The sequence below is a fragment of the Adiantum capillus-veneris genome, chromosome 17 (assembly GCF_014529385.1).
Source record: "Adiantum capillus-veneris isolate H3 chromosome 17, ASM1452938v2, whole genome shotgun sequence".
Lineage (NCBI taxonomy): Eukaryota > Viridiplantae > Streptophyta > Polypodiopsida > Polypodiales > Pteridaceae > Adiantum > Adiantum capillus-veneris.
In genome coordinates this window covers 105,246,907-105,318,995 of record NC_140947.1, presented here as the reverse complement: position 1 = coordinate 105,318,995, position 72,089 = coordinate 105,246,907, and the positions used below count along the sequence as shown (strand labels likewise).

At 42.9% G+C, this 72,089-nt stretch overlaps 1 protein-coding gene and 1 long non-coding RNA gene across 3 annotated transcripts; both read right to left on the bottom strand.

Annotated features, from left to right (window-relative positions):
• Positions 1-24,957: 24,957 nt before the first annotated feature.
• LOC147437824 (uncharacterized) lies at positions 24,958-57,285 on the bottom strand. Of its 2 annotated transcripts, none has more exons than XM_086487268.1 (5): positions 56,995-57,285; positions 26,485-26,644; positions 26,371-26,403; positions 26,185-26,288; positions 24,958-25,409 (listed from the first exon to the last, which is right to left on the bottom strand). In XM_086487268.1, the coding sequence occupies exons 1-5, from the start codon at positions 57,238-57,240 to the stop codon at positions 25,197-25,199; spliced, it is 756 nt and encodes a 251-aa protein (XP_086343394.1). In that variant the 5' UTR covers positions 57,241-57,285; the 3' UTR covers positions 24,958-25,196. The 2 variants fall into 2 exon arrangements, with proteins under 2 accessions (XP_086343394.1, XP_086343395.1); XM_086487269.1 differs by having other exon boundaries at positions 26,185-26,267; positions 56,995-57,284.
• On the bottom strand, positions 26,661-27,970 carry LOC147437825 (uncharacterized). Its single transcript, XR_015184906.1, has 2 exons — positions 26,965-27,970; positions 26,661-26,842 (listed from the first exon to the last, which is right to left on the bottom strand). It is a non-coding gene; the product is annotated as an uncharacterized LOC147437825 (long non-coding RNA).
• Positions 57,286-72,089: the final 14,804 nt, after the last annotated feature.

Sequence of the window (72,089 nt, the reverse complement as noted above, 5' to 3'; positions counted from 1 at the left end):
ACCATTAACCTTACTCTTGCACAACATTTTTGAACCTAAACTGTGTGAAAAAACGGGTCCTGTTTTTGGCTTTTTTTCAATTTTTGGAAACTATACCACTCTAAACTTCATGTCTGTGTGGTTTAGATGGCTAGAGGTTAGGCCTTCATAGTTCTCAACATGTTATGATGCTTGTAGGGAGAGCTAACTGTTTAAATTGAAAGTTATGACCAATTTACAAGAATTGCATAATCCTGTTTTTTGGCCAAAATTAGCACTTTTATGATTTTTTTGGTGGCTTTCTTGATATCCAAATTCAATTTTGATTGTGTAAGTGTAATGTATAACATAAAGCTAATCTTCCTTGAGTTTTGGGGGACCTAATATGCTATATAGCATAGTATATGATGATGGTTGAGTTTTTTGATTGCTCAATAGTACGATACATTTTAGAGTAGCAAGTATAAATTTCTCAATATTGCTATTTTCTTAGGCCAATTGTGTGTATTTTGTAGGTACTAACCATATCTAATCATAGACTACAAACTTGGCTAGATATTGAGTAGTTTCTATGGGTTTCTAGAGGTCATAATGCTAAACCCAGTTTTTTCATGTTTACTCTATTTAGCACTTTATCATTGCCCCCAAGGTTCCAATTGTAAGAGATTCATTATCCTTTTGACATGCTCCATGGCTCCTTTTGAATCCAAACCCCCAAAGGGAACTAAGAAAACATATATATAGTATCTGTATTGAGCGTGACTATAGAAACTTTGATGATAGGTCCGCAGAATGGCAAAAATGTAACCTTTTTGTACCTTTTTTTTTGCCCAAAAAAAAATTAGTGAGATAAAAGAAACCAATATATTTTGGTCACCAACCCATTAAAGTTAACGGGGCATTTTATCTCATGTCCTACAAAAATCCCCACTCTTATTTATATGCAACCAACCATAAGAAATTGTTGTTTTGGGCAAAATGCACTGGTCCATCAACTTTGGAGGCTTGTAGTGACCAAGGGATGAGAAAAATTACAAGTTTCTCATTTTTTCCATATGTAGTAGTTATTGAACTATAAGCTCATGAAAGGATTTTTTAAAATGAGTGGATCTACTATGGTTTTGGAAGTTTTTTCCAAAACCCTGAAAGGACACTTTTATGTCCTGTTAGGTTACCATTCTAGTGTTAAGCAAACTCTTCTAGATGCAAACCACTTGGTGAAGTTTATAAGAGAGCATCCATTTATTACAGATTTTTTGTGTGACCCGTTTTGCGACAGCGTATTACGGTCTGTCTATACTACATCAGGTTAAAGAAACCATTGTTGAAATAGTGGAAGATAGAAGATGGGACATTTGGCTTGATAAATATCCCAAGTACGAACTTGCTACTTCCAAATGCTACCAGCTTGTAAACTATCCTGTTTTTTGAAAAAATGTAGACAAAATTGTTAGTGTCACAGAACCCTTCACTCAGCTGATACGATTAGTGGACAAAGAAGCCTCTATATTTGGATGGGTTTATTGGTACATGCATGAAGCCTCTTGCAAGTTAAAAGACTATACATCTTATGAAGGAAAAGAGAAAGCCATGATGATATCGTTTGTCATAAGACGATGGGAGCAGCTACATACTCCTTTACATGGAGCAGGGTTCGTCTTAGATCCCAAGTTCTATATGCACCATCAATCTTCAAACAATGAAGTGATCAATGATTTCAAGAAAGTGTGGGCCCAACTATTAGTCAATGTGGATGGACAGATGACATACACACAGAAGATGTCCTACACTAGTAGAGAAGGAATGTTTGGGGATCCTTGGCATATAGATGCTATCAAGACGATGAGTGCACTAGTTTGGTGAAAAGAGTATGGTGGAGAAAAAGTGGAACTTCAACATGTGGCTATGAGAGTATTTTCTATTGTCGCCTCAAGTGATAGCTGTGGAAGAAATTAGACTTTAGTTGCTTTTGTGCATACTAAAAAACAAAATCGATTAAGTCCTAAACAAGCTGAGGACTTGGTGTATGTATTTTGTAACATGCGACTTATGCATAAGCCAACAAAGTTAGCCAAATGTGTCAATGAAGAAAGATTTGGACTCTTTCAAACACACGAAGCAATAGAAAATGAGCTCGACTCCGATGATGAAATGGAATGGAACCGGGAAAATATTGATCCGGAATGTTCAGATGTTGAAGAAATTGATGACATGGTGCCTGTGATTGAGGGGACCGATGAGCTATAAAGTTTAAAATGCATTCACAATGAATTTTGTAATGCAGAATCTCACAATCTCTCTCTCTCTCTCTCTATCTCTCTCTCTCTCTCTCTCTCTCTCTCTCTCTCTCTCTCTCTCTCTCTCTCTCTCTCTCTCTCTCTCTCTCTCTCATGCTATTTCCCCCTTGAATAACAGGTCTTGAGTTCAACTCGCATCGGATAGATCTTTTAGGTCTCTTGGGATGGTTTCCTACGACGTTGAAATCCTCTTCTTCTTCTTCTTCTTCCTTCCTCTCTCCCTCTCTCTTTGTCTCTCATTCTCTCTCTCTCTCTCTCTCTCTCTCTCTCTCTCTCTCTCTCATTGCCTTTCTTTCTATCCATCTTCTTTCTATCATTGTCAAAGAGAGGGAGGGAGAGAGAATAAACTTACACAATTGCAACAACATGCGACATGTTCATTTGTTCCAACAAATAGGGATTTACATATCAGAAAGAGGTTCTAGTTACAAATCTTAAGATTTAAGATACAAAAAGAGGTCATTATTGTTTGGGAGATTTAATTTAGATCATGGGCTGGCTCCCCTAAAAGATTAGATATGCAAAATTTTAAATTATCGAATGAATCACTTGGACTAGCATTTCCTATCTCTTCGTCGATTACAGGCCCATATCTTCCCTCGTACCATGCCAACTTTCTTTCTAGCTCTGCCATACGAGCGTGCAACATGGCTGGGGTCTCTCCTTGACTTGCCAAATCCATGCCTTGTGTTGCGAGCTGCTCAATGACTGATGTTTCTACAGGTAAATATGTGTAGTCCCTTTTGCAAGGAGGGTCTTCTTGATTGGCTTCCCGAGCATGAATCTTCTCAACGGGGCGTCCTTTGTCGATGCTTCCTGTAGTGGGACAATCATTCCAATCTATAGTTTGAGCTACAATACATAATTACGATAGCATTGTTGCACAAAGTAAATTGCCAATTGTATTTGGTGGCAATTTGTATACTTGGATAAATCTTGAAAGCATATTTCTTGTGAGTATAGTGTATTGCAAATCTGAAACTTTTAAGGGAGAAGATGCCTTAGCATTTCCACTAACTCAAAACAATATATTGCGTACAAAAAGATTTGGGCACAACTGCTTGCATTGCCTGTAATTCAGTGGCTCCCCTTGAAGTTGTGATTCGTCCTCTTGGGACGCAGCCAAAGTGCTAAGATCTCCTTGAGCCACCCGGATCTCTTCCTCTTTGTAAATTTGTTGTGCCAATGCGTGATTAAGCAAAGGATCATCAGGCTGCTGTGCATTTTGGTCCAAACCAATATCTTCCATATCTAAAATGCAAAACAATAAAATTTAATGAGCGAAGTTTATATGCTTTTAGAAAAGAGAGATGGTTTAATGGATTTTGGTGATCCAACGTGAAATACTTTAAAATCCTAACTTGAAGAAATTTAAAGACTTAAGTAAAAATACGATTAAAGATCTAGTCTAGAATAACATCACACACTGCACACCATCAATGGCAAAAAATATTGTTACTCGTTCAATCATCAACAGATCTCAAGCTAGAATTGGTTACAACATGATAGCCAAAATTATGGGCTCCATATTAAAACAAAGGCTTAAATCCCATATTTTATGCGTATCTAAGGGTTTGGGGAATTTTCCACTAGCAAGATGTTTGTTTACATTTTGCAAAAATTCGTGCTTGGGAACCTCAGAGGGCTTTAGAATAGACACAACCAAGCATTTAAGAATATATGACAGACTATATATATCAGATGCTTTGGTGAAAGAAGGAGGATTGGTGTTGATATTTTCAGAGATATTCCAAGGATAATCTCGCTCAAATTGAGCTCTAGTTTCAGGGTTGAGATTTGAGAGCTTGGGAAATGTTGCCAAAGTGTTTGATGGTGTACTTTGTCCCCAGTCCGTGATCCCAGCATACACTCCTTGCTCGCCAAAATGTAGTAGAATATTTCTAGTGTGTAGGTCGTTGTGAATGAAATCGTGACTATGCATAAATTTTGTCGTCTACAAAAGAGTGTTGCAGATCAACAAAATGTTGTCTATGAACTGTTGTATTGTTCTAGATGTGTGTTGAAACTCTCTAATTGCAGGCTTGCTTCCATCATGATGAGATTCCTCAATCCACTGCTCAAGGTGACCTCAATTCCAAAGCTTGAAGATCCAGATGGGCTTTTTGCTATAACAAACAAGAGCACGAGGCAATATCATGCTATAGTGCTGGAAAATATTAGTTGTTGCTTCCTCTAGCACTGTTGTTGCTTCCTCTAGCAGTGTTTGTAAAGTCGGCTTGCTTTTTATCTGGTCCATGTAGATATTTATTACATAAACAGGATCTTTGAAAAGGGGATGGGCCACTGAAAATTTTTTCACATTTGCAAAACGTCCTTCACCTAATTGGGGTGCTTGCGGGTGAAAGATAGAATGGCCCCCAAGTAAGTGTAGGACAAGAGGACATGTAGTATCATCCAGGTATACAACTAAGGGCTCAACATGTGAAGGAGGAGGCACATCCTCTTCTGTCCTAGGACGTTCAGAAGAGCCTTTGGCCTTATCCTTGCTCTTCAATTATGAATGTAGTTGTGACACAAGCTGCATTCGCTCTCTGATTCCAAGTTTGGCTTTGACTTTTGGATGAACCATATTCTCAAAGCTTCTAATGACTTGGACCAATAATTGCTTTAATGTGTTGTGCATTACTCCATTAGTGCGTAGATCTGGGTCAAATGAAACAGGGAATGCACTGCACAATTTCAGCTAGCACTGCTCCACAAGTTCAATCACAAAATCATCAAATTTGCCTGAAGTGGATCAAATGCCTGACGCAAATGATCGTTTGAAGCTCCATAGAGAGATAAAATTAGAGCATCATCAAATGATTTTGCGATGCTGACGCGTTAACTTTGTCTCTACCATGACTGAAGATTTGGAAATGCATGAAGCAAATAAAATTAAGGTAGATCTAGAATAGATATAACTTTGTTTTATATGATTGTGAATAGAAAAAAATAAAATAAAATTCATGAACAATAACAACCACTAGCAACAAAAGATCTAAAAATTCATAACTGATCCTCCCTGCATTGCGACATAGTGGTCAACAATAGCTAGAGATGAAGAACTTATTAAAACCAATCTTCCTGCAGTGCGACATGGTAGTCAACAACGGTCAGGGACAAACAAGTTAAAATACCTAGCCCCTCCTTGTAGTGCAACATGGTGGTTAGCAACAGTCAGAGACAGGAAATTTATTAAATCCCATCAACCTGCAGTGCAACATGATGGTCAGTAACAACCAGGAGTGAAGTGTTAGGAAATAAGACGTAGCTAAATAGATAATTGAGTAGATTAATTAATGGAGAGAGACAGATTTATATACACGAGATTATAGAGTAGAGAGAGAGAGAGAGAGAGAGAGAGAGAGAGTACACACGATATACGTGGTTCACCCAATGTGGGCTACGACCACGGGAAAGCAGCCACTCAATGGCTTTAGTACTTCAAAACAAGAAGTAGTTTACAAAGGGATTATACCCTTAATGGAGCTCCCGCCTTGCTTCACTCTCACCACCTCACACTCACCTTGTTGCATCAACTTCACACTATAAAATGTGTGTAGAAATGGCCTCCTTTTATAGGCCAAAAGGGCTGCCCTCTCTTATGAGAGACAGCCATGTGTAGCCGCCCTTGTGCGAATAAGTCCAAATCGGACCCTCCAATCCGCCCATGTGTGGCCGCCCTTGAGAAGACAAGTCCGCTTTTGAATTCGGCCACCGGCCACCGGCCATTGACTTCCGACCACCGGCCATCGACCATTGACTACCGGCCACCGGCCAACCGACCGGTTGTTTTCCGACCACTTTCCGGTCGCCGTCCGGCCATAATATTCCGGCGAAAAAGAATATTCCGGCGAAAAAAAAGGTCTCGGGGGCCTCCGCCCCCAAGGCCTTTAAAGTTGCCCCTGATTCTTGTCCGTGAAAATTTTGGTTTCCGGTGAGTGATTTTCCTTCACGCACGATGGCTTCTCCTCATAATGGGGGCCTTACAAATGTGCGCTTTTACCACAGAAAATTACAAGGGTAAATCAGGCTCCATACTTAACAATCTCCCACTTGGAGACTGATCTCCAAACCAAACCTGTGACTGCTTTCCATTCTGGCTTCTTATCCTTGAATGCTGATTGAAGATGAGCAAAAACTCAACTTCTCCTTGTTGACCACCTTTGTAAACATGTCTGCAGGATTTTCACTTGTATGCACCTTTCCTAGCTTTAGCTGTCCCTTTTCTAGCTTTAGCTGTCCCTTTTCCAAAAGAGTGCGTATGAAGTGATATCTCACCTCAATGTGCTTTGTCCTTGAATGAAAGGCTGAGTTCTTCGCAAGATGGATAGCGCTTTGGCTATCACTATACAAGACACAATTGTCTTATTTGAATCCAAGCTCTTCTAAGAATCTGTGAATCCACAGAATTTCTTTGCTTGCCTCCGTCATTGCTACATACTCTGCTTCCGTGGTAGAAAGTGAAACCACTTTCTGCAGCTTTGAATCCCAGCTTACTGCTGTGCCTCCAACCGTGAACACATAGCCAGTAGTGCTCCTTCGAGTATCTTTGTCACCTGCCATATCTGCATCAGCATACCCTTCTAGAAAAATATCAGTTCCTCCAAAATACAAAGCATTTGTTGTTGTCCCTTTTAGATACCTAAGTATCCACTTCACAGCTTGCCAATGCTCTTTACCTGGGTTGTCCATGAACCTACTCACAACTCCCACTGCATGTGCAATGTCTGGCCTTGTCCAGACCATAGCAATGTCTGGCCTTGTCCAGACCATAGCATACATTAGAGAACCTACCGCTGCAGCATATGGAACTTTAGACATATAGCCTATCTCCTCTTGTGTCTTTGGACACATATCCTTCGTTAGTTTAAAATGACCAGCCAAAGGTGTAGAAACTGGTTTTGCATTTTGCATTGCAAACCTTTCTAGTACCTTCTTGATGTAATCTTCTTGAGATAGCTTTATTGTCTTCTTCGTCCTGTCCCTTGATATTTTCATACCAAGTATCCTCCTTGCAGCACCTAAATCTTTCATTGAAAAAGATTTAGACAGCTCCTCTTTTAGGTCTTTGATGTCCTGCATGTTAGCACTTGCAATCAACATGTTATCAACATACAACATTAGGATGATGAATTTCCCATCTCCCAAATTCTTCGTGTAGACGCAGTGATCCGAGTTGCATCTTTTGAATCCATGATCCAACATCCATCGATCAAACTTCAAGTACCATTGTCTTGATGCTTGCTTTAAACCATACAAGCTCTTCTTTAATCTGCAAACCATTTTCTCCTTACCTTTTACTTCATACCCCTTTGGTTGAAGCATGTAGATTTCCTCCTCTAAGTCACCGTGAGGGAATGCCGTATTTACATCCATTTGCTCGAGATTTAGATCATGAGCAGCCACAAGGCTTAAGACAAGCCTAATTGAGTTCATTTTTACAACAGGAGAAAATATTTCATTGAAGTCAATACCTTTCTTTTGAGAAAAACCTTTTACCACAAGCCTACACTTGTACCTTTTCTTCCCACTTTCTTCTTCCTTTAGCTTGTACACCCATTTGTTTTGAAGTGCCCGCTTACCTTTAGGCAACTCAACCAACTCCCATGTTTGGTTGCGATGTAGTGAGTCCATCTCCACTTGCATGCTCTTCATCCATTCTTCTTTGGATTCATGTTGCATAGCTTCTTCATATGATTCCGGCTCTCCAGAATCTGAGATCAAGAGATGGTTGAAGGAAGGAACAAACCTTTTTGGAGGTCTACTTGCTCTTGGAGATCTTCGGGGAATAGGTTGAGGCTCCTCATTTGGTTGACGTTGTTGCACATTGTCACCGTTTGCAGTCCTTGAGTCTTCCCCGTCCTCACCATGTACTCATCACCTGTTTCTTTTGTTCGTTTTCTTTCCAAGTAATCTTTGTACATATTTTGTTCGTTAAAAATTACATCCCTACTCCTTAAGATTTTACCATCTTCAAGATTCCATAGGCGATACCCAAAGTCTCCTTCTCCATAGCCAATGAAGAAACACTTTTTGGACTTTGCATCTAACTTTGATCTTAGGCTTCTATCTATGTGCATGAAAGCCTCACACCCAAACACTTTGAGAAATGCATAATTCACCGATTTACCTGTCCATGCCTCTTCTGGAACTCCCCCATCCAATGCCGTTGAGGGTGACCGATTGATTAAGTACACAGACGTACTTACAACTTTCGCCCAAAACTCAAGCGGTAGGCCTGCATGTAGCCGCATGCTTCGTGCTCGTTCCATGATTGTCTTGTTCATCCTTTCCAAAATCCCATTTTGTTGAGGTGTCCTTGGGGTTGTCCTTTGCCTCCGAATGCCATTGCTAGCACAAAAGCTTTCAAAAGCTTGGCTGCAATATTCGCCTCCATTGTCGGATCTGAAGCATTTAACCTTGGTACCTATTTCATTCTCCACAAAGGCTTTCCACCTTTGAAATATGGAAAATACATCGGATTTATTCTTCATGACATAAACCCATGTTTTTCTAGTTGCATCGTCTATGAATGTTACATAGTACAATGAGCCACCAAGTGATGGTGTACTTGCAGGACCCCAAACATCAGAATGAACCAACTCAAGTTTTTTATTTTTTCTTTCATTTCCTGATTTTTGAAATTTTACCCTCTTTTGTTTACCATAAACACAATCTTCACAGAACTCTAAGTCCACTTCTTTCAAACCTGGTAGAAGCTTCTTTGTTTGAAGGATTTGCATTCCTTTGGCACTCATATGCCCAAGTCGGTAGTGCCACACCGCATTGTCAACTTCTGTAGTTGTTGCACAAGTTGAAGGTTGCCTGCTAACAGTACACAAGTAAAGTGTACCGACTTTTTCACCCTTGGCAACCACCAAAGATCCCTTTGAGATCTTCCACCGTTTGTTTCGAATGCAATGTTGTGACCTTCATTGTCCAATTGTCCTGTAGAGATCAAATTTTTGCGAAGAGAAGGAACATGCCTAACATCTTTAAGCTTCCATTCATTTCCGTTAGCAGTTTTGACAGAAACTGTACCTTTGCCGACAATCTCACAAGCTTCATCATCTCCCAAGTATACATACCCAAAATTACCTTTGGTGTAGTCTTGGAAATGTTGCTTGTGTGGTGTCGCATGGAATGAAGCCCCGGAATCTACTATCCAGGAATTAGACACATTGTCTAATGAGAGAATTAGAGCATCTTTCTCTACTTTACCTGCCACATTGGCCTCTGATGTTGGCTTGTTGTCTTGAGACTCTGTCTCCTTCTTCTTATTGGACCAGCAATCCTTCTTGACGTGGCCCTTCTTGCCGCAGTTCCAACATTCAAGAACTGACTTTGTGCGTGACTTGCTCCGCCTTGAGCGATCACGACCCTTTTGGTTTTTGAACCTCTCCTTAAGCCTTTCTCTTGTTTCCACTGATAGTGCAGCACTTGATGATTCTCTTGTGCTTCTCCTTCGCATTTCCTCGCTTAGGAGAACACCCACAACATCATCAAACTTAAGAGTATTTGTGCCAGAGATAGAATTACTTACAGCCATCACAAGGCTGTCCCAACTATCCGATAGAGATGATAGTATAAGGAGAGCTCGCACTTCGTCATCGAAATTGATTTTCACTGATCGAAGTTGACTTATGTTTGTGTTAAAGTCATTTAGGTGTTCTGCAACTGAACCATTCTCTGCCATCTTTAGATTGAACAAGCGCTTCATAAGAAATACCTTATTGGATACCGATGGTTTCTCGTAGAAGTCGTCAAGTGACTTCATCAAGTCCTCCGTGGTCTTCATCTCCGAAACATTGAAGGCCACCGTTGACGCCAAGCTTAACCGGATTGTTCCCAGTGCCTTTAGATCAAGGACAATCCATGCTTCATCTGCCATTGTTGCGGGCTTCTTCGCAAGACCGCCTAGTGGCAAATAGAGGTCCTTCTGGTAGAGATAGTCTTCAATCTACATCTTCCAATGTTGGTAGTTTTTTCCGTTGAACTTCTCAATCTTGAGCTTCCCTTCCTCCGCCATAACTCCCACTCAATTCAAGGAATCCTTTCCTTGAGATAATTTAGCTACGAGCAAACCTTGCTCTGATACCAGTTGTTAGGAAATAAGACGTAGCTAAATAGATAATTGAGTAGATTACTTAATGGAGAGAGACATATTTATATACACGAGATTATAGAGTAGAGAGAGAGAGAGAGAGAGAGTACACACGATATACGTGGTTCACCCAATGTGGGCTACGTCCACGGGAAAGCAGCCACTCAATGGCTTTAGTACTTCAAAACAAGAAGTAGTTTACAAAGGGATTATACCCTTAATGGAGCTCCCGCCTTGCTTCACTCTCACCACGTCACACTCACCTTGTTGCATCAACTTCACACTATAAAATGTGTGTAGAAATGGCCTCCTTTTATAGGCCAAAAGGGCTGCCCTCTCTTATGAGAGACAGCCATGTGTAGCCGTCCTTGTGCGAATAAGTCCAAATCGGACCCTCCAATCCGCCCATGTGTGGCCGCCCTTGAGAAGACAAGTCCACTTTTGAATTCGGCCACCGGCCATTGAATTCGGCCACCGGCCACCGGCCATTGACTTCCGACCACCGGCCATCGGCCATTGACTACCGGCCACCGGCCAACCGACCGGTTGTTTTCCGACCACTTTCCGGCCACCGTCCGACCATAATAGTCTGGCGAAAAAGAATATTCCGGCGAAAAAAAAGGTCTCGGGGGCCTCCGCCCCCAAGGCCTTTAAAGTTGCCCCTGATTCTTGTCCGTGAAAATTTTGGTTTCCGGTGAGTGATTTTCCTTCACGCACGATGGCTTCTCCTCATAATGGGGGCCTTACAAATGTGCGCTTTTACCACAGAAAATTACAAGGGTAAATCAGGCTCCATACTTAACATGAAGGATATAAGATACCTAACCCCTTCGTATAGTGCAACATGGTGGTGGTTAACATTAACCAGAGATGGGGAATCTATTAAATTCAATCTTCCTGAAGTGCGGCGGGATGGTCATCAACAGCCAAGAACAAAGGATTTAAAATACCTAACCCCTCCCTGCAATGCGACGCAGTGGTCAGCAACAACCAGAGATGGGGAATCTATTAAAGCCAATCTTCTTGCAGTGTGATGTGATGGTTAGCAACAACCAAGAATGAAGGATTTAAAAACCCTAAACCCCTCCCTGCAGTGCAACAAAGTGGTTAGCAACAACCAGAGACGAGGAATCTATTAAATCCAATCTTCCTGCAATGTGAGGGATGGTCAACAACAGCCAAGAACAAAGAATTTAAAGACCCTAAACCCCTCCTTGCAGTGTGGCACGATGGTCAGCAACAGACATAGACAAAGAATCTATTAAACCCAATCTTTCTGCAATGCGATGCAGTGGTCAATAACAGCCATCAACATTGGCAATTCTAGTCATGAAACTACATGTCCATATCCGTTTTTGCTAAATGCATGTACACTAGGTGGGCCCTAGTGTTTAGCAAAAGCTTATTTGAAGCAGCATGCAAATTCATGAAGTTGGTAGCTTATGAAGCATTTCACACTCTATGTGCAATATATCTAAATGAGTGACTAAACTTTGTATAATTTATTCAGTCTACTATTCAATCTCTAAAAGTTAATCAAGATCGTTGTTCTTAACATTGTTGATTACTCAATAATATTGCAAGGAATTATGCTCCAGTTTACCAGTCATTTTGGAGGACTATGTGTAAACGGTGGGGAAACACACCTCAGTACTACACGTCATCTAGAGATGGAGAGGCAATTTACAAGTGTTAATCTTGTGCTAAAGGTTATGCTGACCGCAAACGTTAGCACAAATCCATCCAATTAAAAAGGTTATTTCTCTAGTTAGAGTTTTCCTAACATGAGTAAAAGCATGTTGCAACTAGGTTTAGTCCATTTATTTTTTGGTCGGGTTCTCAACCTCGATCACCAATTATGGTGGGGTTGCTTAGTGATGAAGAATGATAACAAATCAAGGACTTAATCTTGTTGATAAGTTATGTTTCCATGATACTTTCATGGAAAGTGAGAAGATACAATTTTTTTAGCATTAGGAAGAATATGAACCCTCTAAGGGCCCTTTAAGATTAAGGTTAATAAGAGGTGAGCCAATATCAAGAGGGTGGTGGAGACCCTCTATACCCTCAAAAGTAGGAGGACAAGGTGATCTTACACCTTCTAATGGCGTCTTACCTAGTGAGAAGCTAAGGGAGGTGGCTAGGGAAAAGGGATGGGGGAACCAATTTGACCTCTTTCCCCCCACTTTTTGGCTCGGATTTAGTAATACACTAAAAATTTCCATCTTAAAAGCCCCCAAAACCTATTTCATAGTCAAAAAAGCATTTTTGACCTCCATAAATAAAAAACTTGCACTAAAAAATCCAAAAAAATGAAATTCTTTTTATAATTTTAATGCATTACTTTCCACCCTCCAAAGTCTCTCCAAACCTATCCTATAGCTAAAAAGTGATTTTCTTTCTCTCTACAAACCAAGCTCTGTATTGTTGCAACAATCACATGCACCCCCTATAGTCCAACTTTCTCTCTCTGCTATCTTTGTCCCACCTCCATTGTGGCACCAAGAAGCTTCTCCCCCATCTCTTCCCCTTGCCCCACCACATATTTTCATACCAAGCTCGCTCCTCCCTCTTGCCCACCACATATTTTCACACCAAGCTAGCTTCTCCCCCTTCTCTCACCTCCATTGCAACATGAAACAAAATCCCCCTCCTTTTACTTTCATTTACTCACAATACATGGAAACCTCTACTCCTAAAGGTGAAAAAATTATGAGCTCACATGAGTTGCATACCACAACAACAACAAGAGGTATAAATGGTGAGTGGCCATTGCAAGGATTCATCTCCGGCATAAGGATAGAATGGTAAGAATACTATCCTTCTCCATCTCTAAGTTTATCATGCTGGAGACACTCAACCCCTTTATGGCTTTCAATGTCTAGGGCTCCACACCTCTATCATCAAACGTAACCAGAGATCCTCATAACACTGGGGTGTGATATTTTATTGGTGGCTTTGGTGCACCATCTAGGTTTGCATAGCATGTGATTGAGTCTCACAATGTAAGTCAGTTACATATCTATGCAGAGTTTTCAAAGATTTCCCTTCTAATTTCTTCTTTGTATAGTTGTCACTAGATTATTAGAATGACATCATTTTGTACTTTATCCTTTTGTGCTCACAAAATCTGGTGTTTACTTACAAAGTCAACTTGTTTTGAGGGGACATGAGCAAGCAACCATGTGCAAAGATGGAAAACACTCTATTCTTGGTATGTGAGGAACCTTACAATATCATGTTAAGATATTTTGATAAGAATAGTAGGATTTGTGTAGAATCTTGAACCAATAGTTACTCTCTAGGAGCTCTTAAAAAAGACCTTCATAAAGTACCACAATTTTCCCTAGTGTCATAGACTCACAAAGACTTGAGTGAATATGAATCTCTAGATTAGGAAGACAAATACTTGTAAGAGAAGCCTGTCAATAACAACATTGTCTCCCTTCGTAAAATTTTCATGAAGTTGGAATCCTCTATAAAGGCTTTTGTATTTATACTCATTTTGGTGCAATATAAATATGTTGGTTTTAAAATGATGTCGTATTGAGTGAGAGTCTTTAATTTAGAATCCTAGAGTTTTATATAGATTTGAGAAACATTGTTGACCTTTACGAATAATCTGATTTGTTGTTATTGGTTGCCTAAAATATGTTTTAAGTCTCAAGTCTTAGTCACTCCCATGAAGAAATTCAAGCAATATTTTGATTGCAACCTACATATCAACAGTTATTCCTATTAATGTGGACCATAACCTTTGTTAAGGTGCCATTATTTGGGGATGTTGAATATTTCCTGCTTCATTAGCAATGTTTCACAACTTGAGAAATCTAACTTCTTGCTTTCCAACATGTTATTGTTTCCATATTAGTATGCCTATGCCAAGCTTGACTTAGAGAAAGGACAACTTGAGATGGAGGTGTCAATGTATAGCGTGATTGATAGGTGAACAATTAACTTATTATTGACTCATGTTTCAACATACATATAAACCCTTTGAGTTTTCAACCTTCTTTTGAGTATTGTTGACTAGTTAACATACTTGTCAAGTTTTCTTATCAAATCTTCTTAACTATCTCTATCCATTGGCTTCTTTTTACTCAAGATGATACCAATAGCTATCACCCTTGTGTGAACTTAACTGTTAAATTGTGGATTTGACCTCTACTATGTAGCTCATTTGGATAGAGAAAGTATAAATCATATGTTATAAATGCATGTATTGTTAACCAAGAAGATATGTGCCACTAGAACCTATGCAAACTACTAATCAAGAGACTTTCGGTTGGATATTGTAGCAATAGGGGGTCACAAGTAGTTTCAAATACCAAAGAAATGGCTCTACCAAAATATTGCCAAGAACCGGGGGTGGACACAACGGAGTAAACATTGGCTTCTTGTTTGGTCAATTTTTTAGTGATGAGTGTTTAGTGCACATAATTTGTGAGGCCTTTGAACATAGAGCAAAATGTGTGTGTGTGTGTGGGGGGGGGGGGGGGGGGGGGGGGGGGGGGGGGGGGGGGGGGGGTTCTTGCTCTCAATACATCAAACAATGCATCTCTACCTCATGGCTAAATATTAAAAAAAGGGCATGTTTGCCATTTTAAGGCCCCAAGGCCGTGCCCTTGTGGCCCATCTTGTTGAGGGCCCCCTGGAGGGTCCCTAGGGCCTTGAAATGGCAAATTGATACAAATTTTAGCTGTTTTAAGCTATTGCTTAAACTTTGAAAATAAGCCCCCCTAGACCCCCCTCCATGGCAGAAATCGAAGGGTTCAAGGAGAGATATGGTGAAAATGGGAGCTTGACTTGTGGTCAAGCAACACAATTGTTTCAACAACATGATATTTAGTTTTGATTTCACAAGTGCATGGTAAGAATCTCACCGAGGTTTATTACTTACACATCATTTGTAGACCTTTTTTACTTTACTATGTCTTCTCATGGAAAATCTTACCAAACAAAAACAGATTTACACTTTAAATGATTACAAATCTTAATAAAGTTACCAAACAAGCTCAAAATATGGTTGAGCTAGAGTACTCGTACACATCAACAAACAAAGAAGTCCAAATTTCTTCTCATTGAATTTGATCAACATACATTCATGAAGAGCTTACAAGGGGTAGTGAAGTCATAGTTCTTGCATCCATTCCATGACATGGTATGCTCATGGGGTGATCTATCACATAAAAATATTTTTGTTGGGCATGTCCCCATGTTAGAAAAGTATGTCTTGCTCATGGAAAGTTGTTGTATTGTCCTATTAGAGATCTCTCCATGTTAGCATAATGGTTCTTGGTGTAGTGGGAGCCACATTGCTTGAGGAGAGCTTTGTGTTGTTGTAAGACACTTATGTTATGCTAGTTCCTTTAGCCATTGTTACTAAGACCACCACGCAACTAACATAGTAAGAAGTCACCTTGTACCATGATGATTTAGAGACCTGCTCAAACAAAAACACGTATGAATTCAACATTTGCAAGTTGTATATTAAACACACTTGCTAAGACTATCACTTACATCAACCCAACAATTGACATTAGTGTCCAACCTATAGCAAGACATTATTGTGATGATCTTTGGTCAACCATGTGTATGACTTTTGATGCAAACTATGTGGGCAAGAAAATATACACACTTATGGTGTGCATGATGCATGGTTTATGGTATTATTGAGCAATATGGCTGCTAAACCTAAGGATACAAAGGAGGAAGGCAATGCAAGGGAGAAAAGGGAGGTAGGTGAGAGGGAGGGGGAGAGGAGAGGGAGAGAGGTAGGGGAGAGGGAGAGAAGAGGCGAGGTAGAGGTAAGGGAGAGAGAGAGAGAGGCAGGGGAGAGGGAGAGGGAGGGGGAGAGGAGAGGGAGAGAGTTATTTTTTTGGAGGCAAAAAACAAAATTCAAAAATTGGCCTTCTAGTGAGCACAAGTCCAAAAAAAGAGAAAAAAATATTTTATATATGTATATAGGTTGATATGGACTTTCAAGTAAAAAAATAGGTGAAAATAGATTTTTTGAAACCAATAAAATCAATTTTTAGCTTAGGATTATGCACGTTTTTGTTGATGTGGCATGTGAAATGGATGGAAGGGGGTACTTAATGTCAACACACCTTTTTTCCTTCACTTTTAAAGGGCTAGAGAGAAAAAGGGATCTTAAGGAGGACCACATCCTACATGGACCTAAAAAAAGGCCAGAGAATCCTATTCAAAAGTAGCCTATTAAATGCACTTGTCCCTTAAAGTCTACACAAAATTATCCTTAAGTCCTTAAATTTAGGGATTCTTACAAGGCCCATGAAAAGTTTATTATTTTCCTACACCTCTTACTTGTGGTAACTCATTTAGCATACTCAAGTGAGTTATAAATAAAGTTTACACACTAGATTGGATATAGTCTAGTTAAGCAAAATGGTTGCAAAGGAACAATAATGTGGAAAATCAAGGTGTATGAACCTCCTCCTGAACCGTGTTCCGGTCAAATGGATAGATGAATCCGAAACTTTTGAGCTAAATTCTTTTGATGTTGTTTGGGTGGAAAACCATTCACTAAAAAGCTAACAATCTTCTCACTCCGTCCAACAATAAAAAGAGAAGCATCGGGTAACTTATTGTCAACTCCAATGAGAGATTTGCCATTTGGTATGTGAGATAAATGATTAGCTAAGAATTTTTTTTCCGAGCCTCACAACCACTGTAAAATCAAATTCAAGAAGAATGAGTAACCATCTTGTAATTCTTCCCATGGAGCATGACTTATTTACTAGACATAGTAACACTTGATGATGAATATAAAACACAAACTTAGTGGCAAGAAGATGTGTTCTAAATTTTTTTACTGCATAAATTATAGTTAAACCTTCTTACGTTGTAGTAGTTGTGTAGTTTATCTTGACATCATTTAATTGGTGGCTAGCAAAACTTATGGGGTAGTCCAATTATATTCTCCTAGTTGAGTTAGAACACACCTAATAGCAAATTTTGATGGATCAACATACTAATGGAAAAGTACATTCCAATTGGGCAATCATAAAATTGAGACACTCATTAGGGATTTCTTTAATAACTCAGAAGCACGATCACATTCCTCGCTTTAGTTAAATTTGATAAGAAGCTTGTACAACGGACGAGCTATCTTGGAGAAGTATGAAATGAATCGTCAATAATAATCGATATGGCCCATTAATCTTTAAACTCCCTTATAGTTTGTCAATGGTGGAAACTCTAGAATGGCTTTAATTTTACTTTCATCTATAGAAATCCCAATCTTGGACACTATATGTCCAAAATGACTCCATGTTTAACCCATAATTGGCATTTGAAAGGGTTCAATGAGATGCGACATAAGATGCACTTTTCAAACATCTTTTGTGAACATGGAAAATTCCCTTTTCAAGAGAGGAATCAACACAAAGGTCATCTAAGAAACCCGGGGGATTCACTCTAAATACAAAACGGGATGCCACCTGCGAGCGGACAACTTTGATAAAGCCTCTATATACAACTCATATAAGGAAATACGACCCCCCTTTCTATGCTTATACAATAATCAATGAAGAAAACTATCATTCCGCTATCTTACATATAAAATTTAAGTCTAACATGATCTAACTGAGTAAAACTAGTCAAAGAGTATGTAGCATAGTAACTAGAAACGTACTAAGGAATCACTTCTATTGATAACTACATGTACCCTCAATGTATCTTACTTTGAGTTTCAAACTACGTGCCCAATCAGCCTCCACTTTGGCTACTCCTCCAATTTTGACCCATCTAAAGTACTCAAAAAACATGGTTGTAAACTTGTGTTAGATTCTCCATGTAAATTTGCATCTATACAAACTCTTTATAGCTTTCATCCCTCAACAAATAAATTATAATCATAAAATAAAAAATTGATACAAAGCAGTGTTAGTTCTTGCATGTATCTTTGTAGCTTTTGACTCACAAGTTCAAGAGCATACTCTTTTGGGAAGTCATGATTTTGAAACACAAAAACTTCCTCTCATTTTCCCTTTTCTCAAACCCCCCCCCCCCCTTGGGAGATAAATTATTGGGGGCCTGCCCCTAACTTATACACTTATGTAACTTGTAAAAAAAGCCCCCTCCCCTACACTTACGTGGTGCGGTAAGTTCTCCATGGTGAATCCCCTAGGCTAAGAAAGCTTCACAAAACTCCCTTACATACTCCTTGAAGTAGTGTTGGAGAGTAGCAAGGGCATTCGTTAAGCCAAAGGCCATAACATGAAATGTGAACACTTTGAATTCTATTATAAAAGTAGATTTAGCTTCATCCACTAGTACAATTTTGATTTGATTGTAATTGGAGTACCCATCTAAAACAGTATAAGCCTCTTTCTCTAACACTCTCTCAAGTGCATGTTTCGAATATGGCAAGGGATAATGATCTTTGTTGGTGGCAGTATTAGCCTTTTTGAGGTCCGTCCACACTTTCAGTTTTTCGTTCTTGTTTGGCACAATGGCTATCGAAGGAACCCATTTCGACTGCTCACTAAGATATATGAATCCACATTTGATAAGTTTTTCAAGTTCTTCTTGAATGATCTTTGCATACTTAGGATTCAATCAGTAGGGTTATTGCTGGACTGGTTTATGGGAATTGTATGTTGCACTAAAAAAGGTGAAACCCCCTTTATGTCATGATATGTCCAAGCACATATGTCCTTGAATCCTTTGAGAAGTAGGGAATTTACTGGTGCTATGTGGACCCAAGAAAATTGAGAACCATTGTTGCTCCCTTCTTAGATACATATGATTGTTTTTTGAAGTACGACTATCTCGTAGGCTAAAGAGCCTTGGTGAGATCTACCAAAGTCATCTTAGATATCTTTTCCTCTTTAATGATAGGCTTTATTGTCATTGGCTCATGCTCAGATACTCGTGAGCTAGCAAACTTTGGTTCGGAAGACACCCTTTTTCATGCAATCATTAAATTGTTTTCTAATTGGATTACATTGGCAATGCCTGCTTCCCAAGTAGTGATACCTCAAATGAATAGGCCATTGTAGGTATCCTCAAGTTATAGACCTCTAATGAATCTATCAAGCAATTAGTTATTGTTGAAATGCTCATTTGGGGTACAACAAGAATTCAAATGCTTCAAACAATGAATAAAATCTCTCACTCTTCCTCGTTCGGCTTTTGAGAGTTGAGATGCTACTCCCCAAAGCACACCATCTTGTATGTACTCTTTCAAGAACAATCTCCTAAGAGAAGTATAATGCGTGCCATTTTCCACCCTTAAGGTCCTATACAATCTCAAGACTTCTCGCTAAGGGTCAAGCTTAAGGCCTTACACTTGTGTAGCTCATTGTACTCTTCTAGGGAATCACATATGTATTCGAATACTTCAATATGATTTCTAACATCTCTGTCATTGCTGATTTTTTTAATGTGTGAGCTTGGCTGATTGTATGGACTTGCTTCTAAGATCTCTCTCAAGTATGCTACACATATTCTAGGCAATAGATCGATCGATAGTTTGAGATAATATTGCTGAATTAGCTAAATGAGAAGGTATAGCGGATGTGGACACTCCTAGAACTATATGTGGAATAAGGACTGGCATTGGACTTGGCATATGTCCGGTCCTTGGGTCCCATGCTTGGTATGGTGTTGTGCCATGCGGTGGTCCAAGGTTCACAGGTGCGGCCCTAGGCATAGCAGATGTGAGATATGACATGTTATTGTTAACTGGCACCTGCTCCACTTGAATAAAAGCTCAAATAATGCAATCGTGGAGCATAAGCCATTGGATTAATTGGGCGTGTAGGAGGTATATGAGCATGAGTGGCAATAGGTACACATGATTGATGCACACGTATAGATACGGTTGTAGACCCTATGCTACTAGTAGGTAGCAGTGCAATATTACTAACCAAGGTCAAGGGTGCACTTTCCGTCATACTCATCACTGGAGTAGGTTGGTCTCCAAGAGAATGTTAAGCTAGGTATGGAAAAGTAAAGATACTACTCGTGGGCTCGAACTATAGTGAGACTCTAGGCAAAACAACATACGAAGGATCCATGCCAAGAATCTCCTAAGACCCATGAAATGCCTGTTAATTACTTTGTTTTTCCTCTCCAACTGGACAATCCTATGGATGACTTCACATACCATTTTTTGGTGCTCGTCTAAACTGATGGCACTAGATGAGGATTGTACAACATCTAATCAATCCATATGGCATATGTAGCCCATGTATAGTTTGTTCAAAGTTTCATTTTGTAGGTCATATTTCCAATTTTCATTGAGAAATACCCCTTCTAGGATTGACATGCTAGAGGTTTCCCTTGAAGTGGATGCATTGTGGCTCCCTATGGTTTGACTCTTAGTCAGCGTTGTTCCACCATGTGTAAGCTTTCGATTTCCTTTTCTCTAGCCGCTTGTATACAACGTTTGACTTCTTGCACTACTACAAGACTCCTACAATCATGTGATATAACTTCAGAGGGTGTTAGCCTTGTATGACCTTCAATAAATGCAATGGATATCCTCAATGGATAGGATATCCATACAAACACTCTTAGGGAGTGCAGGTCTACATGAGATGTGAAAGGTAAATCTACCTCCCCGTCCCCTTTGTTTACTTTACTAACAGCACCATAGACCACTGTAGAATTTTTGGGGCGGTGATTTGACCAGGGTAATGGCCACAATTGGGACCATCGTAGGCATCCTCAAGAGTATGGTCAACTTCATGGGGAGAGATACACTGTCTCAGAATACCATTTAGAACCGACTTGTAGAGCTGGCCTCCAATCGGAGTGAATGGTTGACACTTCAACAACAACCTTCTCTTTTGCAAGGGAGATGCATTCTTTGGGTACAGGCCAGTGGATAGCAAATGCAAGACATCGTCATACCATTCCAAAGTTGTATCCACCTTAAAAAGACTGCTATTTGAAAAGTCGTCTGCAATCCTTGTAGCTTCTTCACCTGTTTGAATGCAAGAGAGGTGGTCAGCCATGACGTGATGCTTGTCGGAACGAAGGACTGACACTTGAAATTTTTTGCCCTCGAATAGACACAGTTAGACGAGGACTCTTGTAATCAGTGAGGGGAGCACAAGGATCTGAAATCATGTAAGATTTAGAGGGTTGCACTGGGAGGTGCCCACCACTGAACGCTACACGGAGGTCCAGCTTTAGCATGTCGTAAAGGGATACTTGTTGAAAGGTGTTGTTCAGGATAGTTTTAGGCAAGGTTTTCTCTAGGACTTTGATCTGCTACAAGTCAGCTACTGCTTCCAAGAAGGCCCCATAAATATCAGATAGCATAGAGGTCGGTCGGCTGTTGGCATGAGGGGGTGGCTTGTCAGATGTTACTAACGGACTAGGTTCTTGCGGAGGAAATGGAAGAGTTGGACCTTCGGGAAGATTGAGACCTAAGACCGCTCGTTGTGATAGAGTGAGGACACCAGTGGGCTCCTCCACTTGTTGCACCCTTAGGGGTAACCACATGTGTAGCATGTGATGGTTGAGGAATGGTGATTACCGTAATCAGGTTGGTCTTCAAAAATGTGAACTCTTGTTGGTTCCGACTAAGGTTTGAAAATGTAGATGTCTGTTGCTTGGGACAATCTTTATTGTAGTGATCCTTAGCCTCGGGGCAATGACGACAAGGCAAGGACCCTTTGAGCAGTGGAGAATTGCTTTGGTAGTGCCCATATTCCCCGCACCTGTAGCACAAAATGGGGCGATTGGACAGATGAGGCGAGGGACGAGGTGGTCTCTGCTCTTGCTACATGGGGTGGAAGCTGAGATGTAGAACCTCTGAGGACCTGAGGGGGCAGTAGCATGATAAACACTTTGAGACAGAAAGGCGCTTTGCATACCTTTCATAGTAGGAGGGGTTGTCAACAAAGGAGGCATGTGGTTTGGATGGCCATAGGGAGAAACCATATTGGATGCAGGAGCCAAGCCGTGCTAAATCATAGGGTCGAGGCTCTATTGTAATTGCCGCAGTCCCTTCATATAGTAGCACTCCTTGTCATCATGGCAAGACTTCTCACAGAAGTGACAGTAAGCTCGAAGTGGACATTCCTACACAGGATGCCCGGGCGAATGGCAGGAGCTACACCATAGCCTTGGACTCCTGATGAGCCTTGAGCTCCTCCAGGTCCCACTTGATCTGGTCTAAAACCTCTTGATGTGGAGGCTTCTCTTGTTGAAGAGAGAATGATCTCTCCTCTTGAAGAGCTCGTTGTAACTTCAAGGCTTCGAGTTCCCTGCGTAAAGAAGTCAAAGGGTCAGAAGGACTTTCCAAAAACACTGAGGTGGTCTCTACCTGAGGGGAGTCAAGGAATAGCTTCCTAGCCCCTTCTCTCCTAGTAGCAGCCGTGACAAACTTCTTCAGAGTGGCATCAGGTCGAGGACTCTCTCGGAGCTTTTATTGAGAAGTCTTGGGAAGAGCCTTCTCTATCCATTTTTTTACCATGAATTCTCTTGGTTGTTAGGGAGGCTTTGCGACCAAAGACTTTGTCCTCGTCATGAGTTCTACAGAAGTCTCATGCAGTTGTAGCACAAGGTTGGCCAACTCATCCGGAACCTTCTCTTGGAAGTTCCCTGGCTTAAAAGCTTCGCAGAACTGCTTTCGTAATGTGGCCCAAGTCGTAAAGTGGTTCCCAACAAACTGATTGTACCATTTATTGGCTATGCCATCCAAGGTTGACGGGAAGAGCACTAGGTAGGCGTCTTCTTTGTTGAGCCCACGACCCCTGCAGAGGGAGACAAATCTCCTAGCATGGTCGTTTGCATCCTCTGTGGAGAGTCCTCTAAAACTCGAAAACTTTATGTTCACCTCAAGCCAAGATGCCTATGAGCTCCTCAATGGCTGCCTGCTCACGAGCATGTTGCTCAAGAGCTTGTTGTAACTCAGGGGGCGAGAACTGTATTGGGGAAAGTGATGTGAGAGGTAAAGAACTGTTGGAGGGAGTGGATCCAACATCATGTCTTTTATTTTTTCCCTCCACTTCAAGTAATCTTACTCTTGTAACCTTGCAACAGCTTACCTACATCACTAGAAGAGGCAAAGAGAGGTAGCCACGTCGGAAGGTAGGGGTAATGAGGCTGGTGGACTTCTATTCGGCACAAAGGGTTTGTGCTTTCGAAGGTAATACTTTAGAGGACTCAATAGTGGACTTTGTTTGTCTTTGGACTGCCTCGTATGTGTCATGTAGTAATCAGAAACCCACCCAAGCTTTGGACACTAAGACTTTTATCTCATTATACTCCACTAGACCAATGCGAGTGACCAAGACGAATGACTAGACTAGTTGTCTAGGACTAAGCTAGACAGACCAAATTAGACTATTCTAGTCCAGACTAGTAGACCCCACACAGGACAGCGCTTGAACGACTTGTAGGTGCAACGGAGTGAAATTTCAATTGAGGTCCCACCGGGCGTGCCAAAAATGAGAGCACATGTAACGAGAGTAATGTGTTGTGCTCTCTATTGTGGGTGCTCCTCAATGAATTGTGCGTGAAATCTCACTCCAACATAATGAAAACACTACAAACAATGAACAACAGAGCAAATAAGCGACTCAACAGTAGAACCTGAACAACATGGGACTCGACTAACTCAGATGAACTAGAACAAACTCTGGCATGGTAGCACACTTTGCTCCAAGCCGATGACTCATTGGTACAATGGGGGTGTCGAGGCTCAAGATGTGCAAGGAGTGTGCAGGTGTGTGATGTAGACTCGACACGATGCTAGACTCAAGACTCATAAAACCATCTTGAATTGTGTAACCAGACTAAAGCAAATGTGAGCATATATACAACCCAAAAGGGGCAACCAACAGATAACTCAAATATCTCTGACTGACAGTTGCACCTATCCCCAAATGTGGAGGAGAAGAACTGGCCACAGTGTCCTCTAAACCACCACTCCTACTACGTGTCAAGTCCAAGTGTGAAACCACGATCGGCTGTAACTGAGTGACATTGTAGCCCAGCTACAAGAAAACATGTATGAAATTATAATGTGCACTTTACACACAATAGCCTGCATTAGAATGTTGAAGAATAGAGTTTACAACAGACCATATAAAATTCGTACATGTGCTCAAGACATTGATATTCCTTGTAGAAGAAGCTAGCCTCGTATCGGATTTCCCAATGCCTAAATTAAGGAACCCCAATCTTAGTGCAAAAGCATGATGCGTATGAAAATCATCGCCTCAAATCAGGCTTGAGTTAATAAACTGCAATTTCTATCTACACAAAGTTGTCGATCTGTTTCAGCACCTATTTAACACACTGTGCTGAAGGGACTTGTGAGAACAAGGGTCTGGGCAAGGGCCTGGCAAGAGCGCCATGAGCCCATAGGCTTGGCAAAAGGGTCTCGTGCTCCTAGCCCTCTTGCCACGCCCTTGCCCGGACCCTTGTCCTATCAAGACTAAAAACAGAATTTTGCCTTCACAATACGCAACAATGAAGTAACCAGAGTTCTTTCTCGTTTGCTCAATGGTTTTGATGATGGGCTAATTTTAGATGATGTTGAAATGTCGCGTACAAACTATTCTATCTTATCAATCAAGAATAGGAAGAAAGTATTCAAAAAATGCTCATTCACCAAATTTTCTCTCAAGTTTTCTTGGCTAATGTACATGCCAAATACGACATCGTCTTTTGCAAAGTCCCTATGTACAAGTGACTAAAGGTATCAGTCAATAGAATCTTTTACAAAGGAAGAGCTTAGAATTGTTATGCACAATTTCCTACATGTATCCACCACCGAAATACAAGTCACAATAAAGGAGGTGATCATTTCGACTCGCATATTAGAGTCCTAAATCCTGCTTCAGCTTAGCCAGCATTTCTTCAATTTCATTGATCTCTATTTCCAGCTTTCTGGCCTCTTCTTTTGTGTTGGACTTGCCTTCTCTACTAGGCTTGAATCCACTGCTGTCTTCATCCTCTTCAATGACTTGCTTGATATCATTGACAAAATTCAGTTCCTTTTCTAAAAACTCGACAAACTCCTCGCCGATGTCCTGCTTAACAGAAGTGACGGGAAATAATTTAGTGCATGTGTCCCCCTCTTAAAGCTACTTTAACCATAAGCACACTAGCTCACACTAGCACAAGTCATGTTAGATCATTCTTTACCCTCGGGCTGCCACTCATCAATTGCTTCACGTACATTCAAGAGATTATTAATAATACCCCGATATACAAGTTACATTTACACTCTGGGCCCATTAATAAGATTAACTCACATGATACGTTACATGCTTTGAAAAGTGACAGCCCCAGGATTCTTTACACTCAGATTTCTTGATTAATCCCAAGGAGTTTCTAGTATTTAAAGGAGCAGCTTTGCAACACAAAGTAACATCAAGTTCATCGATGCATAATAAACACGAATTCAAGCAGCCCCATACAAGCCAAGTTACTTACAAATGTGCTTGCACAAGCATGCAAAATTGTCTCTGCAAACTCAAGTTTTTTATTGTTATCAATTTGCAGCACCAGCCCAAAAGTGACATTTTTTTATAACCCCTCTTTACTCTTGCCTACTGTTTTGATACTACCGTAAAGTTTCTCTCTCACATTAATGTGTATGTTCAATTTGGAGTTCCCAGATTTAAGGTTCGGCTCTCAAGTTCTTAACTTTCCAGTCATGAATGCAAACTTCACCTCACATGCATTCTTTTGCAAACTTGGCATTCTCAACGCAAATGCATGAATGCTTGCGACTCTGCACATAAGGTTTCCTTTGTACTCACTTTACAGCCGGTTTTTCAAAATTGAAACGCTAGTTCTTACCGCCAATTCTTCCCAGAGGCTCCTGGGTTTGTTTGCAGCAGATATATTGTTGAAACTGGCTTGCAAGTCATCAAAAAATTCCTCTGCAAAATCCCATAATAAAACTAGGGAGAAAGGGTTCCAAACTTATTATTGACTTCACAAAGCATATTTCCTTTTACCAAAATTAGTAAAAAGAAAACTTACCAAATGAGTGTTGGACGTCCTCCCAAACACCACCTACAAAATAAAGCCCAAGAACTTGTCAAAACCCAAAGCCTCAAACCAAATTAATGGATACTTGGGTTACATTTATGCTACCTAGATCAACAAACTCATTTGGGCCTTCCTCTCCAACTGTTGAGTAGCCCCAAGAGAATGGATCAGGCTTTCTGGATTGATCGACGGATAGGTGGGAGTTTGAATCAATCAGCTTTTGATAAGCACTTTTTATAGACATAAACCTCTGCTGTGCATCTGGCTGCAAGCTAATCAAATCTCTCTCTCTCTCTCTCTCTCTCTCTCTCTCTCTCTCTCTCTCTCTCTCTCTCTCTCTCTCTCTTCCCTACGACGTTAAAACTTCTCCTCTCTTCTCTCTCTCAAAAGTCGGGCTTTTACCCTTTGCATTACATCATAAAATTCGACCGTTGGTCACCACACAAGAAATATGAGAAAATCCCTGAAAGATATACAATGACATCATGAGGAAAAACACCCATACAGCCACAGGATATATCAATGATACGACACAATCATTCATAAGGATGGTATCAAAGCTCAAACTAGCCTTAGAAAGCTTACACAAATCTGTCAAAAGCTCTGTCCACCTCTAGGGGTGTAGCAAAACTGAGTAGTCCAATGCCAGTAACCAAACTGATATATGGTATATGTTGTAAGAACCCTCTTGTAGCAGCTCATGAAACCCATAGGACAGGAAAGCCCCTATGTCTGCATCCACTCCAACATCTCTTTATGTGGTACCCCAAGATAGGATGCAGATCTTCTGCACAACCAAATTATAAGAGAGGTGGGAGGAATCTACTCGTCCTCCGCTATGAAAGCCAAGGGAAGGTACCATGATGAAGCTCTCTCTCAGAAAACCAACTCTCTTGAAAGCGTCGTAAAACTTGGAAAATTATATATATAACAAACACCAAAGAGAGAATGAGGGTTGAAGATAGGGAACGGTAGGAAACAAATTTCTGCTCAATCCAAGCACCTAAGGATTGAACTCAGTTACAATCAACCCGAGAGAGTTAAAGTAACTCGCAATCATAGATCATGCAAGACATCATATGTCATGTGTACACATGCAAAAACATAAACCAAACATAAGAGGAGATCTGCCAACATATACACATATACAAGAGGGAATTTCAACCCATTTTGAAGAGAAGGTAGTAGGGCATTTTCTTGGTTGCATCCATGTCGAAGGGAAAAGCTTGTAACTTCAAGAATAGGGCCGAATATTCAGATTTTTGGGTTTGCTACAGTAAAAACAGCAAGGTAAAGAGAGACGGAATGGGTTCCTTCAAGAAGAAAGGAAGGGACATAGTGGGGAATGGTAGGGGTGGTGTAGAGGCTTCTTGGGATGATGTTGAGCAAAAAATTCAGCAAGGGGGATTATGCTTAAGTGAGGGGAAGGATTGTATTTGTACGTGAAGTGGCCTCAAGAACAAAAGAGAAAAGAGGACCCTTGTAATAAGTGTCCAACCACACGTCAAAATAGGTGGACAAGTGTCCCAACTTTTAAAAAGCTTTGCGAAAAGTGTCCTTCCACTTGTCCTTCTAGAATCCTCCTGGAATCTTTTAGAAGCTTCTAGAACCTTCTTTCTTTGAAAAACTGCTAACAAAAAGAATTATCAATATGGGTATCAAATGAAAGCTCTTTCAAAGTATAATATGATTCTAGCTTAGGACATCAATCCAAGATGCTTATGGATAATGTATTCAATGCAATTAAACCACATGTATGCACATTGACAGTCTTTCATGATCATGTCATCTTATTGATTGTAACTGTTTTTTCTGGCCGATCGAGCCCACACTCCAAGGCATTAATCCTTTCTATGTGCGAGTATGACCCTATAATGCAAGAGTTAAAGCAAATAGGCGCCCCTTTTCAGATAGCTAGGTGGGAGTGTGCATTATCTATGTTCTAACCCACTACATGGGTCCACCATAACTTGTGACTACTCATGAGTGGCCCACTCAGATGCACTATTCTGGCTATCCTTCAAAGAGGAAAACAATTTTCAAACTCAAAGTATTACTAGAAAAAGGATACAAGATCTTTGTCTATTGAGTTGTGATAGCCCACTAGGTGTCCTTAGGCTGAAAAGCTTCTTCGAATTGTTGGAATTTTTTTTTTTCCGAGAAAAAGATCCTTCTATTAGTTAATGAAACTGCCCATGGGGTTACAACCTCCTCTACAAGAGAGGACTACAACAATCATGCTGGGGAGACTCTCCCAATGAAAAAACAACATATGTACAATGAGGCTAGATCAAGGGATGGGAGGAGGGAAGAGCCACCCAGGTGGACGGTAGTGCCATCTGAGCACACCCTGGACCATGGTGAAAAATGGCCCAGGACGCCAAAGTCGAAGGAAAGCCTCTCTGCGCTCCCTCAGGCGGTCGGAACTGCCCTGGAGTCTCTCGAATTGTCCTTTGAGAGTATGGACCAACTCAAGCCAAAGGTCCCGAACAGTCTCTGCTGGTGGTACAAGGCGAGCTTCGAAGATGTGGAAGCAACGGGCCTGCCATATGAACCAGAGTCTCGGGCCACTGATGAGCTTCCAACACACCTCTCTCTCACTGCACCACTCCTGTGGAGTAAGCTCTGTGGCAGGCTGGAGTGTAGGTCGCCCCCCCTGCATCACTATCATCCTGCTAGTGGATGATAGCTCAAACAGAAGTGCCGGGCCCATGAGAGTGGACCAAGCAGTTGCCCCCCAAGTGTACTGCCGAGCCGTGGAAAGAGCGGGCATCAGCCGAAGAACAGCTATGCCAAGGGACAATCCCAAAGACAGTGACGCTGACTCTTCACAAGATGGTCACAAGCTGTGCATGCGGACGAGAGACCACTATGCACAAGCCAGCTCCCAACTTGCTGTATCTCTGTGTGCGACCAGCCACCGAAACAAAGTGACTCGCCTCGGCAGTCTGGAGTCCCACAACCTCTCCCAAAAAGCTACCAAGAACTCAGCTGTGAGACCCTCCTCCTGCCAGTGAGGTGTTGCAGTAGGGCGGCCAGTATGTGACGTCCCAGTCGAACAGTGTACTGAAAGAAAGGGACACCTGGGTGGTCTGCAGAACAGACGGGTCCCTCCAAAGCCACTCTCCAGGATCCCACTGTACTCGTGCCAATGGACAGCACTTCCAAGCCCACAGTCTCCAATGTCCTGTCTCAAGAGCAGCTAGGTCAGGATTGATGACACAAGTCCTCCCACAGATGCCCACCACTTAGATCCTCTGAAAACAACACTCTGCCACCTTCGGGGCCTCTACTGCAACTCGCTGTAAGCGTCCCTCACCCTGTAGCTCGAAAAACAGGGAAGGAACAGTCTCTGAGCAAGCCCGAACAGAGATGAGAACCTCCAGTCGCGTGAAGGCTCCCATCCATCTGGGCGCTGCTGACTCAAGAGGCGTGAGCCACTCATTTGGTACTGCCTCTGAGATGTCCTGGCACATGCTCTGCACCCCTCTCATGTCCTGTAGCTGAGAGCCCTGTACCTCCTTTGACAGGCCTGAAAACTGTAACCAGTCACCTAAAGAGCGTGCTCGACCCGCTGCCATGGAACCCCAGGAAACATGAGGCCGACTACCAACCAAGTGACCTCTCTGAGTGCAAACCATGGGGTTCCAAACAAGGAGCTGTCGCAGGCGCTCCTCCGTGCAAGTAGGTTGACGCTGCTCCAAGCCTCGCCGCAGGTGCTCCCAAGATCGAAGCAACCCCATAGCGAAGCGATCCTCCAGTCTCCTGCTCAAACCAACTCTGTGCATCTCTGTGAAGATCCATCTGGTCGAAGGTTGCCAGGGGCCTCATGCCTGAAGCACCCTAGCACGAAGCCGCTGTAACAAGAACTCCTTCCAAAGCTCCTCACCTGGAAGAAGACCTCGGACGATGAACTTCCCCAGACGGGCTCTGCTCTGCTGTGCTGGGTCTATGATCCCTGGCCCTCCCTGTGAACAAGGAAGAGTGATGACCTGCCAAGCCACTTTGGCCCAGGCTATCAGTGGGTCTCGCCCTGACCAAAGGAAATTCCTAATCAGCCGCTCTACCTGGCTGATACAAGAACTCGAGAAGATCCAGCAAGAAGTGATGTACCACATAGTAGTCAACAGCACCTGGTTGGCCACTACAACTCTGCCAGCCAAAGATAGTCGTGCGGAGCTCCAATGTAACAACTTCCTCCTGATAGACAGAAGGAGGGGAGCAATTTGCTGCTCGGGAGACAAGTCCAAACCAACTTGACAGCCCAAGTACCGAACTGCAATCCTTGGGGGAATCCACCTGAAACCCTCACCTGGCATCCAATCGGGCACAGGAGCACTACCAACCAAGAAAGCCACTGTCTTTCTCCAGTTGATCAATGCGCCAGATACACAACAGAAGTTCTCAAGAGCCTGCTCACACCTGTGAAGGTTGGCCTGCTAGCCATCCAAGTACAAGGCTGAGTCGTCAGCAAACTCAACGTCCAGTAGCTCCTCCCCCCGAATAGGGAGTGCTAAGCCCCGTAAACCAACCTGCTGCGACACCAAAAGCCTGCTCATCGCCTCAGCATAGACCAGAAAGAGGAAGGGGGCAAGAGGGCAAGAGGGCAGCCCTGTCTGACCGAACGTATGAGCATGAAACGATCACCTCTACCTCCTGACAAAAGTACCTGACTGTGTGCCCGTCTGTACAAAGCTGACATTCCTCTGATCCAAGCATCTGAAAAGCCCACCCTGCGTAGAGTGCCCTCCAGAAAGTCCCAATCAACTCTGTCGTAGGCCTTCTCAAAATCGAGAAGAAGAATCACCAGATCCTCACCACTGAGCCGCGCTAAGGCAAAAGCCTCCCAAAAAGTAAAGATGTTGTCAAAGATACTGCGCTCCTTGACAAAACCTGTCTGAGTCCCATGTATGAGGCTCTCTAGAAGTGCCTGGATCCTCAAACTCAGAGCCTTGGCAAGAATTTTGTAGGCTGAGTTGAGGATGGTGATGGGTTGCCATTATCGAATCTCATCCAAGGAGCCACCCTCCTTGGGAATGAGGTAGATCAGACCCTCACTCAAGCTGTCAGGCATCTCTCCTGTGTGCAAGATGTACTGGAAAGCACTATCGAATCTCATCCAAGGAGCCACCCTCCTTGGGAATGAGGTAGATCAGACCCTCACTCAAGCTGTCAGGCATCTCTCCTGTGTGCAAGATGTACTGGAAAGCACTACAGAGATCTGGGCCAAGCAAGCCCCAGTACTCCAAGAAAAAACTGGGAGTCAAGCCATCCTCACCTAAATAGCTACCATGGGAGAGTGCACTAAGAGCCGTGTGCAACTCCTCAAGTTGAAGTGGCAGCTCAAGCCTCTGATGCATCTCCTCAGTCACAAGGCAAGGCATCTGTGCCTACACCTGCTCCCTACATGCATCCTGACACTCTAACTGAGGCTCTGCTGACAGTAACTCACGGTAAAAGTCAGTAGCAACTGCACGCATGTCCTCTGGCTCAGAAGCAACTGACCCATCGGGCCTCCTCAACTGACTGACCTTGGCATGCGCCTGCTGAGGTCCCACTGCCTCGAAGAAAGCACCAATCACTCTGTCACCCACTTGTGTCCACTGAGATGCCTGTCGATGGAAAGCAAACTCATGGCGTCGCTCCTCTGTGCTAACAAGCTCCTGGCGAGCCTACTGTAACTGCTCCTCCAACCAAGGATTGTCTAGATACTGCTCCTGCATCCTCTGCAAGGAAGCAACACCCAGTCTGAGACGCTGCTGCTCCTCTCTCGCTGTAGCCAAGCGAGCCAAAGACTCCTGGAGAAAGAAACGACTAATCTAAGCTAGTCCTAAGGCCACTCTGTTAGCAGGAGAATCCTGCATATCCAAGCTCTCTATCCAGAGAGCCTCTACTTGCTCTCTGAGTGCAGAGTCCAACAAGACCCTCTAAGGGATGCGTAGCATCGTGCTCCCCCTCCTCTGTCTGTCTGCCACTGAGGATCACTGGTGCATGGTCCGAGAAGGAAGTCCCTGCCAGGATGCCAGCTGTTCCACCCAAGTCACTGAAATGGTCACTAGTGTAGAAGTGATCTATTCGCGATAGATTCACTCCTCCCACTCTGCGGTCCGAACGAGAGAAGGCCAGGCTGTCTGGTGGCCTCACAAAAACCAGAGTGCTGCCACACATCCGAGACCCTCAGAGTCATACAAAACCTCTCCCAAGCTGCCAGCTCAACTCCGTGCACAGTAGCATGGCTACCACCAATCCTGTTAGAAGGATCCTCCAACATGTTGAAGTCACCCCCTATGCACCACTGTTCTACCGCAGGACAGTGGTGCATAGACTCAACAATCTGTGACCAAAACTCTGCTCGTGCACTCGCCACATTGGGCGCATATATGTTCAGGAAGCCCACAAGGCAACCCTGAACCTGCATAGTCATACATACCCCACCCTGAATGCCTCTAGGTCCAAAAGCAGCTGACCAAAAAGTATCATATCGTCCACGCAAGAGCTAACCACCACGTCTAATGCGACTCACACAGATGATGCTACTGTAGCATAAGGATATCAATCTCTCCTCCCACAAGGCAACGCTGAAGCTCCTGACGCAGTCGGCCCCTCTGACACTAAAACTGGGGCCCACCAAGTCCTTGCACGTTCCATGAGACAATCCTCATCGGGAGAGAGAGAGAGAACAGATGTTGCCGCAGCAGCTAAACGTGCTATCTTCGAGGCTGGCTTGGATGGGGAGTAATCCACATCCGAGCGTCCTCTAGATAGGCGTGACTGCAATGAGTGCCTGGCCCAAGCCCAAGGAGATCGAGCCGTACATAAAGCAACCTCCTCTGTCCAGGAGTCCTCATGAATGTGTACATAGCATGGCGAGCACTGCGTATCAGCAAAGAAGTGAACCACAATGTGTCTACATCTTGCTGTATTCGGAGGGGTCACCGCAAACTTGGCCACAAAGTCTGAAGTATGTCTGTGACTCCCAGGTCTCCCATGTGATGAGAGAACTCTAGGACCTGTGTATGCAACCACTCCAACACTGAGTCGAGAGTCCACTCAGTCTGGTCCCTGCCGCAAAGCGGAAAAGAGAAGCCAACCGTTGAGTCCAGGGCCTCTATTCCCCTAGCTGCAAGGAACAGAACATGAACCCTAAAGTAGGCTGCCTCATGGTCTGTTGAGGGATCGCCAAGAAAACGAGTAGGTCGTAGTCAAAGAAGTCCCATCGGCGCCGAATGTCGAAGCTCGTCAGACCATGAGGGATTGCTGCAAAGGGAGACGTCTGTACCTGTAGAGGGGGTCGCAAGAAAGGCTGTCCCTCTCTCGCCAAGCGACTCGTGGCAAAGGCGCTGCCAAGAGATCTCCTAGCGGTCGGAGATGGCCCTGCCCCCCTGGGTCGATTGTGGAACTGGAGCGGGAGGTGGGGGTGTAGGAGCAAGGGGAAGAGGGGGAGAAGAGGGGTAGGGGGAGCAACAGAGGTAGAGGGGCAAGGGAGAGAGGCGGTGGGAGCAGGAGGCGGGGGGGGGGGGGGGGGGGGGGGGGGGGGGGGGGGAGATGATGAGGAGGAGGGGCTGTTGAGGGTGAAGCTGAGGAGCAGGGACCTCATCCTGCTCAAGAGGACCGAAACGGTTCCCCGTGGAAGCCCACTGCTGCTGGGTAGGCGCCTGAGGACCACTCTGAGTGCCACGCTGTCGCTATGGTCCCTGCCGTCGTCGACCACGAACCTGTTGTCATCCCTCCTCCGTTGGAGCCCCAAGCTCGGAAGGTGGCTCTGCATGTGTGCTCTGTGTCTCTGTCTGTGGCTGTTGGCCAGCCCTTGCAAGCTGGGACTGAGTCTGTGGTGTAGATCGAGGCCTCCTTCGTGGACAGGCCTTCGCAAGATGGCCCATCTGTCGACAAATGAAGCACTGGTTCGGGAGGCCCGAATACTCCACGCTCTATCGAAACCAACCAGGCAGAAGAATGACCTTCCGAAGAGTGTGTGTCCCTGGCAAGAACGCGTACTGAGGGAATGCCGGCCGCCTTGGCAGCTACTGAGGCTGCCATGCGAGGTGTCTCTAGGACAGTCCCAATTGCTGAGCCTATCCTGGACAAAAGTGGTAGGTACTCCCTCTGTAAACTAGGAAAGCAGACGGAGATGGGGATGTCTGCCTCCTCTACCAGAACATCCGAAACAGGGTCAAAACCATGTCTCCACTGTCGAAAGTGGGCTCGAGCTGCTCGGATGGTCAATGGACTCATGGCGATGACCTTGGACGCCATCTCGAGGGTCTCGAACTCGATCTCGTACTAGCCTCGTCCAAGGATCTAAACGTCCAAGATCTTGCCCACCTCTGCCCTGGAGAAGATCACACAGCTCTCCTCTATTGGGTATGGTACCGAGGATCTTGCAAATGACAGAAGTCGCCTGCAGGCGCTCTACCTCTGCGGCTAGGTTCGCTTGCTCTGTCGGTGATAGAGCAAGTCGAATGGTGGGCTCAACGGGGTCGGGCGAAGGGGCTTCAGTGGAGTCCTTCTGTGGCGGAGCTTGAGCCTCCATCTGTGTCTACTGTTGTGGTGGAGAAAGAGTGGGTAAAGTAAATCTTCTGCAAAGGGACCCCGGCAGGCACTGTCAAAGAACTAGCACTGCCAGAGCCACTCGACTGGAGAAATCCCGGCGTGCGAAAAAGAAAACAAAATGAGCCGCCGGGGGGGGGAGGGTTCAGTGAATGCAGAGAGGTGGGGGAGGGCGGGATAGCCAGCGCAGCGAGCGGGGGAGGGGGCAGCGGATCGAGGGACAGCGGGGGCTGAGGGAGGGAGGGCGGGCGGGCAGGGGCAGCGCAATGAGGGCAACGGGGGCTAAGGGCCGACGGACAGGCGGCAGCTAGCGGGAGGGGCAGCACGGAGGGGAGAGGGCAAGGGAGCAGCGCAGGGCGGGGCGGGGGGGGGGGCAACGCAGGGGGAGGGGACGGGACAGCAGCAACGAGCGAGTGAATTGTTGGAATTTCTTTTTTTTTTTTTGCCTCCTTTAGAAAATGAACTACCTTCTGGATTTGCAAGCCTCTTTTTATCTTTATGTGGACGGTTGTTACCACCATTATACTCCAACTCCCATGTTTTCGCATGATCGATACGTTTCCTTAGGTTAGAACATCTAAAGTGATTAAGACCAGTAAGAAATTTGAAGTGCAAACCTCTTTGAAACTTCCTTAGCTTTTCTCAATTGCCTATCGTCTTGAAATGCTAGACTTTTAGAAGGAGCCCCCAAAATCTCTTTAGTAAGCTTCCAAAGACTCATTCTTTCTTTGCCAAAATCAATCCCACTCCATCGTCACATCCCTTTTGCAATGAAGGAGAAGAAATTGAGCCCTTGATCGTGGAGTAGCTCGATCGTACTCCAATCTCGTTTGGTAAGTATGAGCTAGATCGGTCAAGTGTAGAGATGCAAACTTAATCTTTTTTTTTCCATACTTATCATGACCATACAGTATTCGAAATTGATGAACAAACTTAAGAACAAAATCATGATTGCATAAACCATCATACATATTGCACGTAATCTTCTTTTCGAGCTTCGAGAGAGACATTGTTGTTTTCTATTTATGCCTTTGTTGATGCTTAAACCTCGGACTTAAAGACAATGCATTGATTGTGGTGGTTGACGAAGACAGTGAAGAAAATCGACGCCTTTGCCTACAATGAGATCTTTTATGGCAGAAAAATCACTCCGTGTTGCTTGACGATCCATCTAAAGAGGCATCCTCTTGTAGACATCTCAACAGAAATCTTCATTGTCGTCCTCACATTTTCACTTTTGAAGCTTTGTTGAGTACGTTTGTTGGAGGCATTTAGGCAAAGCTAGCTACAAGAGATACTAGTACATTTGCTTCTATTATTCGTGCCTGTTCGAGATCACTGTTTGAGAATTATTTGATGTGACGTGCGCATGGCTCTGTGTGCCACATGGCATGCTTCATCGACTTCAGAGCTAGTTTTCCACCTATCCCTAGATAGGAGTGTCTAGAATCCTAGGAGGATTAGTACCGCCAATTTTCTAAGCCTCTTTGTAGGACCTGCATGTCCCGACGAGTCCATTAGATTAGGTTTTTCAATTTTGGAATCCTCTTGCATAAATGGGTTGTACACGCGTTTTGACAGGTATTGTTATACTACAGTGGCATCTGACATGACGTGCATGTAGTTTTAGGTTAGAGGAATCCAGAGAGCCACTCCCCCAGTCAATCAGATTCGCGGGTGGCCGGATGTGCGACAACTTCACCCAAAAACTGAGCTTTTGTCAAACTTATATATAAATAATTTTCATGATTTTATTTATAAGAATTTGATAGAGATTTTGCCCTACCTCAACTCAAAAGAGCTTGTGTGAAAATGTCCTATAAAGGGAGACCTAGAGCTAGCGATCCCTCTCCACATTGCAGTAAGTGCAAGAAATCTGCCAACATTTTGGGATCAAATCAGCCCCATCGTTTTTGGGTCCCATCAACCAACGTTTTCAAATGTCAGCACTAGCGCCAGCTACACCTGCAAATCAGCCCTTCCCTCACCGGACTGGCAAAGATCTACAGTCGCTAGCCATCTTCGTTGCAATCCGGTACTTCGGCAGCCCATCGAGCCTCTCCTCAGCCATTCCCTCGTCATCATCGAGTGCTCCCATTGCTGTCCATCATTGGCATCATTGAGATCTGCGTTTTCATCCCTTCATTCCTCTCACATCGGGAGCGCAATTCAGCCCCAGATCTACCCCTTGGTGGCCATCAGCAATCCCACATCGAGACGGGTCCGAAGGTCCATCAAATCAACCCTGGAGGTGCTTCATCTTGAAGAGTTACCGCAACGACATTCCCATTCAAGTCAATAGAGTCTGCACTCGAGAGACTTGTGGAAATGTAAAGCCTAGATCTTCACCATTTCAATTCCGTTGCACCTAACATTGGTATCAGAGCTTTGAAGATTTTGCCTCATTTGCTAATCTTTGGAAAAAGAATTTATCTCTAGTGTCTGAGTGTGTGTTGTAGCATTTCGCCCAAGGACACTTCTCTCACTCAAGGAACCGTAGGACCTACCATTGCGCGTAGGAATGTGCACCTTGAGCGTAGGAAATGCAAACACTAAATACCGAGGTTCAGTTGTGATGTGCCTGCGAGAGGATAGTTGACTTGGTGTGCGCGCTCGACCACCTCGACATAAAGAAAACCTCGCATGGATATTTGTAGTCATAACTTCTTCGACATGACATATCACATCATTGAAGACATGCATTGGAAATATGAAGATGTTGATATCAGGATTTGTTAGCAACCTATGACAACAAATGAAGGCGCCATCCATATCAGCCTATTAGCTTTGGAGTCTTGGCATTGTTTGAACAATCATTTCTCCTATCTACTTGCAGAATTCCATCATTCCAAAAGAGGCATTGCATCATCATCGATCACTACACATCTTTGGTAGCACATCAGGTCCAAACCATCTACATCTTCTTAGCAATCGATAGCCATTCATCCGGAGCCAAAGGTTTCCAATCCGAGGCAACCACCGCGGGAGTTCGCAAGCATCATGGGCCTATATTCGCAGTCACATCCGTTGCACAGATGAGGATTCATCTAGAGTTTCCATAATACGGCAATCTAGTCGAAGCTCCAAGAGGAGCCTCGATCTTGGAGGAGTTATTTGGCGGTTTCACGAGACATCATACGGAGCACTTGCCGTGGTTCGTGGGCATTCCAAAGGACATATCCTTCTTCATCTCCCGTTCGGCGTTGCTCTCGTCAGTCTTCCTACGTAGGGGCAACATACTAACATAGGTTGGCCGGTAACCTTCATGGACATCAACGTTTACATATCCAACCATTCACTCTACGAGCATCCATCCGATTTGCAGTTTGAATCACACCATCCGAGTTGAGGCAACAAAGGTTATTGTTTGCCGGTAACCACCAAGGGAATCGTTGATCCAGGAGGCAGTCAGTGTTTGCGAGTAGATATATCATTACCATCCCAGTCTTTTGGACATTTCCACATCATCTTGGTGAGCCTCTCTGTATTGAAGGTGTCTCTCCGGTGGTTATTCGTTGTGAGCACAGAATTCCTTCCTCGCCATTGATCTCCCACTCTCATATTTTGAAAGGGGATAAAACACACAATCCAACAGTATCTCTTAGTACTCAATCCCATAGTTTAGAAAATGGCACTACCAACGGAAATTACGGAAATCCGTACAGCTGCCACATCAGCATGTCAACGCAAAATTCGGGATTCCGTACAGCTTTGCCACATCATCAGCCTTTACAGAAGTGTGAGTGTGCGTGTGGTCTTGCATTATTTTTATGCCTTTAGGTCCCATAAGTTGGTAGGAACTCTTCTTTAAAATGTTACGTGCAGCGGAATGAATGTTTGCGCTTTGCTCAAAATGAGTGCTCCGAACTGTGCTCAAGGTTCCTTTTGTTCTTATGGAAGGGAGAGCCTTCCGTTCTTAATGAGAGAGTGCTATGATCACAAACAAAGTGAATGGACACTGTGCTTGCAAGTGTATGAGACTGAGAGATAGAGAAGAGAGATACAACACAAGAGACGTTGTAAAACCCTCCTCCGAAGGCCCCACTCTCGTCGGTGAGAGTGGTCTACTTATGATTGCACAATCTGGTACAAATGGTATGCATGAGACTGATGCAAGTCTAGGGCATAGGCTATGTCGACGATGACGACGGTGATGATGAAGTCAACCTAAGGGCTGAATCTGCAATCTTTTATCTGCTGTCCAAAAACGCTATGGGCTGAAATCTGCTAATCTTCTATCTGCTGAATTCTGACTCTATGTCAGTAACGATGTCGATGACGACGATGAGACGACAACACGCTGAAAACGCAGATGCTGAAATCTGCGTTTTCCGGGCTGAAACTGTAAACCTGGCGGAAACTAACTGTGTGGCGAGGAACTGCTGCGGGAAGGTGAGATCTACGAGGTTCGGGACTTGATCTGCGGGTGCTAACTACTGAAAACTGAAAACGCTGATGGTTCTTGAGTTTCCGTCGCGGAGAATCTGCAAAACGCTAGGGCTGAAAATCTGCAATTCTGACGCCAGTGGTTTGCAAATGCAAAACGCTAGGCTGATTTGATGTCCTGCTTTGCTGCCGAAATCTACAAGTGCAAATCACTGGCTGATCTGGTCCAAAAAAGCTAGGTTGTTTCTGTGGAGCAAAAACGCTAGGTCTCTTGGAGGGGTTCTGCTGACAAGGTGCCTGTTGAGCATGTGCTCCTGCTACCTCTTGTGCCATTTAGTGCTAACTTTGGTTTGCTTATATATTTTCTTACCCAAATTGCCCTACCTACTTTTGTTGGAAAGTCACTTAAATTAATAAGTGAAAAATGCCAAAAATAGGTAAAATAGGCTAAATGCACCGGAAAATTCCCCTGATGGATTCTGATGGGAATACTAATGATCGTGCTATGTGTAACCAGAGGATATGCATCTATACTAAGTGATTGGACATGCACGGTCTACGAAGACTCACAAAAGTGCCAGATCACTTCTAAATCTAGACTGACTGGACTGACTAAACCCTGATCATGTTGTAGCTTGTCCACGGACACATAGGGCTGGATGTGTCACGTGACATAAAAATAGGCCACTCGGCCAAACTTTGCAAATTGGTGAAACTTCTTCTGCTGCTTTTGCTATTCTAGGGTTTAGGCTTCTCGGCCGGGATCTACACGTTAACTTCGTTCTTCAGTGTCTTGACACGTCAGCAGTTTGTGACATCCCCCCTTCTTGAAAGAAAGTAATCGTTCGCGATTACTACATATCTGCAAAACAACTCAAGTTAGCTAAAAAAAAATTCCGAGGTCATTCCGAGGGACAATCAATTGTCTCATTCCAAATCGGAACTCTTGATTTCTTGGGTCGTTGGCTTCCCAAAAGAATCTCATCCAATAAGGAGTCTCATTCCATATCGGAACTCTTGATATCCTAGGGCGTTGACTTCCCATAAGTATCTCATCCAAAAAGGAATATTCAGTGATTGGCACATCACAATGCAACACAAATGCTCTCATATGCATGTTACAAGACACGACGAACAGCGCCGCTGAGCACTCCCCCGAGACAGATAGTCTACGGTATAAAGCTACTCATCACTCCCCTCGCAAATAACCTAAAAGGGTCCAAGCCATGAGTTCAGAGGACTCGTACAACCAAACGCTCCCCAGACATCCCATTTGCGTCGTTTCCAGGTTCAAACAATATTAAAACCACATTTCTCACTACTCCACCCGAGAGTAAATTACCAATCACTGAAACCAGTATTTAAAACCGGAGTCAAACAATTCAAATGGGCATCTAGACAAGTTTAAAACAAATACCATCCATTTCAAACAATACTTCCTCAAACAGAGTTCAAAAGTATCTAGCTACAAAACAACTCGAAAATTCATCCTGGTTTTTGTTCGGACAATCGAACTTTGAAGACGACTAGCTTGTCCTTCTGCCTCAAGGTAATGGTTCGGTTTCGCATGTGGAGAATCGCATCATTCTTGTTAAGCCAAGGCTTGCCCAAGAGAACGTCGCAATTGCCCAACTTCATAATGTGGAAATCGGCTTTTCCATGGATAGTCACTGGAAGAGCACCAATGAGCGGTACCTGTCACATTGTGACTATGTTACAGTATTACATCTACTCCTAGTTGCAGATACGCAAAGTGCCATGCCAAGGAGAACCCCTACGCTTGGATGCGCATCCAAATCATCATGCTTAGCAATATCATTCAAATCATCATGCTTATCTTTGTCATCCAAATCACCATGCTTGTCATTCAAATCATCATGCTTATCATCATGCAAATCATTGTGCTTATCATTATCGTTCGAAACATCATGCAAGTCATTGTCAATCAAATCATCATCATGCTTCACACAATCATGCAAATCCTGTGTGTCATGCTTTGGAGAAGAAGAGACTGAGAGAGTCTCCTTTTCCCGAATCTCTTGCATGGGTGTCTGTACTGGAAAAGAGAGTCGCAAGAACTCTTGCATGCGTCGCTCGCTCTGTTCTTGTCTTGCCTTTCTTTCTGCTTCTCTTTCTGCTTTGTCTTCTGCGTGTCTGCGTTTCATTTGTGCCATTCTTTCTGCATTTCTTGCTTCGCGTTCTAAATTCTGTTTCAGAAACAATTGCTCCAAAGCCTCCATAGGAGTTAGTGCAATCCTTGACGTAGATGTGGAAAGGGGAGGGTCGGAAAAACCTCCTGGTGGGGAAAATTCTTCGCCTCTCTCATGCTCATCACCTCCAAGCGAAGTATCCATTCCGCTTCGAGTGATGACCATTCTGAAGTCGTCGGTTCTTGTGGGTTCTTGGGGGTCTTGAGGTTCTTGAGGTTCTTGTGGTTTTCTTTCGCTTGCAAACCGTGTTTGAGAAGGATCTTCTCTTCACCCGAGTTCTACTCCTTTCCGCGGATGCACCCCTTGGCGGCCTTGCGCTCACACCAAGGTTGCTTTTTCCCACCTCACGTCAATTGGCCGGCCGCTAAGTGCACGGTATAACCGGCCCGTACAGCGTAGAGGGCGGTACTATTTCAATTACCTATTAACTTTACACAGAGCACTGAGAAGGGAAGAGAACACAGTTGCGTCCAGCGACTAGAATGTCACTGCGCACACGAGACCGACACCCTATAGGCCCCAAAGACTGGCGCCCCTTTCGGTATTTCTTTATTCAAATTAAGGTAGACGATCTGACCACTTAGCACAAGCTTTCACAAAGCTGTCCAAACCTGGCGAGGGCTGAAAACGCAGGTTTTCGACCGGATTTCGATAGCATAACGGCGCAAAAACCCCTTTAGGTCAAAAACACTTGTCTAGGACGGATTCCCTCGATATCTGGAAGCTTTCTGGTGAGCTGTCACAGAAATTCAGCGGGCTGTAATTCTCTGTTTTTCACTGCCGGGAGCCCAAAAGCCTGTACACGCATCCCAAGGCTTTCACGAGGCTCCCCCGATGTTCCCTTGCAGTTTAGGTGCGAAACCCTAAACCTGCAGAAAAACACAGCAGGCTGTAATTCCCTGTTTCGGATCGTTTTTAGCGGAGCGAACACGCCTACGCGTGTCCCAAGGGCTCCCGCACGCAATGGGACAGTTCCCCTATGAATTGGACGAGTTTTCACGCGAGAAAACTCTCCAAACTCGCAATCTTTCATGATGGAACTGTGCATACCTGTGGGGGATTAGCAATTAGCTAATCCGGTTCCTGTTCAAAAGGCTCTTGCCTTGGCAAACGCGCATAAACCCCCAGAACTGTACATAGGTCAAATGAGAAGCCCACTAGTGGGGCATAACATACTGTACGTAGGGGAGAAAGAGAGCAGTATGTAGCGTGCGGGGCATCACTCCCGTCACCATACTGTGCATAGAGGGCAAGGTAAGCATTCCATAGCTTCTGTACCTGCTACAATCCACCTGAGGCTGAAAATGGCGCCCCCTTTGTTGATATGCAGCTCGTTTTTGCCTCCCAGAGTGGCAGAATCGCTCACAGGCTGACACGTCGCCCAGTTTCCAAGTTTGGGCTTTCCTTGCTAAAAATATCTCAACTGGTGCGTCAGTTGACTTGGCAGCAGAGCAATAAAATGTTCCCCTTGTCATTCCAGAGCTAATGACGCGAACACATTTTCCGGTCAAAAATAGCAGTTCCCTAAATTTTAGGAGATGCTTCCATGGCGTCCCTATCGGTCTCCTGACCATCATTGAAGACTACCATTTGACCAACATCTACAATGTGGGTTAATTTACTGGCCCCTTTCAACTTATAAAGTTGCAATGACTTGACGAGTGGCCCAAATTCCAGTTTGGCGCACACAAGCTTCCATGCTCATCAGAATTCAGTGCTAACTGGCCCGGGCAATCCCTGTCTGACCGACCTAGATCCCCGATGTGAGAAACCCATTTGGCTGCAGCCGTTTCACACTGGCCATGCAATGTCACTTGCACCTTTTCAAGGGTTTTGGGACAAACAAGTAAAAATAAAATAAATATATCTAATACTTATTTACGGAAGGCAACAGGAAAAATACACCTCCTGGTGACACACCCCACCCTTGAAATACTGCAAGCGATCTCGCTTGCATGCCAATAATACATGCAGATATCTCCTGATATCACATATATTCTATGATGGGAATCCAAGATATACATGCTTCCGGAAATGTAGCGTTGGACGATTAAACAATCCCACCAACCTGGGTACGACACATATATCAAGCATAGAAGTCTTCTAGTGTACTCTTGAGCTCAAACTTCTCTAGCTAAATTCTGTATGGAAAGAGTAGATACAATTGCTTAACTACTCTCTTGAGCATCATGAACCATGCTCTTGCCTTGCTCCAAAAAGGTTGCATCAAGTCACTGTGGGTTCCATTTGAAAGGCTTCAAGATACAATTGCAATAGCTGAGGTGAATCAAGCAATTCAGACTCTTCCATCCATTTGGCATCTAATGATGGATAGTTCTTGAACTTCACCAAATAGCGTCTTGCAACTTTTCCTCTAACCTTTCTTTCTTTATGTGCCAATATCTGTTTAGGAACAAGGATTTCATCCAATTCTTCCACTTCGGGTTGTTCCTCATCAAGCATATTCTCTGGCACATCACCAACAAAGGGCCTTAGAAGGCTGACATGAAAAGCATTATGTATTTTCCAGCCTTATGGTAGCTTTAACCTATAAGCTACATCGCTGATCTTTTCTGAAATCTGAAAAGGACCATAACATCGCATACTGAGCTTAGGAAACAAGCGTTCCTTGCCTTTCCTTTTCCTTAACCTGGCCTTTTCAAAGCGCAAAAGTACCCAATCACCAAGTGAAAATACAAGTTCACGACGGTGACGATCAACAGCTTTCTTTTGCTTAGCCTGAGTCTTCTCAAGAGCAATCTTTATCTTCCTGTATGTTTCATCCATATCTTGCACATACTTGTCTGCCTCAAATATCTTGTCCTTAGTCTGCAAAATGGGTGGGACTTTCTTTCCTCCTTCCACTATCTCAAATGGTGCCTTACCTGTTGATGTATGCACAGTGTTATTGTAAGCATATTCAACCAATGGGAGATGGTGTTCCCAAGTTGCCTTGTGCTCTGAGACATAACATTTGAGTAGGTCCAAGACAGTAGAATTTGCCTCTTCTGACTGTCCATCAGTTGCGGATGAAACGAAGAAGAGAACTTGAGCATAGTGCCCATGTTCTCAAACAATGCCTTCCAGAAAAGACTCGTCATACGTGGATCCCTGCCACTGACAATTGACTGAGGCATCGCATGATATTTAAAGATATTGCTCATGAATATCTTGACCATGTGTTCTGGCTTTATCTTCCTCCTAACAGGAATGAAATGGGCCTGCTTACTGAACCTACAAATGATAGTCCAAATCCCATCATTTCCTGTTTGCGTCCTTGGAAGATCAAAGATAAAGTCCATTGCTATACTTTCCCATGGCCTATCAGGGATCGGCAATGGCTGCAACAATCCCGGTTGCTTTTGTCTGTCAAATTTGACTTTTTGGCATACTAAGCATGATCTTACAAAAATGTCAACATCTTGACGCAAAGCTGGCCAATAGAAGAATGCCTCAACCCCTTTCACTGTCGCATCAATTCCACGATGCCCAACATAAGGTGGAGCATGACTTTCCATCAAAATCTTTGGCCGTAACTGTTTAGTAACGCATAACTTTCCATGCATCATGAGAAAGTCATTCTTAAGCATATAGTGCTCATGATGTTGCCCATCAACAAGCTGGTCATAGATCCTTGCAAAATCTGAATCTTCAGCATATTGTGTCTTCATTTCGTCTAGTTCACAATGGTACGGAATTGACACTGCTGAAATTTGGGGCTTTCGTGACAACGCATCAGCCACCACGTTCTTTTTCCATTGCACATGCACAATCTGAAAATGGAACATTGACAAGATGTTTGCCCATCGCATGTGCTTCTCAGACAACTTCGTCTATGTAAGAAAATATCGCAAGGTTTGATGATCCGTTTGGACAACAAAATCAGCCCCTAGCAAATAGTGGTTCCAACTAGTGAGAGCATGAATTGCTGCCAGCAATTCTTTCTCATAGACTTGCAAGTTCCTTTCAGTCTTCAAAAGAATTCTGCTCTCATATGCGACTACTCGGCCATTCTGTATTAAAACTGCACCAAAACTATGGCCACACGCATCACATTGAACCACAAAAGGTTTAGAAAGATTTGGCAAAATAATTACCGGATCTGAAGTCAGCTTCTCTTTCAAGTGTTTGAACGCTAAAATTTACTTGGCTGTCCACTTGAAAGTAACTCCTTTTCCTTGCAGTGCATGGAGTGGAGAAGCAATCTCAGCAAAATTTCGAATGAACCTCCTGTAATAGGAACATAAGCCTAGAAAGCTTCGAATGTCATGTACGGACTTCAAGTCTGGCCATGACCTAATTGCTTCCACTTTAGCGGGATCCATGCGTACCCCATCCTTTGAAACAATGTGCCCAAGGAAGTGGATTTCTTGCAAAAAGAACTCACTTTTCTTCGCATTGCTGAGTAGCCTATTCTTGCGTAGCTCATTGAAAACTGCGGTCAAGTGATCCCTATGCTCCTCTTCAGACTTTGAGTAGACAATCATGTCATCAAAGAAGGTACCCACGAAGTTTCTATGTGGTCTAAAAATTATGTCCATCATTCTATTAAATGTGGCAGGAGCATTTGTGAGACCAAATGGCATAACAAGAAACTCATAGAGACCAAATGTTGTCCTGAACGCAGTCTTATGGACATCTTCTGGTCTAATGCGTATCTGATGATACCCGCTCTTTAGGTCTATTCTTGTAAACAATGACACTCCCTCAAGCCGATCAAGAATGTCATCTATCCTCGGTACGGGGAACCTGTTCTTGATGGTATTCTTATTCAAGGCGCGATAGTCAATGCACATGCGCCATGAACCATCCTTCTTCTGCACTAAGAGTACAGGCGAACAAAAAGGGGATGAACTGGGCTGAATCAGCCCCTTCTCTAAAAGCTCGTTGACCTGACCCATAATCTCTTTTTGCTGGGTTGCACTAACCCTGTATGGTGGTCTATTCGGTGGACTAGAACCTGGCACAAGATCTATAGTATGATCCTCAGGTCTCTCAGGAGGTAACTCCCCTGGCAAAGAGTCCGAAAAACAATCACTGAAACCACTCAAAAAAGTTGACATGTCTTTATCTAAGGTAGACACTGCTACCTTGCTTTAACTCCCTCAACAATTGCCATAGCTTCTCTGATGTTGTGCTCTCTCCAAAATCTTGACAAAGGATGCTCTTAATAAGTCCCACCGTTCCTTGGTTTCTTGTGCCAATCATCATCTCTCCCAGAGATGACACATGCTATTTCTAAGTTGTCTAGAGAGTCTGCAGCATCCTCACCCACCTTACCAGTAAAGGTTGAAAATGCTACACTTGCCATTGTGAGAGAGAAAATTAATTCGACTAAATCTTTTTTTTTCCTTTAAAGATTCAATACATGGGTGCTTGGTAGATGGAAAACATACTATACAAGGATGAAAATAACTACATCAAAAGATACTTCATGGTTAATCATAGGGAGGATAAATGGTAGAGAAGAGGTGTTTATCTCTTGCAATCGTTCTCTGCCAAAAATGATTGTAATGAGCTGTTGATAAAACATCTTGCGGTCCAACATTACTTTGATTGCTTGAATTTGTTGTGGTGCATAAGTCTACTCCCTTGCAAAAGGTTGAAGCGTTGGATCCATCACATGATAATACGGAAAGGCTCCCTCCTTTGTGGTGGATGGTTATAATCAAAGATGTAGAGCTCTTGGTAGTTGAGGTAAAATTTTTAGTACCATAGGACAAGGTTGTCTTTGTCTTCTAGCTCTAGGACTATCCCTCTAGCAGATACAACTTGAGGTACTTCTTTGGCAAAGATCAAGTACGCAGAAAGATGATTCTTTATTACAGATGAAATAGCAGAAGCAGAAACAACTGGAACAGACTCGCCTCTAAGCTTTACATCAAGGACATGAGTCTTTCCTCTATGTACAAGGGTAATCTTTTTGTTGTAAGCATCCACCATAGCATGCAACCTGTAACACCATGGGATACCCAATAACACATCACAGCACTCAAGCGGCATAATATGAAATTCTTCCGCATCCACATAGCTCTGAATGTGCAGACGAAGCTTTCCCAGAATGGGAGTAACAGGCTCTGAATGTCCTAGGCATGCCAAACCTGCTTCGCCTGTCATACCCATCTCCTCTGCACGAATGCCCAACTTTGATGCCAATTCTGGTGATATGAAATTTGCACGGGCTCCTGGATCAAAGAAAACCAGCATTGTCTGGTCTCTAACTTTGCCCAAGCTCTGCACAGCTCCGTGGCATCTGTGTTTGGCTGATCTCTAACCAAATCTGGAACAAGTCCTGCACTCGGCTTTGGCTTCTTCCCTTTATGGTCTGACTTGTCATCCTTATCCTGTGACTTCTTCTGTGGGCACTCATTTGCAAAGTGTCCTTCCTGTTCACAAATGTAGCATTTCTTGGCCTCCCTAAGAGCTTTCCTTTCTTGAAAAGTTTTGCCAGAAAAATGCCTTTTTTGTCCTTGTCCTCGTTCCGAAGAAGATTTAGACTGCTTCTTGGACGTATCAGCTTCTTCAGTGGAGGGCTTCTTTGCAGGAGATTCAGAAGACTTTGCTGCAACATTGCCCTTGGCTGAAAACTGTTTGCCCTGGGCCCCTTTCTTGTGGCTATTAAATCCATCGGAATCTCCCTTCGACACATTGTTGGCCACTCTTGCATTCTCTATCAATTGAAACATATTCATGACAGTATCTTTGTGCAGTAGTCCCTGATTTTTTTGGGCAATCCGCAACAGTACTTCTCAATTTGTTCTGACAAAGGCACAAACCTGTAAGAGGTGACTTGCAACAGTGCGGCCCAAAACCGTTTATTGTACTCTTCTAGATCCGCACACTGTTTAGCATTCAACTCGTGCCATTCCGTCATTACATCCACTTCAAAAGTGTTTGTCAACCATGCAGGCGCAAAAAGTTGTTTGAATTGGACCCACGTTGTTGGGGCTTGACCTTGGTTCAACAATGCGGTCCACCATTGAAGCGCATTCCCTTTCAAGAAAGTGGCAGCCTTGCATATCTTTGAAGATTCCGTGAAGTTGCCTCCAGCATAAGCTGCATCGAACTGCTGTATAAAGGTAAAAGCCTTTAATTGGTCCTCAGTTCCTCTGAAAGTTTCAAACTTCACTCCCTGCCCACCTTCCTTGTAATCCTTAGGCTGACTCAAAGGAGCCACATTATCATAAACAGGTGCCTGTAACAGTGGTGCTCCATGAGTGTTCATTCCAACACTCGCATCAACTGTTTTCCCTGTCATATCTGCATTTTGTACGCATGGCTGCGAAAAACCAGCCATACCAAATTGTGTTCCAGGCACTCGAAACTGGCCATAGGCACCCTGAAAACCAGGTTGGACACCCATGTTCGCGTACATAGGGTTACCCATGCCTGTTTGCATTGTCCCGAACACATTCCCTGGCATATAACCTGTGGAAGGTCCAGCCATAGCTTGAAACACTGAACCACCTCCAAAATAACCAGGATAAGTATTAGGTAATGGAAGGGTCTGACGCATAGCCTGTTCATTGCTCCCTTGACCATTCACAAACAGTTCCTGTCCAGCTAAAGCAAGTTGCTTTGGATCATTGGACACCGCTAGTTGCTCAACCACATGGGCTTTCCCTCGAGCATCATGAGTCCTCTGCGCATTGGAAATCTCCTTTTCCTGCAACGGCTCAGTCATGCCCTGTGTAGGAGGCTGAAAACCCTGTGTCGGAGCCTGTAAGAATTCCTGCATCCTTGGGTTGTTAGCCAGCTGTTGAAACATGTCCATGCAACAACGCAGTTGAGTTCTAAACAACCTGTCCTCTTCTTGAAGAGTTGAAGGAATTTTCTCTGTGCCATGTGAGGAAGATCCCTCTTCAGGTACTTGGTCTCTCTTCTCTGCCATATCGACAAGCTCTGTGTTGCTTTCACCCACAACAATCCACGCTGCACTTGTTGAAGAAAAAGTGACTATCCGTCGATGGAACCATATAACCGGCCCGTACAACGTAGAGGGCGGTACTATTTCAATTACCTGTTAACTTTACACAGAGCACTAAGAAGGGAAGAGAACACAGTTGCGTCCAACGACTAGAATGTCACTGCGCACACGAGACCGACACCTTGTAGGCCCCAAAGACTGGCGCCCCTTTCGGTATTTCTTTATTCAAATTAAGGTAGACGATCCGACCACTTAGCACAAGCTTTCACAAAGCTGTCCAAACCTGGCGAGGGCTGAAAACGCAGGTTTTCGACCGGATTTCGACAGCATAACGGCGCAAAAACCCCTGTAGGTCAAAAACACCTGTCTAGGACGGATTCCCTCAATATCTGGAAGCTTTCTGGTGAGCTGTCACAGAAATTCAGCGGGCTGTAATTCTCTGTTTTTCACTGCCGGGAGCCCAAAAGCCTGTACACGCATCCCAAGGTTCTCACGAGGCTCCCCCGATGTTCCCTTGCAATTTAGGTGCGAAACTCTAAACCTGCAGAAAAACACAGCAGGCTGTAATTCCCTGTTTCGGATCGTTTTTAGCGGAGCGAACGCGTAGGCGAACACGCCTACGCGTGTCCCAAGGGCTCCCGCACGCAATGGGACAGTTCCCCTATGAATTGGACGAGTTTTCACGCGAGAAAACTCTCCAAACTCGCAATCTTTCGTGATGGAACTGTGCATACCTGTGGGGGATTAGCAATTAGCTAATCCGGTTCCTGTTCAGAAGGCTCTTGCCTTGGCAAACGCGCATAAACCCCCAGAACTGTACATAGGTCAAATGAGAAGCCCACTAGTGGGGCATAACATATTGTACGTAGGGGAGAAAGAGAGCAGTATGTAGCGTGCGGGGCATCACTCCCATCACCATATTGTGCATAGAGGGCAAGGTAAGCATTCCATAGCTTCTGTACCTGCTACAATCCACCTGAGGCTGAAAATGGCGCCCCCTTTGTTGATATGCAGCTCGTATTTGCCTCCCAGAGTGGCAGAATCGCTCATAGGCTGACACGTCGCCCAGTTTCCGAGTTTAGGCTTTCCCTGCTAAAAATATCTCAACTGGTGCGTCAGTTGACTTGGCAGCAGAGCAATAAAATGTTCCCCTTGTCATTCCAGAGCTAATGACGCGAACACATTTTCCGGTCAAAAATAGCAGTTCCCTAAATTTTAGGAGATGCTTCCATGGCGTCCCTATCGGTCTCCTGACCATCATTGAAGACTACCATTTGACCAACATCTACAATGTGGGTTAATTTACTGGCCCCTTTCAACTTATAAAGTTGCAGTGACTTGACGAGTGGCCCAAATTCCAGTTTGGCGCACACGAGCTTCCATACTTATCAGAATTCAGTGCTAACTGGCCCGGGCAGTCCCTGTTTGACCGACCTAGATCCCCAATGTGAGAAACCCATTTGGCTGCAACCGTTTCACACTGGCCATGCAATGTCCACTTGCACCTTTTCAAGGAAAACAAACAAGTAAAAATAAAATAAATATATCTAATACTTATTTACGGAAGGCAACAGGAAAAATACACCTCCTGGTGACACACGATGCGCTCTCAATGAGTGAAAAGAGACACAAGGGGAGGCTGGACAAGCCCTTCTTTCTTGGGATTCCTGTCACTCTTCAAAAACACGATTAGGAATCGACACGCCCAAGCAAACTTGGGTTCGTGCGACAACAACAAGCAAAAAGAAAAAAAAAAGTCTTCTGATTCTTGTGGTTCTTTCCTTGAGTGATACAGAACACTGTCAAAGCTCTGATACCAATGTTAGGTGCAACGGAATGAATGTTTGCGCTTTGCTCAAGATGAGTGCTCCGAACTGTGCTCAAGGTTCCTTTTGTTCTTCTGGAAGGGAGAGCCTTCCGTTCTTAATGAGAGAATGCTATGATCACAAACAAAGTGAGTGGACACTGTGCGTGCAACTGCATGAGGCTGAGAGATAGAGAGAGAAGAGAGATACGACACCAGAGACGTTGTAAAACCCTCCTTCGAAGGCCCCACTCTCGTCGGCGAGAGTGGTCTACTTATTGATTGCACAAAGTGGTACAATGACGATGCATGGAACTGATGCAACTTGGGACTATGTCGGTGACGACGACGGGGACAACGACGACGACTTAAGGGCTGAAATCTGCGGTCTTCTATCTGTTGTCCATAAAAACGCTATGGCTGAAAATCTGGGACTGTTTCGGGTGGCTGAAAACTGCTGTTTTGGCTGCGTTTTTTAGGGCTGAAAATGGCGATACTTTGCAAGTCTCTAGGGCTGAATCTGCTGCTGTCTTGAATGCTGAAAACGCTGCTATAATTTCTCCGCTAAAGGCTGAAAATGAAAAACGCTGGCAACTACTGTAGCGTTAGTAAAAACGCTGGGGATCTGGGTATGCTGGCGATGATAGCAGGGCTGAAAACACCAGGGCTAGGGGAAGATATGGGCGATGATCAAAACGCTAGCTGTAGGGGATGGAAAACGCCAAGGTTGGGGGTACTACGGGGTTCTTGCTGAGAAGATGCCTGTTGAGCGGGGAGCTCCTGCTGCCTCTTCTGCCATTGGGTGCTAACTTGGGTTTGCTCATATACAAACTTAGCAAAATTGCCCTACCTACTTTTGTTGGGAAGTCACTTAAATTAATAAGTGAAAAATGTCAAAAATAGGGAAAATAGGCTAAATGCACTGGAAAAATCCCCTAACTGATTCTAATGGATTCTGATGGGAATACTAATGATCATGCTGTGTGCAACCAAAGGATATGCATCTATACTAGGTGATTGGGCATGCACGGTCTACGAATAGACTCACAAAAGTGCCAGATCACTTCTAATCTAGACTGACTGGACGGACTGAACCCTTGTTGTGCTGTAGCTTGTCCACGGACACATAGGGTTGGATGTGTCACATGACATACGCAAACATAAATTATTTGTGAATGCTAAGAAGAGTGAGTTCTTTCTAAAAGAAATTCACTACTTGGGCCATATAGTATCTCACAACCACGTGAGAATGGACCCTGATAAGATTCAAGCAGTTGTAGAATGGCCTTCACCAACTACAGTACAAGATGTACGAAGTTTTCTCGGTCTTTGTTCCTATTATCGACGTTTCATTCGAGCCTTTGCCGCCATAGCGGGTCCTCTCCATGATCTGACAAAGAAGCGGATTCCCTTCTATTGGGGACATGGACAAAAACAAGCTTTTGAAAAGCTTCTGTATCTACTTAGTCATGGACCTATTCTCACCGTCCCTGATCTTCCCAAACCTTTCGAGGTGTACTGCGATGCATCTGGACATTGTGTAGGAGCAGTTTTGAACCAAGAGGGTCACGCCATAGCCTACGAAAGTCGGCGCCTTAAAGATGCAGAGTTGCATGCTTCCATTTATGAGAGAGAGCTAATGGCAGTAATTCATGCTCTTTCCATTTGGAAACATTATCTGTTAGGAGCTGATTTTATAATCAAGACAGATCATCAGAGTCTTCGCTACTTTCTCACACAGAGAAAGTTATCAGAAAAGCAAATGAGATGGGCCAACTTTCTTTTAATGTTCCATTTTCAGATTTACACACTTTTGGAACAAAGAATGCGGTTGCAAATGCTCTCTCTAGGCTTTCGAAGATCAATGCAATGAAAACAATTTATCATGAGGAACTAGAATCTTTCGAGATGCATCCTCAAGATCCAGACTTCACTAAATTTGGGCAGACCTTCAAGCTCGTCACTCAAGGCCACCTTAATCCATTAGGGATAATACACTATATCGTCAACAAGTAATATGCGTAGCTCAACCCTTACAGCAGAAGGTGATGGATGAAGCACATAATTCTCCTTGTGCCGGACATCGGGGAATTGCTGCTACCACTAGTGCCCTCCAAAGATAATTCTTTTGGCCTACACTCTAGGCAGACATTGAAAAATATGTACGTGAGTGTTTAGTATGCCAAAAAGTGAAATATGATAAAGATAAAGTTTATGGCAAGCTTCAGCCACTCCGTGTGCCTAACACGCCATGGGAAAGTATTGCCATGGATTTTATTACGGATCTTCCTAGATCCAAGAATGGAAATGATGCAATCTAGACTATAGAGACAGATTCAGTAAGCAAGAACATTTCCTTCCAATTAAGAAAACGATCAAAGCTGATCACATGGCTAGAATATCTCTAGCTCAGATTTTAAACACCATGGATTGCCAAAGACTATTGTCAGTGATAGAGATCCTCGCATGACTAGTCTATTTTGACAAGCATTGTTCGAGAACTTGGAAACTAAGCTTTATTTTTCGTCAGCTTATCATCCTCAAACAGATGGTCAAAGGGAAATCGCTAATGCCACTGTTTAGACCTCCTCAAGTGCTATGTTTCGAAAAGACAATGCGAATGGAAACAGTACTTATCGTAATACCATACATTCCTCAACTGGTAAAGCTCCCTTCGAAATTATTTATGGGAAGCCACTCTTACTTCCTATTATGGTTACCAAAGAAAACATCTTTGCCACAGATGAATTTGTGCGCAATATTGATACTGCCTATCAATAAGTAAAGCAAGCGATTCTTCGTACTCAAGAGCAGCATAAGAGAAAAGCAGACAAGCACAGTAAGAAACTCAATCTTGAAAAAGGACAATATGCCCTACTTAAGTTTTAGAAAGCTAGATTGAAAAAGCAGATCGGAAAAGGAAAAGTTGTTAAACTTTCCCATAGATTTTATGGCCCTCTCAAGATTACAAATAAAGTCAATAAAGTGACTTTTAGATTGGATTTGCCTTCTCATTGGCGCATCCATAATGCTTTTCATGTAAGTCTCCTCCGACAATATGTTGGACCTCCTCCAGTGGCGCCAGTACAAGAAGATCCTCCAGAAGTCGAAGAGACTGAGACACCACTCTGAGAGACAACTAAAGTCCGAGAGCCTACATCAAAAGTATTTAGTCAAGTTCAAGAATTACAACCCTTTAGATGCAAAGTGGACAACTGAGTCCGATCTCAAGGACTACCCAGATATCTTGCACAGTTATGTTGACGCTTTATAGTTAAGGTCAACTATTTAGAACCAAAGAGGGATGTAACAATGTCAGACTTTGTACATGATTAATTTATTTACGAGAAAATAATTATCTAATTAGTTGTGTGCACATCAGAATAGAACTAGCAATTCAAGGGCCTCACGTGCGCCCAAATTTGGGCCAGAGCACCTCAGGGAGATCCTAGAAGAAAATACCCCGAAGCCCTAGTGATTGGGAAATCGGGTCTTCCCAATGAAGGGGTAGATAGTAGCCTCAAATTTCAGGCTCAGCAAATTACGCGCGTCAGTGCAAGTACAGAAATGAGATGGGGTCCTTAGGACAGTAATCTTTAGGCTTGCATTAATTTTAAGGCCTTAGGATAAGTCAGTTAAAATATTTTAGATTGTTTGTGCCGGACCAAATGGCCGGACAAGTGTGAACTGATAATGCCAGAGCAGTACCGATACAACGTTGTGCTGGGGAGCAGCTAACATTTCATTATTTGCATCTATATGTGCAGTTGTGAGTTAATTTGCACATTTCATTAATAGCCTAGGGACTTTTAAATGTGAAAGTTGAATGGTAAGTAAGTGTGCCACTTGGCACACTTACCAATGCAAAAGTGACTCTCTCTCTCTCACCTTCTCTCTTCTTCTAGTGTCCCCTTCTTGCTCCAGTCTATTAAGAGTGCAGCCTCTCCCCTTCTTCTCAACATTGGCAGTGCTCCTACCCCCTACTATGAGTGTGCTCTACACATTGGAGCCCTCCGTGGAAGCTTGAGGGCAGCCCCTTGCGACATGTGGTGGCCTCGTGCTCCCATTGTCTAGAACAAGGGTTCTCATAGCCATAGCCAACTTTTGGTGAAGATTCATTGCGAGAAGTTGCAGCAGGCACTCTCTCCATAGAGTGTGGTGGCTGTGAATTCTCGATTTTCACCCCCTAATCATCTCTTTTAGGGTGAATTTCAGCAAAATACTCATAGAATCTAGTTCTTCTCTACCTACACTACACGTACACAAAGTTTGGTGCGATTCCATCGCGAAAAAGGTCTCTATTTCGGCATTGGAACGTGCTCAGGTAACAATTTCAGGTTATGTGCAAAAAATTACAGCAAGCATGTGTGCGTGCATTTTGCGTGTTCCTCCCTTATTTCTATTGCAAGAATGATTATGCATATAGGGACACACAGTTAACAGATGGTAGACTCTCACTTTCAAGAGCTTCCGTTGAGTTTTGTGGAAGATAGACTCTTGCTTTCGAGAGCTTCCCAAAATCTCACAGGAGAGGGAAAATCCTCTCAGTACTCGGAGAGTAGTTTTCTCACTCTCTCAGTCAGAAGCAAAAAAGAAATAATAGAGGACGGGCTTTTGCCCCGTCGGTGTCGCTCTCTTCTGCTCTCTCTTTCTCTCTCCCTCTACACATTTTTACTGCATTCTCTCAACCCCTCTCTTCAGGGGAAAATAAAAGGAACCATCATCTAAGCAAAAAGGAATCACTACAGCAAGGAGAGAAGTAGAAGGATTTTGTGGAAGTGTAAAACTAGATCTTCACCATAATCAATTCCGTTGCACCTAACATTTCAGCATCAGCATTTTCAGTTTTCAGCCATAGCCTCGCCGCGATCCATCCATCAGCATTAGCGTTTTTAGTTTTCAGCCAAGACAGCAGATTAGCCAGCGTTTTCAAATTCAGCTACAGATCAACCAGCATTTTCCAGTTTTCAGCCCATCGCCGACATCATCGATAGCAGATCAGTCATAACCTCGTGGTAGTTGCAGATCCCAGCCAGCATCCCTAGGGTTTTGCATTTTCAGCCCTTAGCCTCACAAACCCAAGCATCTACCGCAAGATCCCATCAGCATCTTAGCATCTAGGACCATTGTATCAGCATTTATGCAATCTAAAGCAAACACATCTCTAGCGATATAGAGGGGGGTCCTTGGAGGGGAGTTTGAGACCCTCTCTCTCTCTCTCTCTCTCTCTCTCTCTCTCTCTCTCTCTCTCCATTCACAATATCATTCTCTCCTCTTTAGTCTTTGCACATCTCTCATGAAATAAAAGGAACTATCTCATCCAATAAAAGGAAGCTTGAGTACGCACTAAGTACTCATCCTGAGCATTCACCATCAGTTGGCACAATTTTCATTGCAGAAGGTCGCTGATTACCCTTGTCTATTCTATTCTATGAAATGCTAGTAGAAGGAGTTACAAATGGAAAACTCCACTCTCAAGAGCCATGTGTTTTGCAGCTGCTTTCATGGAGTTTTTGCTGCTCCAATCTCCTTCAGCGTTAGAGCTTGTTTTTGGCTCTGCATCATCAGAGGTTTCCCTGCATTTTCTCATGAAAATCCTTACTGAATATGCTATTATCAGAGGCAGTGGCTATCGCTCAACACCCAAATCAGGAAAGGCAAAGACCGACAGGGCATAAACAAAAGAAAACTGACGTCCGCAGAACCCCATGAAAACATGAAAGGCTAAGGGCATGACTGACCTCCTTGTTCACATCTGGATGGAATCGTAGGGCTAGCCTTCGGTAAGCGCGCTTGATGTCCGCTTCAGACGCAGAGGGAGCAACGCCCAGAATACGGTACGGAGACTCCGAGGCTGCCCGACAAACGTGCACCATAGCTCTGCGCTGAGTGTGTTTGGAGTGTGGACGAATAAGGAAAGCCGCTAGCGGGCTGCTCCATGGCCTCGCGTTGCAGCTGCGAACACAAGCCAGTCCACAGTATAGCATTCCTTGAGTGCGTGTGCCGGTTTTGAACTCAAGTCGAGGACTGAGGCTGGGTTCACATCAAGCCGATGGAAAAGGCTATGTGTAGCATGGGCCAATCAAAGCTTTCCATTTGGCAACTTTTGTTCACAAAGGGCGGTGGCATTCTGAAAAGTTTCTTCCATGTCACGGCAAAAAAGGGGTGCTTCTCTTCCACCCCCCGAAATTTTTGTGCCGACCCCCCCTCCCTCCCGCCCGAACTTCTCTTCCGCTCTGACACGGTAGCCTGCAGCCAATCTTAAGTCTCCACGCAGGATTTTTCCCCTCTCTCTACCATCGCTCTGTGTGAACGGCTACAGAGCGGAATCCATGGCTATGCACAAGTTCCGCATGGAAGCTACTGAAAAGCTCCCTTTCTTCTCTCTACCACCGCTCTATGTGAACGGCTGCAGAGTGGAATCCATGGCTATGCACAAGTTCCGCCTGGAAGCTGCTGAAAAGCTCCCTTTCTTCCGCCGCGCAGTTTGAATTGGGCCTCAGGACTCTACACGGAGTGGATCTTTCCATTATCCATGTGGCAACACTAGCTCCTCTTATGAAAATAATGCAGGACCGATAGCACAATCTAACTTATATAATGGAGAGAGGGTTCTTCAAAAAGTGCCACATGGGTGTTATAGGTAATACCAGAAAATTAATTTTTTTAACAAAAAATGTTGCGATGGCAATGGCAACCGTCGCAACTTCAAATATTACATACGTCATGCCACTCTGCAAGAAAACTATGCGAAGAGATCGACGAGTTGTAGCACCACTTCAGCACTACCGACATCCCATCGTCGTCTCCCTCTAAGCCTTCATCAAGCAAGACTCTCTCTCTCTCTCTCTCTCTCTCTCTCTCTCTCTCTCTCTCTCTCTCTCTCTCTCTCTCTCTCTCTCTCTCTCTCTCTCTCTCTCTCTCTCTCTCTCTCTCTCTCTGCACAGTGCCTGCGAATGCTTCATGGACATCCCATTTCGCTACTTCATGCCAGTCCCATTTCGCTCCTCCTAAATATACCGTCATTCTCTGATCTTGCTTTTTCATTATTCCCTCCTTTGATTTTCCCACTTTGCCTAAGTGTGTTTACACACACACACACACAAAGAGAGAGAGAGAGCAGTTGCGGTTGGCTAGCTCTCAGGAGTCGGTTTTGAACCCCTGTGCTGCAGAACTTTGCGTTGTCACTTACTTACTTTTGGCTAGTATGTTGATTGTTGTGGTGGCATAGGTTGAACAGCAGTGGCCAACAGCCAGCTTCGAAAGCTACAAAGGCTTTACTCATCACTCATCAAAAAACCCTTCCCTGCAAAAGCATCACAACATTCATGAGGCGTTTGCGAGCATTATAGCACTGAATGTGCAAGGTTTACCTAAAAAAAAGCAGTTTGCGCATTTGCTTTGCACACCACTCAACATGAAAGATTTCCCCTTCGACAGTATCACATCAATTGTATGGAATTTTCCAGCAATCAAGTAATGTAGCATGGGTGATAAGGAAGTTGTACACAAAGGAAAAAGCACATATTCGCATCTCAAGAATGTAAGATATTTGGCAATAACATCACCGAACCTTTGGGCACACATATCCTGTACATGCACCTTGAACAACATAGATGAGGGAAGATTATCCTGCTCTTGCATCAAAAGCAAGATCAAAAAATCAATAAACAAAGCTCTTCAAGGCGAGCAACCAATGTAGACCTCCATACTAAACCTCCGAAGTGGCCATAGACAAAACCTAGGGCACGTCTGCCTTCACACATGAAAGGCGTTCTAATTCTCCTTTGCATAAGGTAAACTTTTCCATCCCAATGAACAAGAACTGTGATGCATGTGTTAGAGTTCACTTCAATGTTAAGAAGACCCACAAGCCTATACACATTATATGTTGAAGATACCGTCAGGGTTTGAAAGAGTGCAGGTGGCACCTATGTCCACATTTATGTTGCCAGTCCTAAGCTCGAGAAGCTAGATATCCGTATATTGCTGCAACACCAACTCTGTCTCCATGTCTATGCTTATAAAGTCTTCCTCCCCTTTGTTACTCATGCATGCATTTACTGGCTTCAACATGACTATCATCATCTCAAGTTCCTTTGCATCTACCGTCGCTAAGAAGGATTCTCCCATCTCAACTTCCATGCATCTTGGCATAAAGCGCATAAAGGCATCCAGAGGAGATTCTAGAATGGAAGAAGGCGATGAAAATTGGTGCGGCTATCGAGGATACATGCAGGGTTATGGGCCTGGGTACGAGAGGGGCTATGGAGGCGGATATGGTCCAGGGTATGGGTATGGTCGTGGATATGGTAGCCGGGGCGGAGGCGGTGGGGGTGGAGGGGGGGGGAGAGGCTATAAATGTAGTGTTGTTGATGCCCAACTGACTTTCCTCTCATGTTTGTTCCATGTCACACATGAATACTTGATCAAAAGTTTTGATTCACTCAATAACATTGTAATTCTATCATATTTTTATATCCTGTTTCGATTCAATAACATTGTAATTCTATCATATTTTTATATCCTATTCATTTATAATGTGAGGCAGACAACCCAATGCTAAAATATTTGAACCAAAGATCTTCAAAACAAAAGGCCAGGTTCCAAACCACCACAAGATGACCTGATGCAATTTGACCATGAAAAGGAAAATCTTATATCAAGTAAATATTGTTCTTTGATCAAAAGTGCATTTGCCTCAACAATTATGGATGCAAGTACGACACGCATACATGCATATATAACCAATGTCCTTTATACACTAAATTCATACGTGCATATATATTGCATGATGCACCTTCATTTGGTATGTGCATTCTTTTATATATGTGTACCCAGGTAAATATTGTAGATTTCCTTACAAGTACTTGGGCATCCCGGATAGTCAAAATACCTCTGTAAAGTGTGATTTCATTACAAGTGTCAGGAAGATAATTGGGCTATTAGGAGAAAGTTGCACAAAAAAAAGGGGTCACGGTGATATACATTGTCTCTATTGAACCTTGCTACTAAATTAGATGTGGGTTTAGTCTAGATCAAAAGCAACACCCAAAAAGCTACAAATTTCCACATTAAATCCATTAAAAGGGGCCAAGAGACAAAACACATCCTCAAAACAAAGCAAACAAATGCATTTTACGTGATTACTCACGAGAGATCAGAGAGCCGCTTATGAGGAAAGGGTGTGGGTCAAAAGGAAAGCTTTTATGGGGGCCAACATAGTACTTAGCAAATGGGTCACTGATTGTTGAGCAACTCAATAAAATTATGCAAAAGGTTGATCAATGTTTTAGGAAACAGCCATGCAAGTGTGTGCATCAAAAGATTATCGCCGTGCGTGCGAGCGATGGAGCACCCATAGGTAATGCGCGTATATATAAAAGCCCCCTCTAGCTAAGACCACAATATCAACACTTCAAACTTACTGCCACAAGCATTGCACCATCGCTTCACCATTAGTCATGGCATCTCCACCGCTAGCTACTGTAGCCAAGCTCCCGATGGTGATGTTGTCGTTCTAAGGTACTTAAAGGCTCTTTTGATGGGTCTCTTTGTGGCATGTTTTGCAGTTTTTCTATCATCTGTTTCCTAATTGATTAGCATTAAACCTACGTGTAGACTTTAAAATATTATCCTGACGACGTTTGATGATTGTCCTTGCATTTGTGTTACATGCTTTCAATGGCAGTTTCTATAAGTTTCTTGTTGAAGTCATCTCATTGCTTGCTAATGATACTCATTATAATGGTATTATGTTTCTTTTCTTGATCTCTTAAGATGTAATCAAAAGGATTCTGAGAACCCATGGGATTTTATCTGACGTTTTTGCTATAAAAATAATTGTCTACTCTTAGTTGATCTCATGGAAACTTCAAGTTACTTGATGAATATTTTTTTATCTTTGAGTAAATACCTAAAGGTAACACAATCTACCTCCCTCTCTCTCTCTCTCTCTCTCTCTCTCTCTCTCTCTCTCTCTCTCTCTCTGGGTTCATTGCAAATGTGAGTGAGTTTCGGCAAGTTAATCCTCACAATCCTTATTGTGCTTGTCAACCATTTTAAATAGCACTCTTCTTTGACATGGCAAATTTATTCGCTCTTGAAAATAGTTCTAAACAGTAAGGCTATTCTACTCGACTTTTCCTTTTAATTTATTTAGTAAACATTGACGTACGAAAATATTCTGTTATGTACACAATGTCACCCACAAAAACCTAGCATATGGAGTCATGGACATATAAACATTTTAAGAAAGTGTTGTCTTAAATGGATCAATTTGGGCACAATTCCAACAATTGCAAAGGGGAAGGGACCAAAGGATTGGACTCATGGAGAGATTGAAGAAGCAAAACTTGCCTCGAGGTGCGTCTACGTACCTACATAGTACAGATGATACGATATCCTCCAATTCTTGGGTTGTCATGGTCATGACAGGATATCCCACACACCCCACATACCTATCAAACATAGACCTTTTCTCCCAATCATGGCAACCTTCTATGACCACAATTTTCTATTCTTAGTGTATATGTTTTTGTACAACAAAAAATAAACTTTAGATTATACGTGTTTAGTATATTCATATACAAAATCAAAATGAATCTTAAGTAATACATATGATAAATCTCATTTTAAGGTAAGTAGGATCATTTCAAATTGAAAAGATTAAGTAATGTGTATGAGATATATATATATATATATATATAAGGAAAGCTGGATAATAGATGGATTGTTCCTTATTCTTGACTGAAATTTAATGCACATATAAATATAGAGGTTTGTTCAACCATACTGGCAGTAAAATACCTCTACAAATATGTATGCAAAGGTCATGACGTAGCAACAATGTATTTACAAGCAGCCAATAATCGTCAACAAACAAAAAGATGACAAAGTTGATTAAATAAAAAAATAATTGAATGCAAGATATGTATCTGCATCAGAGGCATGTTGGAGAATCCTTCAATATAAACTTCATGAAGAAAAGCCAAATATACAACAATTACAGGTATCTCAAATTTGTTAAAAAAATTATAACTATAATAAATCTTATATCATTTAATTTAATAATTTTTTAATAAATCCATTTAGAGAATCAAAACCAAACGGTGGGGTGATATTCAAGAATTTAAAAGGCGATGTAATATTTTCTAGAGCTTATGATCTTGATGAAGCTAAAAACAACAATGAGGCTGAGTACCTCACTCTTTTCCTTGGATTGAAGTAGTGTGTTGAGTTTGGATTGAGGAGAGTCATTGTGAAAAGGGTTGCATTACTAGTCATGCATTAGTTGTTGGTTTGTGGAAAGTAGAGAAAGACAACTTAAAGAAATGGTTTTATGGCATTAATAAGCTTTTGCATGAGTTTGAGAAGATACAATATAAACATGTTCCTTGTGAGAAAAATAAAGAAGCTGATGAGTTGAATAGGGTCAAGTTGGATGCTTTGGTAGCTCAAGTCAAAGCGGCCTTGTATGCAGAGAATCACTACAAGATGTGGAAGTATTTCTTGGTAAAGGCCAATGTCCAGAGGGTGTGTCAAAGATTCAACGTAGCAGAATAGTTTCAAAAGCAAGAAACTACACATTGGTAGATGAGGATCTCATGTTTTATGGTAGAGATAGCATTGTAAGTAAATTGCCACACAGAGAAGACATAAGTTTGATCTTGAAGCACTGCCATGAAGAGACGGGTCACCAAGGCAGGGACCAGGTTGTATTTTATATTCTGAGAGCGGGTTACTCATGGACCTCCATGATGAGAGATGCTTTCTTTTGGTGCAATTCATTCCATGAATGCCAAGTGTTTGCAAATCAAAAGCTTTTGGTTGAGCCTCAAAAAGCTAAAATGCCTTTTGGTGCATTTGCAAAGTGGGGAGTGGATGTTGTAGGTCTGATGCCAAGGACCAATAATGACAAAAAGTATATCCTTGTGGCTATGGACTATTTGACAAAATGGGTGGAAGGAAGAGTTGTAAAAGATGTAACAATAGGAAGAGTGGCCTCTTTTTTTTATGAACAAGTGTGTTGTAGGTTTGAAGCTCTATGGTTATCATGCATGATCGTGGACTAGGGTTTAGAGGAAAACTTGTTGGTGCTCTCATGGAGAAATTGAAAATTCAGCATAGGCATTCTTCTCCTTACTACCCACAACGCAATAGATTGGTTGAAAAGTGCGATGGTGAAATTGTAAGGATTATGTCAAAGTATGCTAAAGAGCATCCGAAAGAGTGGGACTTGGACCTGGACCTAGAAAAGTGTTTATGGGCTTATAAAATTAGGTATAGATTGTCTACACAATTTACAACGTATGAGCTAATTTTATGGAAAAGAAGCTCTCATGCCTATACAAGTGCAATTGGATGCATTGAAGTTGTTGTGTAGAATGCAAGGATTATTATCTTCAATAGGCAGAGACAAGAATGGAGAAAATGAATAAGAGAATGCCAGAGAAAGGGATTAAAGAGGGAGACCTTGTAATGAAATATGATTCTCACTTGAATTTCACTTTTCAAAAGAAGTTGAGGGACAAATGGTTGGGGGCGTACTGAGTGAAGCATGTTTTTCTGAATGGCACCTCTGAGTTGGAAATTTGTTTCGGTGAACCTTTGTGCTATAGAATAAATGGTTACAAATTGAAGAAATATTTTGCAAGGGATGTGGTTCCAGATGCGAATAGTCTCTTGGTTGAGCATAAATGCTCAACCTAGAGGGTGGGCAATGATGATAAACAACTACTGGCATGTACAAAGTAGTGTATATATGCATGGAAGTATGTGAAAATAACTGTGAATACATGCATTTGAAAGTTTTACAATGTGATTTTGGGTTTCGAGCATGATGCAACATGTACATAGTCAAGTTTATGTGTCGATAGTCGGGCACATGTACACGCGTGGAAAGGGTGTCAAAGCCTTAGATATGGTGCCAAGTGGCTTATTTTTTCTCTATGGTATGCTTTTGAGATTTTTGAAATGTAAATAATGCAAGTGGAAAGTGTGGGCATTCTCATCCCGTCCGAGAAGTTTGACACATGTAGCGGTAACTGCCTATTTACGATGCTCGATATGCAACAATGCACGAAACTCCTTAAAAGTGGTCAAAATTAGAATGTGGGTATGTGTCCATAAAGTTTGGGTGTCAAGGATCAAGCCTACAAAATTTGGTGGGTTTTGGATTCCGTTTGGTTACTGGTATTTTTCCCACGAAAAATGCTCGTTATGGGTCAAAATTGACCCCAAAAAGGTCAAAATGGTGTGGAAAGGGGGATTTTTGGCACATCACTCATGATGCCGTGAAGGTCTAGACTGGAGGAGTGTTTGAGAAGTTCATTATCAACACTTTCACCTCTCTGTGTGAAGGAGGAAGTAGGGTTACTACAAGTGGTCCTATGTAGTCTCGTCTTGTTCATGTCCCGTTTTTTATGTGTGGAGGAGTGAATGAGAGTATCTTCCCTTCAATTTTTCCCTTGGGAGACTCTATAGAAGTTTTGAGGTTTCTGCAAGATTATGTGACCTTGTATCGGTGCCATTAGGGTTGAGGCTACACCAAAGAGTCCAACAGAGTGGAGTTTGGGAAAGCTTGTGCAATGGTTTGAGAGAGGCCTTTTGTGTTTGGAGTTTTTTGATATTTTGATAGTTTTTCTTGTATCTTTTGGTCACCATCAAGTGTGATCTCAAGCCTTGATCACACCATGTAGTGTCTGCAGGCAAGCAAGAGCTTGTAGGTCGAGACATTTGGAGCTTGAATTAGGTTTGGGGGGAGGATTTTCGTTGAGCTATTGAGTGGCGGTGTGTGAGGTGAGGAAATTAAGTGAATTCCTTGTGATGAAAGGTGTCAAGGTGTGTGAGTATGCACACGGTGTTTTTTGCTCCACCAACGTCCTTCTACTTCGGCATGTCATACGTAGAGAGCCCTACACCATGAAGTTCTTGAGCAAGATGTATCTCTACTATTATGGTCCAGGAATGACGATTCAAATATTTAGGGATGGAGTAAATCATGGTCCTTCATTGTTGCCATTGCAATACTCTCCTCTCTCTTGCTGAAGCAGATTGTGTCATGGTAGCTCTTTGAAGTGAACTTTCTAGATATCTTACAATTTTCACAGGTGACACCATGTGGCTTTGAACCCTTCCATATTCATCCTCTTTATCATGGTCTTTTCATCGTTCATACCTTCTCTCATGTTGATTATGTCTATTTGGGACCTCCACCATTGTGTTGATCGTGTCTACTGCTCGTCTACTGCGATTTCCATCCTCATCTCTTTTGCGACTACTGCCAACTTGTTGACTGAGCACATTCACTTTTGCTATCATGCCTACCATCACCATTTCTTTTATGTTGTTCCTCTTCTTTCAACTTAGCCTCATCCTTAAGCTCCTTTTGTAGACCTTTGATATCTCTCTATCATCAAGGACAACCTAAGCATGCCATCTTGCATGAGGCTTTCGGCAAACATTTCCTACTTGTGACCCTTTTGGTCACTGTATAGGCTTTGCATTGGAAAAACAGTAGTTGCTGAAAGGCCTTGGAAAACTAGTAACATCTTAAATGTGGTGAAAAGCATGCGATAGTCAGTGATTACTGGAGGTTTGCAACCGATTCTAAGAGTGATTGTCAAGAGATGCGATGAAATTAAGTTTTAATTATGCATCATACGATGGGGTGCTCATCAATGATATACATCACTCTATGTGTAGCAGCTACCATTCAACATTTCCATTATATCTATCCTTGCAATCATCAGCCTCTTTGTGAGTCCCTCAAGCATCAATCATGTGGCTGCAATCTTGTATATCCATCCTATGTTGCCTTCGTCTTTCATACCTTCTCACATGTCAATCATGTCTACCACGATCACTATCATCATGTTGAACATATCAAGGGTTAGGCTCGTGAGCAGCTTTAGCTCCTCTTATGGCCTACACATTAGTAACACACATGCCCACACTAAATTCAACCACTTGTAGTTGAGCAACAGGTCTTCTAGCACCATTGTCCTCTATCCATCACACTTAGCCACAATTCCTGCATCTACTCAGAAAAATCATGTACCTTTGCACCCAATTTATGTGGCATAATTGCTATACCTCGCTTCCCATTGTCCTCCTCATGAACAACATCCCTTGGACCCTGAGGTTGGGTTGGAACCACTGCTTTGTAGCCCAACACACCCTGCTTAATCTTCTTTTTTATTTTCCTACTCTTTACCTTTGCAATTTCATTACACCATTATAATTTTTCGAGCTTCAAAGTCCACCTTTTCCCTCACTTTAGGATGTAGGCATGCCATGAATTTATCTAGTTTGAAGCATGGCTGCCGCTAACTTTGCACAAAATGCTTAACGATCCAGAAACAAACAAAATTTTTCACTTACATCTTATTTGAGCGCCTTCAATTTCACATCCATCTTGATTGGGGATGTAGAAAACGCGCCCATCAAGCCGGCCAAGCATGTCTCGCCTCACCTTCCAATGCTTCGTACCATACTTTTGCTTTACCGTGCATCACCAACGGAAAAGTCTGCATCTTGTTGTCCTCGTTTGGCATACGTAGTGACATCATATACAACTCGATATCTACAATGCACTCGTTTGGACTCTCTTCACCTATGAAAATCGGCCCATAGCTTTGAGACGCCATGTCGACCAATGCAAAAACCTGTGTCTTCTTGTCTAGGAGGGAGAAATCAGTGTGCTCCTCAGTGGGGTCACTAGAAGATGGAGAGGGGAATGGGGAACACACTCAGAACACAAATAGATGCCTCTAGCTCAGGGCATTCACAACACCCCTATCCTCTCAGAAACACCTTCAAAAGATACAACACATGTAACAGGTCACCGCCTGCACACCTCTAAACTCACATATGCTTAACCAGATCACCATTCAACTCAGTCACACTACCAATGCTCGTTTCAAAACACACAAAATGCACCACAACTCAATTTTCACTCCCTTTGCACCACAAAGCGGCCTATGGACACGCCTCCGTCGACACCGACACCAATGCAAAGAGCAAGAGAAAAGAGAGAGGAAGGGGAAAACAACACCGAAAACGGGGGGGGGGGGGGGGGGGGGGGGGGGGACGACTTGCTATTGCTCAACACAAAGCACTTACAACCATAACATTACCCATTGGTGAGCTCACACAAAGAAAAACAGCCCCACGGGCTCACTCTTGGCTTTCTCAATAGTCACAGTCCAAAAACTGGGGGAAAAAATGCCCTAGAAAATTTATACCCAGATGTGTCTGTGAGCTTGGGTATGTCACCTTACCTTTAATCAAAATAGTGAGTTTATCCTAGGATTTGTGGTTCATTGCACTGAGACTAAAGCAAACTTCATTTTGAATATGGGCTCATAATGATTCTTATCATACTTAAATTTTTTCCTAATCATAGCAAAGGCACTTATGTTGTTTTATAAGGAGGTTATTTATATGAAAAGGAATACTTGTTGTGTATTAAACGGGTCCAAAAGTTAGACTATGTATGCACCTAAACATTGCCAAAAAGTCCTTACATTCATGTCAATAATTTACAGACCATAACCTATTAAGTGTTAGTAAGAAAAAAAAAGGGCTGAAGAAAGCCTTTTGATAGACCGTATATTTGATGGGTCAAGCTTGAAGTATGGAGTGTCAATATGATGAGTATAATCAAACTATGCAAGTAGCCGGTGGCAATGCTTAGCAATAGCTCCATAACTCAATGATTGTTAAGGGTAAGTAGTTATCATATTGTTCTTTTTCAAGAATTTTGTATTGCAATCACAAATAGGGTTGCATTATGAGTATATTGTAAAGGCAACCATACATTAGTATATGATAATAGGGGATTCATTTATTTAATTGTATAATTACAAGTAGTGATGTCTATAGTAGACAGGGCCAAGGTACACTAATGGCAGACAATAGCTTTAAGCCAAAAAGACCCTAAGCAGAGATAGAGTCCTCACCTGCATCCATATAAACAAGTTAACAGATTCATTAGCCTTGAATACGTATAACAGGTGTCAACGAGTCTTTGACACAACTTACTTTGGGATCTGAGGTGGGGAGACATGGATCGTGATCCATGTTTCACCCCATGTGGCAGCTCTGAAAGCATAACCAAAACCGTGCTCAATGATTGGAGCATTACTATGAACTTATTTTTTATTTTGGACATGTTTGTCCATCCCAAAAGTCCTTTGATAGTTTGCAAAAATCCCGTCTTTGACTTGATTTATTATGTTTTTTGTGCATTTGTTTAATGTTTTTGGCTAGCCACATTTGTTCTAGAGCTGAAGAGGATCATACCTGTCCAATTTGGTGGTGTGGGTGTTCGGTGTGGTTGTAGAATGCAAAACTACTGCAAGGTGCTCTAGGTCACCAAAGCTCTCTCTCTCTCTCTCTCTCTCTCTCTCTCTCTCTCTCTCTCTCTCTCTCTCTCTCTCTCTCTCTGAATTGATTGAATGCAAATGAGGTGTATCCTACCAATTTTGACTATATGTGCTTGGCTTACCCCGAATGCAATGAGCATACTTATCTTATTTGCCCACCTTTCTCATGACATACCATCTGCAACTCAGACGGCTCGTCATTTGGACTCCTAGTCTCTATTTGTTCCTGATTTTGTAATTCTCTCCCGTTTTAAGTTAGCCCAAATTTTGACATGCACCAAATCCTTCCATATTTGATATGCTCAAAGTTCTTGCTTTGTGGGTTTGACATTTTCTTTCAGATCTCGAATCCAAAATTCTTGGATTTCTTTATTAAATTTTTATCATTATTAGGTTAAAAAGAAAAGTAAATTACTCAAAATTATTATTATTTGGCCAAATTTTTGTCAAAATTATTCCTCACACCACTCATATGTACATACTCTCACTCGAAGTATCTCTTTCACTGAAATTTGTTGATATGGCTCAATACTTTGCTGGATAAGAGTTAAAAACTGCTAAAAGTGGTTAAAAAAACAAAAACTTTAAGCATCAAACACACTTTATACACTGTAAACATAATCTCTCAACATCTCGCAACCTAATATCTTGCAATATGCTACTCCAGCTACTGTAGCCACTGTTACTCCCCCCTTCCCATTCTAAGTCGCCCTAGAAGAAGGTTTGTGCGATATGCATGGGTGAATTTAACAACGTGTCGATGCAAGGCCGTATAAGGTGGCCCTATCATGCTTAGAGAAGATATGCAAGGTAACACAATGCGGTGCAAGATGTGGGTACTAAACCAATTTTGCAGTGGTTGTTCATTGCAAGGTTTCATTGGTGATGTGTTTACCGAACGGAAGTTGTTGAAGCTGTAATGCTCTCTCCTTAATGCTTGGTTTGGTGATTATCCTATGTGTGGCCAATAGATGATTGGATTAGACTTTAGAGATCCATTTGTGGCTTGTTTTGGTAGACTGCGACAAGATTTGGTTGTTTGATGGTTTCAGTCTCCATTCCCATGTGGTTGTTGTCGATTTCTTTGGCTTATCCAATGCAGCTTTGGGAATCCATTGGTAGTTTGGGAAGCTTGTTGAAATATTCAGATGCCGATTGAAGTTCTGTCATCGGTTTTGTTTAGCTTTGTTGGTTTTGTCAATTGGGAAGTTGTACTGTAGTGAAGTGAAAGATTGATTAACAAGCATTGTTTTGGGAATCCATATCAGTTTTGGTTTTGATGCCAAGGTTGAATTTTGGATCCAGACTTTGTGCACCCGTCTTTTGTAGGTAACTTGTGTTGAGATGCAAGAAACTCTTCACTTGTGTCGTAGTCATTTGAATGCTACTGTTCATCCCAGACGTGATCTATTTGCACGAATGAGGTAACATAAGGCTTATCCTTGAGATAATAATGAAACATGTCATCTTGCGAATTTGGAACATCATTGTAAGTGTGCATCCACAAAACTCCCATTTGACTATATTAGTTGGTCTAGTGTATCAGACAACTCATGCCCCTCCTTGTGCTACATGCAGTGTAGTAATTAAGAACTCTACAGGCAATATGGAAAACATTAAATTGAAAGGTGTTGTGTTTTGTGGCGTCTTGTATGCTACCCGATATGCCCATACAACTAGATGGAGTTTCTAATCACAGTTTATTCTAGAGGCATTGACAAATTTTGTGAGTACTATGCATAATACTTTGCTGGTGCTCTTGGCCTGCCCGTTGGGTTGAGGATGGTATGGGGTTGATTTAGAGTGAAGCACCATAAATTCATGCAACAGATAATCAATCATGTCATTGAAGAAATGAGTTCCTCAATCACTCGCGATTTTGATTAGAAGGCCGTATCTTGTGAAAATGTTCTCATACAAGAGCTGCGTTGTTGTTTTGGCATCATTCTTTTGTGTTACCTTAGCCTCCACCCATTTGGTCAGATAACATGTGGCCACTATAATGTATTGAGAGTGGGTTTGATATGCCGGTGGTGAGATAGGCCCAACAAAGTCTATTCCCCATTTGGCAAAGGCCCATGCTCCTATCATTGGTTTCAACGATATTTCATCACATCGCATTGGTACTTTAGTGCGTTGGCAAGAATCACATCGTTTGACATAATGCTCTATATCCATTAGCAGAGTAGGTCACCAGATTCCTGCAAGGAGGATTTATTTTATGGTTTTATCGGCCAAAAAGTGTCCTCCTGCAAGGCCAGCATGTGCTTGCTCAAATATTGACATGTACTCATGCTATGCCGCACAAATCCTCAAATTGTCATCTATCCCTCTTCGATAAAGTTGATTTTTGACAATAACATAATTTTTTGCCTCTTGTTGAATTGGGTGTAGTCTAGCTCTGCTCAATGTTGCTGTCAAAACTCCATGCTCCAAATATTCCACAATGTACTTCCCCACTTGGGTGCTGCTACTATCTTGAACAGTGTAGCATGCTTGATTGGCTTTATGATTGTACAAGCATCACAAAAACTAAGATTGTCGTGGATGCATTTTTGCATGTGAGGCCAATACACTGCAAGTAGCATCAGTATCTGGTATGTTTGCATTTTGGCAAGCTTGGTTCTTGAACGACTTCAGAAGTAAGAAATTGAGAGAGCAAGAAGTATCAACACCAACAAAGAAGTTCAACAATCTGGTGCAAAGAGCTTTGAGATTGGAGCAACAAGCAAAGAAAGAAAAGGGCCATAAGAGAAGAAAGTCCAGTGAGAGTGAGTCTTCTACTGAAGAGGATTCCAGTTAAATCTCCAACTCAATTTCATCTAAAAGTGAATCAAGCGATAAGAGGAAGGGACAGAAGAAAGGTCATGGACTAGAAGATTGGAGGAAATGTTGAAGCAAATTGCTGAAATTGCAAAGACAACACCTTCAGTCAAGAAGGCAAAAATCTAGACCTTGAAGTGCAGATCCAATAATCATAGGACTGATGAATGATCCCAATGCACTTATGACAAAGCATATGGTCACGTATGCGTAATAAGAATTCATCACTTCAAGAAAGGTAAGGACTTATCAATGATTGCACTTATAACCATCCCTGAAGCACCCTAGGCAGATGGGACTAGTGGGTCCAAGGATAATGAAGCCAATACAAATATTAGAACTGTTAGAGAAAGATATCAAAGAGGCACTAGTGGGGGTAGAGGACGAGGAAATAATGAAAAAAAAATCTAAGCTATTACAGTTGTGGAAAGTATGGCTACTTTTCTACCCAATGTCCAAAAGGTTCAAAGCCAAAAACTACCGACCAAAAGGCACCAGAACCAGTGCTAGCAAAGATGGTTGCCAGAAGTAAAGGGGTAGTCAATGAAGAAATCCTAGAAGAGAAGGAGGACAAACAGACTATTGAGACGAAGAAGTGGGAGCAACAAAGAGCAGTTTGGAAG

What these genes read in the sequence shown, in the direction of transcription:
- LOC147437824 (XM_086487268.1), bottom strand. Translation starts at nt 57,240, where the DNA reads ATGCTATACTGTGGACTGGCTTGTGTTCGCAGCTGCAACGCGAGGCCA. An exon ending in ATCCAGATGTGAACAAGGAG is followed by an intron (nt 26,645 to 56,994) that starts GTCAGTCATGCC and finishes ATTAGCTTGCAG; the next exon opens with CCAGATGCACAGCAGAGGTT. An exon ending in GGACGTCCAACACTCATTTG is followed by an intron (nt 26,289 to 26,370) that starts GTAAGTTTTCTT and finishes CTTTCTCCCTAG; the next exon opens with TTTTATTATGGGATTTTGCA.